The following is a 71,736-nucleotide window of genomic DNA, read 5'->3' as shown; positions in this document are numbered from 1 at the left end:
AAAAAAGAGAAACACCAACGAATTGTATCCTACGGCAGGAGTTCTAATAATAAAAATCCATTATTTTAAGAAGAAAAGAAGGAAAAATAGAGATATTGACGAAATCTCAAGAACTTTTTTAGAGAAAAAAAAATTCTTGAGAAAATTTCTATTTCTGGAAAGGCCTGCAGAAAAAACCAAAGTAAAGTTTTAGAGCCTTATAAAACTTTGAAAAAAGAAACAGCTTTAGATACTATTACTTGAAGAAAAACTCAAAACTAGTTTTCTAGTTTTGCTACCTGTTTTGAAGAAAACTCATACATACGTGTTCTAAAAAATTTCAATTATTTTGTGAAATGTTAGATAAATAACAATAATGACAACAAAAATAACAATCACAATTACAACAACAATAATAAGAAAAGTATTAAAATAAAAATAAATCAGTGCAAAGAATGGGATTTGAGTAACAATTTTCATAATAAATGTAGTGATTAATATATTAATGATAAATTTTATGACCGCGTTATCCGTAGTAAATAAATGATATGAACAAAAAATAATCATTCGGAATAATGGAGAAAAAAATTTAATGACGACATTTTTGTTTTTTTAACTGACTCGCTCAGGATATCCTTTTAAGGTGATCTTCGATTTTATCGCTAGAGTGTGATCCATATAGAGTCAATCAATAGAGCAGAGGTGGGGAATCCCTGATCCCTGATCATTCTCGTGGACCAAGAAGCCAACATTTCGTGCATTTCGCGCCGCCGACTGATCTCTCTTGGCAGAAGTTCAACGTTGAAGAGCAGCACATTCTCACGCACGTATGTATGTGTGTCTATTTACGTGTTTCTGTAAACAATCCAGAGCCGAGCTGAGTGAGCCACTTACCGATAGTCGTGCAGAGGGAAGAAAAAACACGTGATCTCCACGTTGCGTTTCACCACCGTCTAGCGCATCCGCAACGTTGATATTCGTCGCGGAATCCTACAACGTCAGATTAGTGTCCCGCTGCGAAAACCCCGCAAATGCACGAAATAATTGGATATCAATAGAGCAGGGTGGAAATCAGCGCTCGTCCAATATATACTATTCATTGTTATCTTTTTTTTTCATTACTGTTTATACTATTCATTATTATTTATCAAGCTGAATAAACACCTCCTAGCGGATATATGGACCTAAACCCATATCCAGTTTATTTGTCTTTGAGAGGACAATTAAATAATTAATAATTAATTAATGGAAACGAAACCTCGACGGTTCCTTTTTATTACCATGCTGTACAATATCCAATCATTTGGCTTGGTACAACACCACTTCGTTACGGGACCTAGCCGTCTTTTGTAGAAAAATTTCCATTAGATAGCAATGCATCCAATCAAGACACATTCCCCGCAACAATGGGATTTATCCAGGTGGAAGAATTTTAGCGGGAACGGGCTCTGGACTGGAGATACTAGTTATTATATTTTAAAAATTTCAAAATATTACAATAATTTTAAACTCTGCTTAAAACAATTGTCAGAAATATCCATAATTAGCCGCCCGTCAGCAATGTTTCTGTTCTCAATATCATTTATCAAGGATATGATGTGAACACATGTATTTAATCTAGAATATTTGATCTACTAATGCTCTGATAGCGTTCACACAATTCACCACTTGGCGGATAAATGGCCCAGGATTTTGTGTACAACCATGTAATACGATTTTTTTTTCCTAGAAAGAATGAACTACGCAGTGGAAATATGTCTCTAATAATACTATAAATGTTTATCCAGCAAACCGATGGGACCCATAAAGAACTACGATCGCACCGAATTTGCGCCAGGAAGTCAATCAAACAGTAATGTATGCATTGTTGAAGAAAGAAAACGACCATACATAGGTACTTTCATTTATATCATAGTCGTCCTCTGTGGACAAGTATATTGAAAATATACGAGCGAAGATGTCCTTTAGCCGACCATAGGACCCGGGTAGCGCTACTAGCGCAAGAATAACTGTTCAACTACAATTGCGCCAGTCAATTTGCTGCCAAAATTACTAGCTTTTCAATGTTTTCCCCTCTAAAAATTTATTAATTTTTCATGATTTCCATTTCCATTTCCATTTCCAGAAAGAATAGCGAATAAGAAATAAATTTTCATAATTCCTCCCATCAGTCAATAACCAGCAGTACAGGTACAGCTGCTGAACGCTTCTGTGTACGTGACTTCAGCGGACGGAAGAACGTTGAGCCGTCGGTCAAAAAAAAAAACCAACGTTCCGAAATGAATGACAAACGTCCCATCGGATTAATCATGGGAAAAAGTGTGACAGGTGACTTTGAAACAGAAAGTCACCCAATAAAAAAATTTGAAGAGCAAAGCAAGCTACTGTGACGTAAATTAACTTTAAAAAAAAACGCAGCCGCAATTATCACGAGGCAATTTTTTGACTACGATCGGAAAAACGTTGAAAAGACGACATGAGAGCGAACTAAAATGAAAGAATTGATGTGCTGTTGAGAGAAAGGGATTTGTTGATGTCGATTTAATATCTGAGGTTTAATCTCCAGCGTGGCGGTCCGTGCTTTCTCGCCAAATTTTTTGCAGTGACAATCTCCTACTTTCCGAAATTGACAACTCTGAAATTGTACAGAACCAACACTAAGTCTTGAACACCAAAAAAAGGAATAAGTGATTTTTTTTCGAGAAAAAAGAGAGAATGAATGAATGAATAAAAGAAGACATGACAAGATGACAACTAAGAAATTTTTGAAAAATAATCTAGAGTTTAAAAAAGAATAGAAATCAGGTGAAAATGAAAAATGAACGAACAACACTGAAAATGTTCATGATTTCCAAACTACTTTTAGTTTAGCTCACAGGGTATACGGTACGCAAACATAATTTAATTTTAGTGATTATTAAATCAAATAAAATTCAAATGACTCTTTTGTTTTAGAGAAGCCCAAAGTGAAGATTAGATCCTTGAAAATAAAGCGAATTTTCGCGGGTGACATCGCGCGGGCGGGTGCGATGAGTATAAACGCATTTCTTTACAGTCGTATTACTAGAAAAAACAATTTTTTAGTTGTAAAAAAGTTCATATTTGCAGAATGTTTGCCGGGAAGGGACTGACTACCCGGTAGGTCACACTAATCCTTGGACAAATGTTAAAAAATGAGAAAATAGGGTAAAGATCACAGCAATGGAACAGAAATTAAGAGGAACGAGAGAATGAGAGAAAATGATGAGAAGAACGAGAAAGTTCCTTTCCTACGTGAACAGTTTTGTCTCTTTCTTTCATAGATTTCCTCTCTTGGGTGGTAGGAAGTTCGTACTTTTCCTTTTCCTATGGTTTCCTATGGTAAGCATCGAGAACAATGAACAAAAGAATGTTTTTGTTATCAACGATTCCATTTTTATTGTAATTAATCGTTCCAATTTGCTTTCAATGATATTCCCAACAAAAAATCAAAATATCATTAAAATGAAAGCAAAAATATTCCACAAATAAAAAGAAAAATAAATAAAAATTAAAATATTCCCGGAGGAGTGAATTTACAATCCAGTAAGATATCTTCCGTTGAGGAGATCGTTAAGACGTGCTAGTGACAATCCAGGACATTTTTCCATTGCATTCCTAGACTGGTTGCCTTGACACATAAATTGTCTTTTATGCGAAAGTCAGTGACGGGTATCGGTAGGAGGTTCGACTGTGACTTCTCTTCACGATTGATGGTTTGGAAACTCGCCCGGCTAAATAAGCTCTTCATCTCTCCGGAGTCGATAGATTGGTCCCAGACCTGTCTGGGAGGGTAGAAACACAAACTTGACACATCGATTAGCCCCCGCTAGTCATTGTGTAGGCTCGACACGCGCTCGTAAACCTCAAACGGTTCAGAATAAAAAGGCAAAGGCGTCGACAGATCCCCTTAGGGGCTGATCAACGCCGTGCGCTTTGCCCCTTATCATTTTATGCGAAAGGTATGCACATTCATCCTGGACCCCCTTTTCAATCCTCATCTTGAAAACTTCAATGAGACTTAGATTTTTCATAGGAGACTATCCGTAGGATATTTATTTATTTATTGTGCTCTAAAAAGGATATGGTAAAGATAAATACAAAATAAATACAGCAAATACATAGTGAAAGGAGAGAGCAACGAGCAAGGTTCCTTGTACGATTCCGCCCAGGTAATTTACAACTCAGACCTACCCACGACATAAAGATAATTTTCTTTTAGAGCAAAAATCCAGAGAAGAAGAAAAAAACCAGAAGCTGAAAGACCGCTTTTGAACGAGAAAAAAATTCCTTCAATGAATTGTATGCTTATGAGGACGTTAAAATAATGGTAAAGGTCGTCTTCAACAAACGACACCTGATCACTATTGATCTATAACTATAAAAAAATCATCCTAGATTTTGTTAATAGTTGTTCTTCATATTTTTAGGGAGATTTCGTTGAAATCGAAGAAAAAGCCTAGTTAATTCGGTTTTTCCACTCTTTCTCTAAATCTCCGGTAATACCATTCACTCTCACACATACCCTACTCATCTGCTATAAGCATTATTGACAACAGTTTTGACAAAGGTAATTTCGCATGCAGTCTTTAAGTATATATCTCTGCACTCTCATTAATGCGTACAATTCTTTTACCTTAACCTAGAAAAACGATAACTAACTTCCTGCACCGATCCATCACGGGGAACTTTTGTCCGGACCCTGCGCACTCTGCGTCTCTAACCACAGGATGCAACAATGCACTCTTATCTTCGGGAAAAAAGCTTCCGGCGATTCGGAAGCCTGTGCGATTCACTTCTCTGTTTTTCGCTTTCCCTTTTCTTGATTAAGTGCTCCAATCAAAATAATGCAGTTAACGTGGCCTGCTGATTGATAGCATGCGAACAAGTAAACATGAAGAAATCCGAACAAAACAGCATATCGGCTGCTTGTTGGTTTTTTTTTCCAGAGAAATTGGGTATTAATGGATGATCTCGGGAAATTGGAATGTAGAAAATATCGGGATTCTTAGCTTAACTCTTAGATTAACAGGACTCAATTACTGTTGTACACCTTTTTAAAGAATCGATTTTAGCCTGAGGTTGAACCGGAGTTTTTGGAAAAAGTTTCTGGAAAAAAATGATCTGTCAATACTAAGCCTCCAGAGCACCCAGATTAGGGTTAGCAGACCCTCTGATACAGGCAGATTTTTTTCATTGGAATGAAGAATTTCAGCGCCTTGCTGTGTCCAGTGGTTAGAGACGCAGAGTGAATGGATACCGAACAACATTTAACAGTGATGAATAGAAAAGACAGGATTAATTATCATTCCTGTAACTTAAGGGAGAAAGAGTACACGAAATTGTGAGGGACCAGTGATGCATGTATAATTATTATTATTATTTATAATGATATGCTACATTTTATATGTTATATTTATTATACATGTTATTTTATTATTTATTTAGTATTATTGTTAATTATATATATAATATATTATTTCATACATTGATATAGATATAGATACATGGATATACCAATGATTGCATGTATAATAATTAATATTTACAATTATTTATTATTTATTTTAATATTTATTTAGTGTTATATTATTGTCGATCACAAATATTATATATTATTTTATACATATTCTTATCTATAATGATTCAAAACAGAATTCTTCCCAACAGGGTCCTTCACGGCATGATCTACCTGAAAAAAAATCGAAGAAAAAAGAAAAAAAAAAGAAAAATTTAAACCGCTGTAAAATAACTCAAACAATTCTGCACTATTATTATCTGCAGAATATCTTCACCAATAAGTTAATCAATAGCAGAAAAGTAAACTGACAAGTTGGCGGTGTGCCAGAAAACTATTTCAAAACAAAGCAAGCTGCACAAAACAATGCAAAGTAGTTGGCGCGTAGCCAATAAAAATACTAAAGTAGTAGTAAATAATAGTGCGTACACCTTCACATGATAGACAATAGAGATTTTTCTGCACGGCAATAAAGTGATCCTTGCATCGCAGTATCAAAAAACATATTTACAACAACACGTTTCTTGATTTTTTTTTGTGGGACATGGGACCAAAGTGTTATTTCTGATCCCTCACGTATGACCACAAGTGATCGCGTTGTCCCCGGCGGCAATATTTCTGCAACAGTCCTTTTTCTTGTTATTCTTATAGTTTTTCATCATTTGTAAGTATAATAATGTATAAATAAGATTACGTACGTAATTACGTACTTTCTCATATTCTTAGATATATAGTTGGGTCAAAACGGCATGAAGCATGTACGCAATTGCGTATACGGCTTCCATCGAGGCGCTTTGGTGGAGCGAAGCGGCAAGGAGCGTGGTGAAATCCTCGCAGACACCACCCATCGCTGCAGTTTGCGACGATCCCACCCCGATTTCAACTGCTGCCAATACCGGCGTACGCAAATCCACCGCAACTACATTCGTGATTCATGTTGTATTGACCCGACCATAAATAAACCAGCCATCGGTAACAATCTCCAGGTCCTCTCTTCTTGAAACCTCAGCATTTGATAGTGTATTTATGTTTCCTTGTTATGCCAACGAGGTTTAGGTGAAACTTTTCATTGGCCTGACGTGGTTTACCAACCTCGCTAGTCGGTCAGCTGTTTTCCTTTTAAGGTCTTGCGTGGTATACTTGGAACAATATCGAGGGTTGGCGAGCAGAGAGGAGGAGTTTGATGAGATATGCATGGTATCAAAGACCTCGAACCATTTTCAGGCCTTTGAAAAAGACGAGTTTTTCGAAACGTCAGGCCAATAAAAAATTTCACCTAAACCTCGTTGGCATAACAAGAAAACATAAATACATCCATCGGCAGTCTAATCGTCAATTTCAATGAACTAACGAATTTTAAGAATTTGAGTAAATGGAGTGCTTTACTTCTGCGCTAGCACAAGCGCGTCTTACACGCGAGCGACGAAAGCGACAAATGAGCAGTGTGAAGCGCGACTACGTACGTTAGTCATGAAAGTGAAAAATCGAATATAAACATTGTAAAAGAAACACGAAGTAAAATAGATATAAAATAAATATATATAATAAAAAATAATAATATAATAAATAAATATATATAATAAAAAATATAAAATAAAATGAAATATATATAAATACAAAAAAGATATAAAAATAGGCATGAGGAATGTCAATCCACAATCATCCACAAATCTTCAGGAACGAAAAACAGCTGGGGATTTCATCCGTACAAAGTGAGAAGACGGAAGGTGAACACTCGGTCGCCGCTCACGACAAAGATCACCGTGACTCCTCGCCACACCCACACGCTTAGAACAGAGATCGCGCGGTGGCCCCGCCCATTTGTTGTCTGTTCTAGTTTGACAAGTGTAGCCACGCCACCAACACAACGTATTAGAGGTGTTTAGCATGCATTTCCATTGTTATTAGTTTTGAGTGGTGTGCATGCGTTGATTTGCGGCGGCGGACAACTGATATAAATTTGCATGTGGTGCAAAATGCCTCGATTGTAGGGTAGAAAATCCCGAAAACATATGATTGTTGTCGGAGAAAGGTGGAAAAGCATTTTCACACTTATTTTCACATCTTAAGCGTACCAGATGCCGTAGGATTCGATGTCTTAAAACAGAAAATGAGAGGGAATCGTCAAGAGACTTCACTAAAAACCGGTTTCACCGCCATTTCCCACCGCATTCGTCCTTCCCACACTGATAAATGGCTGGTATCGTCGGCATCATCGTTGTCTGCTTCTCAATCAGGCTAGGTGAGTCAGCACCACTCCATCACATACCTTATTTACCGTAAAACTAACGCTATACGGTAATCTTACCGTATCTCTAGTGAAATTTCAGTTTTAACATCCAGCTCCGACGCTCCACCTCGAGATCCCTTCGTCATATCTAATAACGCTGAGTAAGCACTTCTTTTTGGCACATAAACATGGGATTACGTACTGATCAGATTTATTGATTGGTTACAGACGATCACCTAGAACTATTGAGACCACCAGCAATGAAAAAGAGCTGCTATCCTCTGCGAATAATTGGGGTTTCGTCGATGATTTGACCGAGGTACTTCTGAACAATGATTGAGCGATGCCTATCGATTCATTTTCCGATCGATTTCTGGCTATTGATCCCTACCGATGGTTCCGTTTCTATTTCAGTGGCCTGAAAATGATGCTGAAATGTCCACAAAGAACATTCCAGAAAAAATCATCACAACTACGCCATACTATGAAGAAGTTGATCCAGATCGTAATGGTTTATTAAAGGACATTGGGACGATAAGTAAGCTGTCTACCAATAAATAATCAATAAAAGATTCAATAAATAAACGAAATCAAAGAATCATGTGTGATTAGTATAAGTGGAACACGTTATAGGTGTACAGCTTAACAAGACAGTGTATGTATTCCTCCATTCCTTACCAACAACAAAAAACATAATTTTGACGGAAAATCAATAAATCGAAGTATCGGCTAATGGGAAAATGTTCCAGATGTCGGATTTGGAGTTGGTGTTGGTGTACCCGGCAACGATCCTGTTCGTGTCGGTTCAAGGGTTCGTTTGCGTTCACTTTCTTTCTTTGCAATAAATTGTGTCCCAAAAGTTCCGCATGGTTCAATGTTTCATTTCTTCTCCAGCCAAAAGTGGTCCACCAGAGAGTGCGTCATCCTGTAGAATACAAGATATTACAAAATATTTGTTCTATTTGTTTTGTTTCAATTATCTACAGTACTGTAAATAATTGAAACAAAACAAATAGAACAAATAAATTACAGAAATAGTAGTAACTAAATAAATAGACCAGACAAATTAAATAAATGTGCGAAAATTGTTGGGTTAATGTCTTGAATTTGTTTCAATAGAATTGTTGAATAAAAAAAATGAATGAAAAAATTGAATGAAAAATTAAAAAAATTTGATGTAAATCATGTGGCCATAATTATAATTCCGATTTTAAAGCAACATATTTTTCTTTTTGACGGGAAAACCTAAGAAAAAATCAAAAGGCGAACAAACAGCCTATGACGATGATAAAAAGTAAACGATTCACTAACTGGAAATTAGGGCCTAATGTCTACTATGCAACAACCGATCAATCTCCATCAAATATGTAGTTGTACCCGACAAATTAAGAAATTCCGAAACAAAAACTCCTCAAATTATTTCAGTTTCAGCATTTTTCACTCTGTTCTAGGACCATTTAATGAATTCAAGGAAGAAGGAGGAGTTAAGAGGGTAGCGTGTGGGGACGTATGTTGCAATGACGGAAACTGATTATTGCTTGATTTCTAATGTACTTTCTCGGTTTTTTCGGAAACTCATAAAAGATCTTTGATAAGTTATAACAGCGAAAACCCTACTTTCGATCACTTCCATAGATTCCTGAAGCTTGAAAAAAATTCACATTTTGCTCTTTTATTCAATCTAGAAACCATAATCTACAACTAATCTTAGGTACAAGTCTTATGAACGATAAGTTTTTTTTTTTGCTTAAACGAGCCTTCTCAAACGAAAACTGACGTGACCAGCGAGATCTTCGTAAAATCCAGTTGAAAAATAATAGCAGCAATAATTAAATTAATAATAAAAACAAATTAATAATAATAATAATAATAATAGCAACATTAATTAAATAATTAATAAAATAATTAATATTTTCTCCAAGTTAAAGATATCAAAGCATGTCCATTGTCCTAAAGGAAGTATTGTAGATCAAGAAAAATTTCATCAAATGTAAGCGGAGCATCTACATTTCAGCCAGTCAGAATGAACAACTTTAATAGTTAATAATGTTATGATTCTAAGAACGCACCTCATTTATTCTTCTCCACACTCGTCCATAATCCACCATAATCTTCCTTAAACTTCTTCACCCACATCTATACTCAAATTCTTGAGCTTCAATAGGAATAAAAGGATAAAAGATAAAGCCACTGTGGTGTCAGCCCACTTGGGATGCGCCAACGTATTTCACTGCAATTCGTAATCGCCTATCGACCCCGGAGCGATGAAACGCTTGGTTTGTATCAGCGCGATTTCGAACCATCGACCGTGTGGCTGCAACGGACCTCTAACCGACTGCGCCACACCAGCCCCTCAATAAGAATAATGAAAAATTAATAGGAAATTCACTTTAACTCCTGCAACTGTTCATCGATTTCCGTACCCTTTCACTTGTACATCAGCCAATTTCACTATTTTACCTAATAAATACAGTCCTTAGCAAAAGTACTGCATTGAGTGTCGTTTGACCTTTCCTTGCTGCCGGGAATAATGTGTATTTTTTTATTAAATAGAAGAGAATTGGAAAATTCACCATTAAGCAGAGGGAGTAAAATACTGAATAATGTAGGATAGACTCTAAAAACAATTAATTACAATTAAAATAATCACAAGTGCTGATAATACGTAGAAGTGTAGAGTGAGAACACCTGCACAACTATTTCTTACAGGTTGGCGTCGGTTTCGGAGCATCTGGCTTAGCAGGAAAACTACCAATTGGTGAAGACATCTACCCTAGGCAGGTATGAAGAGGATCCTACTGAAGTTTCGTTGAAAGGCAGCACACCACGAAATTGACGTAGTAGGGGAATCCGCGGTAAAATCTAGAAATGGGGTTGTAAATTGCGGGAACCGGGGTGGTTCCACTGATCTCAGCTTAATCGTCGTAAAAAAAACGCCGTGGGAACAGGTTTAGTTCCTGCAAAGTTCCTCTATGTACACGTTCCGATACCCTCAGCAGCGTATTCAACGGTTTCACTTGAAAAGGCCTGTGAGAAGACATCACTGATCTTCGAACGCTCGCAGGTGGAAGCGGCGCGAACACGAGGGTGGGGCGCTGCAACTGAAAAAAAGTAAAAGTAAAAAAGCAAAAAATAAAAAAACTGAAAGTAAAAAATGAGCCGAACCATCCCTGATCCTGCAATCTACAATCCCATCTCTAGCTTTTCCCACGAATTCCCTCACCACGTCAGATTTGGGAAATGGTGCCTTCATTGTCTGTTCATTGCATCGAATAGCTTATTACATAAGTTTTTTTTTTCTAGATTTATTCTTTTTGATTTTTTTTAGTTTTTTTCACTTTTCCTTAACAATGAATTCTTTATCTTTAATGAACTTATTCTTAAACCAGTTAATAAAGAAGTATATCTACATGGAAATAAAAAGGAATCGTGGTAAGACTGTGTGGTAATAGCTGTAGATATCAACTACAAATTCAAAACACTTTTTATTGTTCTGGAAGAAAAACCGCTGCAAAATTAGCTACTCTGCCTCCAAATTTTTACCCCTACCTAATTTTTAGACTGTCCTAACAATGTGCTCGACATGAGCGGTTCTTGAAAGATTTGAAATAAACAAGTATGACTGAGTAAATTTCCAAGCTAGTTAAGTTATTAGGTAAGAGTAAGTTCTTCGCTAGTTCCAATCTTTCATGCATCCCCAGAAGAAGAAAAAATCTACGAATAAGTTGAATAACACTTCACCATTACGAACCCCCAAAAAAGATAATGTAGAAAATATCTAATATTACAATATTTATAATAAGTTATCTTTTATGGGATTTTTACTACGTCGGTAATCATATTTTAAAGTAATTTCTCGCCGAAAAATCGTGGAACATACGCATCAATTTGATAAACGTTAATACGGATCACAAGACTACGCACCAATCAATAAACATCTTCAACACGTCTTTATCGCAGAGGTTTTATCATGTCTAGTATATTATCTTTTTACATTATTTTCGTTACTTTTTTCGATTTTTTAAGTAATTTCTCGTTGAAGAATCAAAGATCTCGTGCATTCAACTGGTACATAGAGGTTCACCGTGATCTTGGGTGTCTCCGCCAATCGATTGAACCCATCTCTTCCATATTTGACTTTATAAAATTGTACAGTCCCCGTCAATGCTAACACGAAATTGGCTGACTCATTAAACCGGCAAACCGATGCACCAATCAACAATTGTTACCGTAATCCGAACAATACTGTTATTGTTTGTACAGGCCGAATCCATTCAGCTGACGGTGTCATACTGGATTTCGTAATTTTAAACCCGATTGCATACGAATGCGCAGTTTACATTAATTTTACAGCAATTTAAAATTATCATCTGCATAATCAGCATTGTTCAAAATTCTATAGATATACATGAATACGGGAAAATGGAGTTCTTTTCCAAAGCACTAGTCGTTTTTCGTGGCAATTTTTCTTGAAAAATTTTTTCGGAATGGCTACAAATCGCAGTATTTCGTCATTTTGTTCCGTGCTTTTCCTCTGATTATCCTAAATCCTCGCAAAGTGTGAAAAAAGGAACAGTACAAATCGTACTCCTGAACTAAAACCACGACCAATACCAATAACCTCCTCCCGATACCATTCCAGAGAGGACCAACTCATGGAGCACAGAAGTCAGGGGAGACGTAAATGAACCTGCTTCTTCTACGTTTTCTTCAGCGAGAATCTTTTGCTTCTACTGTTTCCTCTTAGTATGTTTGCGGATAACACGAGCTAATCTTCCGGGAATCTTACCTTTGAGAGTGATCCATTAATTTTAATTTAGACTCCCTGAGCATGCACTTTCATACGTATTTTAGTGTTCCGCATGTACCCTATCGTACTCTTACGTTACAAAAACGAACTATATTGGTGATCTGTAGTGAGTAACAACGCCCAAATAAATACATAAACTCACCATCAACACTAGAGGGAGTTCTGACGTGTTGTCCATTGCACGTTTTGCAGTCATGTAACGCGCAAATGTTGAGGGTCCCGTGAAGAGCATCCTTCAAGATAAGCGGACATCTCCGAAAATATAGCAGGGTCGGAACGACGTGAAGCACGATGCAGTTACGTAAGCGGCTGCACTCGAAGCGGAGTAGACTGGTGGAGGGTAGCGGTTAAGATCGAGTGAGTACTCCCGCTACTACCGTTCATTGCTGCAGTTCGTGCGATGGTCCCACATCGACTTCGACCGCTGTCTGCACACACGCGTTACTTGGGGCGCAGCCGCTTACGCAAGTGTAACGTGCGTCACGTCATTTTTACCCGACTATACAAATGATATGCTTGCTTAAATGACTCAAAAACAGTTGAAGATTCTATGGTACGGTATATCACCACGAAGAAATCGCACTCAAGCTACCAGACATCACTAGAGTAGCGAGTACTGGGTGGTTTTTTCAAATGGCCAGTTGCACACGAGACATTCTTAGGAATGGGGTTCTTTCGGCGTGCAGTACTAACATGCACTACTACGTACTGCTAATATAATCCTACCGTAATAACTGCACATTTTTCGAATGAATTAGTTCCCACCAACTCTTCCTGGTTTTCGAAACTTGCACAGGACTGGTCATATGACCCTTGCATCATCTTTTAAAGGCATCATCCCACGAATCTGAGGTGGCACCGATTTCAGGTGGAGTATTCGTATACGGGAGCATAGATTATCGAGAGGAGGTGATTCCTTCCATTCCTTCCTAATTGCCGTAAAAAATGGCCCGGAAGATACGGCTTACGGCGACTTGGCGCACTATTTTCTACGAGTCCGACTGGAGCGCGGCAACCTTGTGTGGCGCCGCATCTTCCGGGCCGTTTTTTTACGGGAACTAGGAAGAAATGGACGAAATCACCCTCTCTCCATAATCTACTAGCCCTTATAAGAATACTCCACCTAAAATCTGCACCACCTCAGATTCGTGGGATGATGTCTTTAAACCTCTAATAACTAAATTTCTAATAGAACTTCACTAATATTGAGAGGAAGAAATGAAGAATAACCCTACCTGAATTCGTTGAAGTCGAGCTCGGAAACATGTCCACAGATAACCGTATTGTCTATGAGAACTACAAATTCACGTACAAATGGTAAGCAGCAGGCAGCAGGTAATCGCCCTCGGGTTACCTGCGGCACCACTACTTAGCACCTGCAAATGATGCAGCTATGAGATAGAATGCATGAAGAGAAGAGACTAACAACGGTGTCTCGCGTAGACGGCAGAATCGTCACAAGACCGTCACCACCACCGCTACGGACCCCTGTAGTGCAGTGGAATGACAACTGTACAATGCATAAGGTAGTCATATTGGCTAGCAATTAACGCCCATATGAATAACGGGATTTTTATCTTTCTATTGTTAAAGTGCATTAGTAAAGTGTGGTATGAGATGTGATAGACTGACAACGTGTCCCATAACCATGATTTGAATAGCTACCGTAGTCCAATAAGCGACTGTGTAATGTTGCAGTGCGGATGAAAAAAAAAACAAACGATATTTAGTTACTACGGTAGGAGGATAACGCAGCTGAGTCATTCATACTCAATCGATATTCACCGATTGTACTGGTTGATCCGATAGTTCCTCCAATTGAATCAAGTATGTACGTAAGTCGACTGATTGATTGAAAGGGAGAATTTCTCAGGATTTCTTGCGGGAGTGGATACGGGCACGTTTTCTTACTTCTACAAATTTTCAAAGACTTCTTGATCCCCAATTGGTGAATTGCTCTTCTAATCGTACTGCCATTTGCAGATCTTAATGACCAAATAAGAGCTGCTCTGAATTACCTCAATGCATAATTAATAAGCATAAATCAAGTACATAGTAAAGCACTGTAATATAGTAGACACGGTAGCCCCTAAATTGTGTACTACAGAAAATGGAGGGGAAAAAAAGACAAACTTCATGAGAACATACCCACTAGTAAGAAGAGGGGAATTTCTGCTTCCCTAAAAATTTCAAAATGACTTTTTTTTTCGGAAATTTTTGGGTGTGAATCTGACGTAATCCTTTAAATCACTCAAAAAGTTAAATTATGGTTTATAATTCAAAAAAAAGAGCTATAAATCCCGGGCATTTCTGGATGTAACTCTTCCTGTTTAGGGTGATTTTACAAGATTACGATTTTACAAAATTTTTGATTGTTTCACTGTATGAGAAATGATTGATATAAAGTTGTAGTAATTTTTGCTCGAATCGCAATTTTTGTATATACCTTTGCACTATTGTAGAATCAAGAAAGTTCTATTTAGAGAAATTTTGAGACGGCGATCCTTTGAATTTTCACGCAGAAAGTGAAAAATTGCTCGGAGGGTAAACATTATGTTAGACTACAGTCAGGTCTTACCTGAATCCTGGTGTAGTTGCATAAGCGGTTGCGCTCGAACTGAGGCTGTGGAGATCACGGATTCGATCTGGTTGGGACCTCCACTCACCTCTTTAGCCCGACTGGAGTAGGCAAGGATCCCACTTTGGTCCCACAACCGCTCTCTCCACTGTACCACTTCGAGAGCATTCTCAACTGCACTAGACTTCAGGTCGTTTTGCATCGACTATAAGAAACATGAGGTTCAACTATTTTAACTGAAAAATACTCATTTTAGGAAAAATTAAATAAAGATTTTAAAAATAAGAAATTTATAAAGTCCCGACTGTCTTCTAAACGGTTAGCAACAATTGAACTAAGAACCAGAAAAAAGGCAGAAAATAATCGTCGTGAGCCAAAAAAAAGAACATAATAATGACGCTATTTGATGAGCTGACGAGGGGAATCGAGGGGACCCTACACCATATATTATTTAAGAGGAATTCCTTTGTATCTTTGACCAACACAGTTTCTTTTTCAATTTTTTTTGAACACTCAAGCCTTAAGAATCCCCGGTGAGTTAGAGAATAAAAGTGGTTCGCAAACCTGGAAAATCGGGATTTCTTTGCAGATATCGCAAATAAAAAGGAGTTTCTGAAAATAATGGTTGCCAAACATTTGAATATGTACATACAGCGGTGCATCTCTGACCAACCATAGCAATCATTAGTGGAAGTAACGCAAATCATAGTGTAACTTGCGATCTGATGAACCAACCAGTACTGATCGATTAGTGCAATAAATATGCCTGGTAGTGAATGTTCCTGGTAGATTTTAGGGAACAGGGATGATAGAGTGAACGAATCCCATCCGGTCAAATTATGTGCTGTGCTGTAAAAGTTCAGCGACCGCCGGGATTTGTGAACATCAACGGTCTGAATTTGAGATTGTCATATATTTGATGAATACAGCGCTAGGGAACGGGCTGTGAGTATGTATAGACCGCAAATGAATGCTTTATACACCACCACGGGATACCTGCAAGCTGCGCACACAATAACGATCGACTCCGCCCACGCACATCCATCTGAAGCTCCATAACATCCTCATGTTACCGTTATACCACCTATCTCTTGATTAAACACCAGCATTGATATCAAAGAGATGATGCCTCTTCTGCTTCCTCATTGATTTCCACACCGCCGCGCTCGATTTTTTCGGAATTACTGGAACAGTTTAAGGGGGAAATTCGGTGATTTCAGGGCGAATGGCAATCGTTGAATGACTACGATGGTAATAAAGCGAATATAGTTCCAGATCGTGCCAGGAAATATTGGCAAGCAGTGAGGGTGAGTTCTACCGTTAACTCAGAGTGTAGAGACATATCACACGTATAGGGCATAATCCCTCCACTCATTTCATCCAGTCTCTCTACGTATTTGTGAAAAAAAGAAAATAACAAATTCTCGAGAAATCGGAAAAATGCCAACTCAAAAAATCGTCAATGACTTAATAGCAATGCTCCACCTACTTTTTCTTAGCTTTTCATGTTTAAAGGAATGTTGTTCCTTTTAATTCAAATCCTAGTTTCTATTCAGGAAGGACGTATAAAAATCCCGCATTATCGACCAGCATCATCACTTGTTGGAGTCGGCGGAAATATTGGCGTTGGATAGCAGCAACTGCTGCAGACTAAGAAAGACCTCCACACTCGAAATACACTGCTCTACTGCTATTTTAAAAGGCTATGAATGCTTAAATATTGTCGTTTCCCTAATATTTACACCTTGAACTTTAACAAAAAAACACAAAACAGTTTACACTCGTATACAAAGGCGAAACCGGTATAGCGGTATGTACCAATTCTCTTACAGAGCACTTTTCGGTACCAGTTTAGTTCTTCTGTCCGAGTTTATGTGATTTGGTTGATCTAAACCTAACACAAAATAAAAACTGAAGTTTTCTCCAAGACAAGTGACTATATGCGGTTAAACTTGGCATTCACCCAGAAAGTACAATTTTTCCGACGTTCCCGGAAGAAAAGTCAAAACTAAAGATGACTGGCTTGCAATTAACGACAGTTATAGTTAGTGACAGTGGAGACAAGTTGTCATTCTAGTACATAATCCCAGCTTTAAAAAATAGATAGCAAGTCACATGAAGTGAACGAGGTAAGCTTCAACAGGAGTACAGTAACCAATTCGTGGACTGGTAGCAATCACTTCAATTAAAGTCCACTTGAAGTGGAAATTAAATCATTTTTATCGGAAAGAAAAGGTGACATAAAGATCAAATAGTTCCGAAAACATTTGTAGATTTGAACAACACTAATAAAGCAGGAGTACCGTTAGCACTCAAAATCCTCGTCGTTCTTAGCCACCCATAGGTAGACGAGCTGACCAGCGGCGGTCAGTAGATGTTGCTTCTTTGGATGCGGCGATAATGAATGGACTACCTTGGACGGATGTTCCAACTTTCCAACCACGTTGCTGTCTAGTAGGCTGAAATGAGATATACTCGATATAAAGAATATAGAAGATGGAATATGGAATATAAAATACATATGGAAGAATATAGAATATGAAAAATGCAAGACGGTAATAAAGGAACAAAAGATAAATATGGAATATATCTTTGAAAATAGGTTGGAAACATTTATCAATCTTTATCTTACACGATTTTCCAACATATAATCCCCGTCACCTACGTTTGCTCAGATTACCGCCACAGATTCAAAGATCTAGGACGAAAAAAATGGACATTTACTGCTGAACGCGCGCGGAATTTGCGTCAGACGCGTTGCGGCCGGCGCATATGTCTAATATATGGACAATTGCCTGTTTCTAGAAAAAAAAAACAGACGGAAGCAGCCTGAAGCAACAAAGTGGAAAGTTAAAAACAAGCATCCGAAAAAAAAAGCTATGAGAAATGAAGAAAATTCTCTCAGAAACAGATAAAGACCAAGAGGCGGTAGAGATTTTCTGCATAAAAAAAGAAAGAGATCAAAAGAAGCAAATAGATGAGAATAAAACATGGTATTATTCATCTGTTTCAATTTTCCGCAGTAACGTCATGAAATGTGCTTTGGACGCTTGGTTCTTACCTGTAAATATAGACAAATCCATCTTCAGATCCTGTTGCCACTTCCTCAATAGAAGCCAGTACGCAACTGTCAACCTTATATTCGGAATTCTTATGGCCGGAATAACTAAACAAAAACAAGAAAGAATAACTAATTAAATTAGCATGGAAACAAACTTCTCGAGTCCTCTACACTTTTCGTACTCACTGGTCAAAAACAGTTCAAAGGATCGCGGAACAACTTTCATACGTTATTTTCCATCGATCGGAAATTGAACAAGAAATGACAGTGAATGGCTGCGGGAACAATTCACGGAATCTTTACCAAAATACGAAACGAGATCAACCTCTTCAAGAAGGATTTGAAAATCCGTAAAAAAATCTCAGATCTTGTAAAGCTTATTTTTGAGAACTGGTCCTTCAACGCCCAATGAAAGCTACAATGGCATGGAAACAGGTCCATACAGTAAGTAACCTTTCCCTCTTATCAAGACTTTCTATTTCGAAAACAAGCAGTGCAATATATTACTTGCTACGCGGTGATATTACCTTGCTAACATTTTGCCATTCACCTTGTCCATGAGGCGAAGGTTTCCATCCTGAGTTGAAGCCAGAACACAGTTACCATCGGGGGTAAAATGAACACAGTTCACACTGTTCCCCATAAAATCAATATGTACCTTAAAAAATGAAGGGTGTGCAAATATAAAATACCAAATACTATTTATAACCTGCAGAAATGGCAAAGAAATATAAAATTAACCCAGCAGACAGGAAAAAAACGATTGGATTTCAAAAGCATTTTTTTTTCTACTGCACAAAAGCATGTACAAAAATTATAGAGTACTCACATTCCCCTCTCTTATGCTGTACAACCGGTAATTACAATCTGCTGAACCGGCTACAATCTCCCCTCCGTTGATATCTATGCTAAGAACGCTATCAGTGGCTTCGTTAAAAACCTGGAAATTAAACAATTAACGTGAATTAAAACTTACAAAAACTTAGTGCCAGGATTCCAAAACCTCCAAAAAATCACAAATAAAACTGTCTAAAATGGCCGGATGCTTGCCTGTATCGGCTTATCGCTGCGACTTCTATTGTCAAAAGCTTGCATTGTGCAATCCACGGATCCGGAAAAAACTACATTCGATTCCTCATTAAAAGCGACAGTGTTCACTCTGGCTAGAAATTGTTCAGTCAAACATCAGAAAACCTGATAACACACGCAGCACTGGTACAAACCCGCGTGAGCCCTCCATCTTCTCAGGATCTTTCCTGTTTCCACATCGAACACAGTGAGACATTTATCCGCTCCTCCAGCTGCCACTTGCGAATTGTCCGATGAGGACGCGGCATCGAAGACCTGTCAGTGATATCGAAAAAACCATAATTAACTGGTAGAGCCTGGAGAACATACCTCATTACCTGTTCCAGTATAGGTCTTCAGCAACGATCCTTTGATCGGATTCCACAGTTTTATTGATTTATCGCTACCACAGGTTAGGCAATAGTTACCGTCAACTAAACAGATGCGATTGAAAATCATTGAATCGATGTGATATACTCCACAGACATGCTCCGACAGAATACGTTTAAGAATACTAGAAAAAATAGTCGGCCTCTTCTTACAGAAACTATTCCCGCTGAAAAAATTTTCGAATTTTTACAACCGTAACGTAGGGAGACCGCCTATCCATAGCGTATATAGTTGAGCCAAAAAATTATGAAGCTCGGTGCAATTACGTAAGCGGCAGCGCTCAAGCCGAGGTGGGACCATCGCGAACTTCAGCTATAAGGTGTACTAGCAAGGGTCTTCTCTCGATCCTAACAGCTACACTCCAGCGCGCCGCTTCGAACGCAGCCGCTTACGCAACTGCACCGTGTTTCATGTCGTTTTGACCCTACTGTATTTACTCAACATTTTAGATTATTTTCGCACGATAAACTGTATATTTTCGTCTCACCATTGTATCTCACTGCACGTACAGCATCTTGTCGGCAATCAATAATCCGTGCGCGTTCTGTTGGTGGTCCTTTACCCATTCTGTTTTGTAAATTAACTACAATATGTAAACCATAACCAGTGCAATTGACATTCTAGACTTATGCAAACATCGCATATAACGGAATAAATTGACAGAAGTGAATACAAACAATGGCATACCATATTTACAGCACCTAAAGGGAATTACACCTATACCATCTATATACACGTTCCCTACAGCTCCATTCTTGAAAAGTAGATTTCTGGCAAATCCGCACTTGTTAGTTCATGAGTCGAGGAACTAGTTTTTCTCTTATTCACATTGAATTAACCCAAGTAAAACAACCCATGACAATTCACATCACTTCTCATCGGGTCGAGTAAAAGTCTCATCCTTAGCCTCCTCCCATTAGACTCGAAAAAAAAAACATCTACAAGTAGTTGTAAACAAGAAAGAAGTACTTGTGATTCATTTTTAATTTCACAGATACTTCCAGAACATTTCTACTTCCATATCAATAAATGTACTGCACAATTTTTTTCCTTTTTTGTTGATCGCACCTTTCCCTTTCTAGCATAGCACCAACCTCACTTAGCTCATTTATTAAAGTGTTCGGAAAGTATCTGCCGAAATACGGCAAAATTTCGAAACAACACAACTTTTTGAGAACATTTTATTATTCGACGAAATAATCTCCATCAACATCGACAACCTTCTGCCAACGTCACACAGGATCACGGATTCCTTTGGTGTAGAACTCCGGTGACTTGGAGGCGAAGAAACTCCGAAGGTCATTTTCGAGGTGGTCACGATCATCCTAGCGCTTCTCTTCCAAGTGATGCTGAAGCGATCGGAAGTGGTGGTAGTCACTGGGGGCAGGTCCGGGCTGTACGGTGGGTGCGGTAGAACTTCCCATCCGAGCTCCAGAATTTTCTGGGAATTCTTCTTCGCGATGTGAGGCGGCGCGCTATCGTGCAGCAGGCGAACGTTGTCGAGCTTCGGGTGCTCCTTGCGGATCTTGTCGGCCAGTCTTTGCAGTTGAGCGCAGTAGACCTCGGTAGTAACTGTCGTGTTGTCCGGCAGCAGTTCGAAACGGTAGATTTCATGAACTCCCCACCAGACGCTCAGCATGACCTTCTCATGGATTTCACCTTCCAACGAAAGGATACAGCATTTCATCGCCAGTGCACCACGCACGTTTGTGGGTGTGGTTGACGTGGAGGACCCATTTTTCATCTCCAGTGACAATGGTGTCGAGTCTGCGGCTTCTGGAGAGCAGCTGAGTGCAGATGTCCAAGCGTCTTTGGCGGTTACCGCCGCTCGAACAGCCAAGACTGGCAGCAAAATACCGGACACGTTCATACGGATGCTGCTCCGCCAGATTCTTCAGTTCGTCGAACGATATTGCAGTCGGTCGACCAGAGCGAGGCTCATCTTCGTGATTCTTGTTTCCAGCTTTGAAGCGCTGGAAAGCACGTACAGACCGCCCAGAAGGGGCTATAATGCCGAATTCTTCACTTAAGTTTCGATGCGGGGGTAGCCAGATTTGAACTCGTAAAGGAGTACGCGCCGAATATGGGTGGAATGTTCAGCCATTATAGGATGAAATAGGCAAGGAAGAGGGAGTCGATATGTTATGTGTATACAAACGGTAGTGTCCTTATATAATATATTTAAACGGAAACTTCCAGAACATCTCAAAAAATCTGCGCTACTGCTAAATTTTCGCAGATACTTTCCGAACACCCTAATACTTATATTTTCTGTCAACTGGATCCAAGATATTAGGATGCATCGAATCAAAATGATAAGATCATACTCTCGTACCTACACAAACTCATATCAAAACAAATAGAATGAAAACTTAAAATCAACAACGAGTAAAGAAACGCAGCAAAGGGTCACACTACGAGAAAATAATAAATAATCACATTTAAGGACAAAATTTAATCTAAAAAAAATATCTGATGAACATCGGAGAAGATACAAAAAAAGCACAATAGATTGTAATAGAGTACATCGCCTCCTCGTAATAATAAGAGAAATTCCAAAAAGCAAATACATTTATCTTGGTGGCAAATATATATGAATATCACGCAGAACGGGCATGTCATTATTGCTACTGGTAACCATCAAATTAAGTTAATTCATTCTTGAGGAATTTTACCTTTTATTACGAAAACTGAACAGATATTAGTTTGAAACCTTCATGTAACCGTACAAATTATCACTTTGGCGAGAAACAGCAATTCAAACACAATCGACAAACTCTTTGCACAAGTGATTATTAGAGCATTAGTTGATATCAGTCATTAAAACAATGAAATAAAAACGCTGAATATATTGCAATAATCATTACGACACCACCGGAGGTTTGTCTTTGTCGAATTCCTTCAATAAAAGTAGAAAATTCATTAAAAAAAAATAATTAGTTCATCAGTTCGTATTGCTAAGCGGCAGCTCTTTTTGTTCGCTAAGTGCTCGAGATTCATGCAGTATCACGTCGAAAGACACGCCCTAAATTATTCCACTTAAGAAATAGGAAAGATCACCATATACAACATATATATATATATATATATATATATATATATATATATATATATATATATATATATATATATATATATATATATATATATATATATATATATATACGGAGTTTCCGATAGATTTACCTGGTGATACGCTGATGACACGAAATGTTTGTTAGCTGTTGCTGTCACTGCTCGATAGTAGTCACCAGACCCGAAGATGATCTGGAAAATCAATAAATTTCACCAAGTGATGAAAAAAACATGCACCATCACAGGACGGTGGCAGGGAATCGTCCTGTTGTTGCTATAGATCTGCTCGAAGCCCAACACCGTGCTTCCGTGGCGCAATAGGCAGCGCGTTCGGCTGTTAACCGAAAGGTTGGTGGTTCGAGCCCACCCGGGAGCGAAATGTTTTGCACTGTTCCACTTGTTCACCACAACTCCAGTCCCGCTCCATATATATTAACTGGGCCTTTGCCAATAAGTTTTCATAAAATTGATTGAGTTGTTCAGGAAAATAATGTTTGAAATGTTACATCTGACAAGAAAAAGACGCTGAAGCACTAGACACTCTTCGTATGAAATAATTGAAAATTAAAAATTTGCGATCTAGACATCCAGACAATTTTCCTATTCTAAAATTAAAGATGTATCCTAAAAGACCATTATATACATATCACCAACAAAAGATGATTCCTGATCGTTTCCAGAACAATCTGAGAAATAAGAACATCTAGTTTCCAAGAAAGTTGTTCAAGAAAAGTCCAAGAAAGAGTTGAAGATGTTTTAGCCACCTTGTTTAGAAGTTAAATGGAACTCTTAAAATGATTTTTATACAACGATCTCATCGCACCTCGTTTTCTCCCTTTCAACAACAGTCCAGTAGAAAATTGCGATCTTCCCATCAAAACTACACGTTATAATTACCTTCCACTACCGATTAAAGATAATTCTTTAAAGAGTCTCCCGTTACGACGCAAACGCATTTGACTGTAATTCGGGATGGTTCAGATTTCATGATTTCATGTGTTTTAGCCTTTAGCTAGCCGATGTGTCAAGTCAGTGTTTTATCCTCCAAGACAAGTCTGGTAGATTGAGAAGAATAGAATATTACGGTACATATTGGACACACTTTTTTCATTGAGATTTCAACGATAAGGATAGCCACCAGGGGAAAAGCCGCTAATATAAGCCCACACAAAAAATAAAATCCAAAAACTGAAAAGGAAACCAAAGTTAATCTCGATGGAATTGTTGTTAACAGCCATCTTACGTTCTCTTGTTGATGGAGAAAAAGAAATTGCGAACTGATCTTAGATGGAATACTCACAATGCTCCTCTGGTTGATCCTGTCTGAATGCTTTAACGTTGCTGTTTTCTCTGGCACTGCGTCTTCAACTAGTCGCACTTTCTTAAACAGTTCTTCCATGCGTTTCTTTTCAGATTCTCCTCCTACTGTGCTTAAAATATCCCGCACGGAATCGTGAGCAGTCCGACAAATAATCCATTCCCTACCTGAAACTTTCATTCATAGTTTTCACTGCAGCCCTTATTATCTGAAAAGCAAACCTTCTATTTGACTCAGTAATTGTTTCCTAGCTGGATTCTTCCTTTCCATTTCGGCTTGTTGGGTGAGAAGAACGCTGTCGAACCTATGCGATACAATTTTTAGAATCACACCACATTTTTCCACTTAAGTATGAAAGAAATGTCCGCGAACTCGATTCGTACAAGTGATTAGTGCCGTTCTCATGCGTAAGATTTGAGATCAAGACGAAAACAGCTGAAACATCAAGATTGATGGGCGGAGCACTTTGTTGTTCGATGCTGTTGGTTTCCGTTTTGACGTTCTCATCCACATCTTCCATGAGCATCTCCATAAAATCTTCAGGAACTTTAGTTATAGATTCGATTGGAATCTTAACATACAACATACATTTTAAAAACATCTAAAAATACAACACTAATCGGTATGAAAATAAAGAATTTCAGAGAACACCTCTTCTCCCAGAACCGTAACGCCGAGCGATCGTAGTTTCATAGCCATCGCATCTGGAACTCCAGCTATAAACTCAAACACTACCTCCGGAGGTGAGAAATTTCGTTGAAAAAGACTAGCCATCTGAAAGAAAAACCACTTACTAAAGAAAGCAGTTTATGTGGAGAGAAAAATAAGAAGAAACAAATAATAAATAAGTGGAACTACAAAGAAGCGGTTTCGTATATCAAGAGAAGTTCCCAAGTCTCCGAAACCATTAGACTTACACTTAGATACGTTTCAGCTTGCTCGAATATATTCCTAGAGCTACCTGTGAGCCAATCCATACAAATTCCTTTTGCTGATCGAGAAATCACTTTGATCTGAATGAAAAAGGAAACTATTGTAAACTAGGGATAAAGAGTAACCTTTTCAAAATTAACAACATAGGTAAATGAATATAATGCATCATATAATTTGTGGTAGCGTTATTCGAACGCAGCACGATCACTGAAGTCGATGGTTTGGTCGAACATAATAAAAGCATGGAATTAAGCACCGATATTCGTATTGGTCCGGACGAGTGCGTCTAGTCTCCTGCCTCATTTCTTTTTGGCAATACTTATTAACCTCAAAGACCTTCAACAAAACGAGTGGGTCTTTCCACCTCCAGAACCACCACAAATACACCGAAACAACACAGTCAGATCATTGCGACGACCAAAAGGACATGTGAAATATAGTCGAGTCAGAACGATATGAAGCAGAGTGGAGTTGTGTGCGGCCTCCCTTTGATCTGAACTGCTATGCTCCACCGCGCCGCTTCGAGCGCAGCTAACTACACAACGACACTGTGATCCATGTTGTTTTGACTCTGTTGTATTAAATTTTAATAAATGAATTAAAAGGTTAAAAAGACTAACAGCAAAAAATACAAGTTGTTCTACAAAACCCACCCACTGTTCACCTTTCTTCGCAACAATGTCTACAGCGTGTTTGAGGACACTGAAACAGATACATTCCTAACGTCAATGGAACAATATGCAAACGAAAAAATAAGCGCACAAATGACGATAATGTCTGTTAAGACTGTCTCCGGAAATCAGTTTCAGCAGTGCTACTACCTGGATCCAGAAAAAAAAACAGGCAACAAATGTCAATAGGATAACGAGTGATACGTTTCACGTTACTTCGAAGTTCCCTCCTTGCAAAAGAAAACTGCGAGCAAAACAAGAGGCACACGATTTCAACAAAAGCAGCGTAAAGCGTGTTTGAATGTCGTGTCTGCGTTTTAGAGCAGGAAGGAACAGTCGAGTTGTAGAGACAAGGAAAGGAAGGTTTCCACTTCATGCAGAAAAAGTATCAGAAAATAAAATGTAGAAATCCAAGAGTGAAAACGGCACCACAAAGAGCGTAACTCACGAATCCGTATCCGGGTCAAGAATAGAAAATGTGTGGAACACGGCCTGAATCTCTCGAAATCGACTCAAACCGGACACGATGTTCTCAAAATGTGTCACATTACTGGTTTCAATGTACTTCTTTTCCAAAGGAGTTCTTCCTCTGGCAATCTGAAGCAACAAGAGATTCATATAAAGCCATTGATGATACAAGTACCAAGGATAGAAAAGCACGTACACCCTCGAGAAATTTCAACTCGCTGGCTAGGCGATTTCGAAGTTTACTGACACCTTGTATCGACGAGTAGCAGGGGTCACGAAGTTGTAGTTCCAAGGACTTAGCCGCTTCCAGTCGCCCAGTAAGCAACGATGACAGATCTTCCTCAGGATTCATCTCCTGAGGAGTCACTACAAGAAGACAGAGTTGTTAAGGAAAAAAAAGACCGGTTGAAATTCTGAACATAACACAACTTCGCAACCACTACAAATAATGGAGAACTCAGAAGCAAAAAAAGGAAAGGAAAAACAAAGATTTACTCCACAGATATAAATTTAAGGGATTTGTTAAGAGCTAGAGGATACTAAGATCGCCAATTTATAGATAAGGTTAAGTTCAACAATTAAACAAGAATACACAGAAACAAACAACAAATGTTCAGAACAATTGACGATAAATTATAAAGTAGAAGTTCGAGCTTGAGTAACAAGCATCGAATATATGAAGGATGTGAGGTGCACTCGTTACATACTACGTGCCGCTTTAAACACTGCCATCCAGCAAAACTTGCAAGCAGAAAAAAAAGAGAGAAAGTGAACCACTTTTAAAAACAAATCAGCCTTTCCTTGCAGTGGTTGATTTAGTAAAGATGCTCACGGTTTTTAATTGATTTTCTTGAGCTGTAGACAAGATTGGTATTGATCTTTTTTATTAAACAACAGCTAACTTTTCGTCGTTATCGTTATCAAAACTACGTTTCAACATGCCGAGATTTAAAGACAGCCGAACATGGGTGATGCTCACAGAATTTGACTTAGAAAAGAGCAAACATTTAGATAAAGGAACTTACCGGTGTGCATTAATGTAGCTTATTACGCTAGGCTATTGATTATATTTTATCTGAACACAGAAAAAATGAACTTTCTTGCTCGAAAAGGCAATGTTCAAATTCAAAAACAAGAAACAGAGAAACTAACAGAAACGAACCGCAGTAAACACATGAGCCCACACAACAAGAAAGGAAAAAAAAACACTACTAACCACTTGTCCCCCACCCCCTCAAAAAAAAAAATAGAAAAAACTATGCATTAGCGAGAACATCAATGTAATGTTTAAATTTTGGGAGATTCTGTTGCTGAGCGAATCCCTCTGAATTAATATAAAATTCGCTGGAATTAGCTGGAGATACCTCCAAACGCTTCCCGCTTATTATGAATCTCTTTCTGTTCATCCTCAGTCTGACATAAACTGAAATAGATATGCTTATGACTCTTTGAAGGATTCTCTGGAAAAACTGACATTTCAAGTTTTGCGAACTAACTAATAGGTTAGTTTAAAAGTGTTTGCTCTCCTCATCTTTTCGTACAATGGAAACACGTCTCAGTCTGATAAGTTCCCGACAAATGCATGCTTTAATCGAGGTGGGGTACGTTCTCTCGAGAAGAAAGTTTCTCACGTCAGTAGCAAGCGATAAAATGTAAGAACGACAAAATTGAATACCATGAATCATTTCTCACAAACGCTTAGCCGCTAATTAACAAAAAGTGTATTGTAGCAATCATTAATCATTCTGATCACTGCATAACTTTGAAGTTTCTACATTTGAAGAATGGTTCACCACAGTAGTTTCCAATTCTAGTACAGGTAGCAATATTCGGAAACAACACTTCTTCATAAAACAATACTTCGCAACACATTTTTATTTCGCACAATATTTACAACATAACATATACAAATCACGAAAAGAAGTAGCAAGTGATTCTGAAAACATAATAAAGCACATCTATACCAGTACTGTCTGAAAGGGAACCTGCTATTGGCAAATATGTAATACGAGGTAAGGGAAATTTTGTGACAAATACCACATTCACTTCAAAAAAAAGTGATTTGAAACGCCATGATGGTCCAGCAACAACAAATACATTTCGTAGCTAGCAAATATGGTCCCATGAATGTATTTACAAATACAGTCCTGCATTTTCAGCACTTCTAAAGACGAAATCCATTTAGGAGCTATCGTCGAGGTCTTCCATTGACTAGATATACACACTTTTGACATGTGAACGCCCGCATAGTAATTGACTGCATCATATCAGTTTCCATAGCGAAATCGGTGGCCATTACGCGGATGAACGACAATGCTAGTTGCGATGATGATGTCCACTATAACAAAGAGAACTGCGGAGTAAGAAAGTAAAGAATAGCAAAAAAAAAGAGAATCTGCAAAATGTCCTTCTTTAAAATACCCATAACTTTGTTATATAATTCTGGTCGATGACTTACTTTACGACAACAAGAGCATTTCATGCAGAGCATATTCCCCACCATCTTTAGATCCCATGGAAGAATGTTCTCAGGCAGTCTAAAATGATCGGAAGAAAGAAATGATAGGAAGAACTTCGTTCATCTTTTAGAGGGTGGATGGAAAAAAAGAAAGGTGATAGTGGAGAATGAAAAAAGGTACAAATCTAGATCACTAGAAACAATTATATACTCACGAGTGGCTGCGAACCATCGCCAGCGCTATTGAACATAAAGATGGAAAGCTAGTACATCTTATGCCTGGTAAGCTGAAAAATGTGACCATTTCACAATGTGAATTATTAATTTAAATTAACGGTTATGTAATCGAAGCATGGAACGTTAAGACAATCTACAATGAAACTTCCAGTTAGCAAAAATTAAAAGCAGAAGCAGTCAAGCTACTAAGAAACATAATATATGCATAACGTACGCTGCAATCATGGGATTATAGTCGAAGTAGAGCTTCTCAAATCTTCTTGTTTTCAAATCATACGGTAGACACGGCAATCGGTTATGGTCAAGAAATAGGCATCGCAGGGGCATATCAGAGATCTAGGATAATATTATGGTCCTCATGTATCCACAGCATTTAAATTCAAATGCAAATACGAAACAACACAACACGGGTTAACTCTCACATCTCTGGGTAGACTAGTGAGCAAATTGTGGCTTAGGTTCAAATTCTGCAAACTTTTGGCCTTTACGATTGAGTCGGGTAGGGACACGAGCAGATTCTGTGAGAGGTTCAAGGCCAACAGCGACGGAGGCAATAAGTCAAAAAAGAACTGCTGAAACATATGTATATTGAAGGTTCCGACTAATAATTCAAATAACGATTTAAAAACTCACCGGAAGAGCATTAATCTCATTTCTTTCTAATGATAACATCCGCAAGTTATGCAGCTTCGACACTAACTTGATCTTCGCAAAATCACTCGCCTGACCAAGACGATTGCAGGACAAATCCAAGCTGGTTAGTAGTGGAAGCGAGAACCATCGGCTATCAACAGAGTGTAAGTCTAGAACAAAGTTTTTTCAATATCCACGATGTAAAAATTTACTGTTCTGGAAAAGGAGACTAGAATTTACCTAAAGCCGTGACTTCAAGGGTTTGTAGTGATGACGGATATGTAATACCTCGAAGATTTTCAGCCGTTACTTTAAGAGATTTTACTGCTGCTTTGAAATCCGACTGCTTCACCTGCAAAATCTCATTATGTGTGTGCCATAACAATACATTTGCAGAAGAAATACCTTGTCTACGGCCTTTAAAGAGATGTCGTTTCCTTTCAAGATTGCTGAAAATTTCTCCAGAAACCGCTGCAAATGGGCTGGATTGCACTGAAAATGAGAATGTTTGGATTTCCGAAGACAAGATCTGAGAAGTCTTAAAGCGACTAAAAGCGACTAAATAGACTAGAGAATGAGTTTTTGCGTGTCTCTCACCAACCACTCACGGTCACGACTACAAAGTATGTGTCCCTACCAAGTTAAGAATCTACTATTTCTCTAACTACTCATAAATTCCGGATCTGCATAAGTGAGAATGGCTCAACTATGTCAACCCTTTCTTTTCGTCTTTCCAAAACTTGATAAGAATAGTGAAAAAAGAAAATCTATCAATGACGTACCTTCATTATTATCACAGTAAGTGGAGGGTTAACGAAAACCAGCGACATGCTTCCAGCAGGGACACGTTCCTTATGAATGTTTCTGACGTTCTCAGCAGTTATCTGAGGGATTCTATTATGTAGGATCACGCATGTCAGAATCATGCGCCATGAGTACTTTCAAGTCTCTTTTGTGGTTAATCTTAATCCGAAAAAAAAAACAGAAGTACCTCAATTTGAGGTCCTTTCGGTGCAGTTCTTGTTGCTATATGTAAAAGGTAACGAAATCCACCCTAAAATACACAGAACACTACCTTAAGAAGAACTTTTAGAACATTTGTAAAGTATGAACGAACTTTCATGTGATTTTTCCCCAACGTCACAATTGCTTTACTGCTCCTTGTTGGGCGCTTTGAAATAGAAATACCTGGGTTTTGAGCATTCTCTTTGAGCATAACTACTTCACATTCAAGCCGCATCTTCTGATGCTTAGCGGTTCTTCTAAACAACAAGAAATGATCAGAAAAGTCATTAATGAACTATGTCCCGTCGAGAATACGATGTAGTGATATCAAGTGTAGTGAATTCTGCACTGAGCCAATAGTTCATACCGACACTGGGATAGTACATCTCTATAATTTCTTTTAAAAAATGGAAAATCAGTAGACAGGAATCTGCTGCTGAAAGTGGTCTGCGCCAAGTAAGCAGTAAGTTGGGTCGGATAAAGTGTCGTTGAGGGGGGAGGGGCACTCAGGGGCGCCCCTATTTCCTGAAACTCTAACTTACTTTTTTCCCCAGTAACTTAAGTTTACATGTCATAGATCCTCCAAGACTAACGCTTAGGCCTTAGGGCCCCAATTGATTTGATTATTTACTTCCAGAAATAAGGGCGCCACTCTCACAGTAAAAGACTTCAACCCGATTCGGAAGCACCTTGTGTTTCCCAGTAAAGTTGGTCACCCATATTTCTATGTATTGGCAATGGTGGTTGAAGTTGAAAGTTTCAAAGAAAAAAAAAAGAAATTACTAAATGTGTAGTTTGCAACGGTGTTACCATACAAAATGCGCGCACATCTACTCTTTCAAAATCTACTCTCTCGCTCCATGTTCCTATTCCTATTTAATCACTGCTGACCCGGTTTACGTCTGAATCTAGAGACGGGTCACAACGATATGAAGCACGGTGCAACTGAATAAGCGGTTGCGCTCGAAATGGCGCAGTGAAGCAGCTGTTGGTATCCGGATGGGACCATCGCGAACTGCAGCAATGGACGGTAGTAAGAGGGATCCTCTCTCGATCCTAACTGCTACGCTCCACCGCACCGCTTTGAGCGCAATCGCTTACACAGCTGCACCGTTTTGACTCCACTATACACGAGGATAAAACATGCACACAAGATTTGAAAACAATAAGTGGTTATCTGAGCCTAATAGCTACTAGGACGCCGAAACATTAGCCATAATAAAACACATTAACAATCTTAGTCGTTCTTTCACTTACATTATCGACAAATTACTAAGATTTTTCTAGATCCTGGGATAATCTATCCACAAAGTTGCACCATCGCCGCACAGATCGCCGGAGATGGACCAATTTTGCACCAGTTTTATCTCAGTTTTATCTCTCTTCTAAACTACGAATAATCTAGATTGGTGATGTTGTCCAGTTTACGAAGCGAGTTTTCTCTTCATAAAAAAAAAACTTTTCAAGTGGGAACGTAGTGTAAAGGCATTTGCATCGGTGCAACGTCACCCTCCAAGAAAAGGAAAAACAAAAAGAAATAATGGATAACCTCCCACTCATTTACTTGGTTTAAAGTGTGTATAGAAAAACTCTAACGTCGCTCGTAAATATCCAGAAAGAAGCTTTTTATTATCAGTAGAGCGCGTCAGTTAGCGGAACGAGGTTACTCTGGCAGGCTCTGGGAATCGTCGTTGAATCGAATGGCAGTTACATGATGATTTTATGCGGCTCGTTTTGTATCCACAAATAAAAGTTTCAAATGAGCGCATGAGTTCCTCCCATATGTTACCTTGTTGTTTCCTCATGCATGAGTTCACTTCCTGAAGCTGTAATTGCGACTAATATTTCACATTTAAAAAGTGGACACAAAAGGATAAGAAGGAAATGTTTTTGGTCTGACTTCTTCCCTCTAAGTACATGTGATCAATGGCAAATTTACTATTAACAAGAAGCTAATATTTATTTATCTATTTCTTCATGTTTTCTGATGTGATAAGCAAATTTCTACGTAAACATTCTTGATTTCTTACTTCATCACTTTTTGTGAAGGGAAAACTGAAGTGATGATCCGAAAACTGCTACAATCCCTCTGAAATACGGTTTGCTACTATTGAACCTTGCTTACTTTAGATAACAAGGTAGCCCGCTTTGCATATAAAGGACTGCTACAGTGTCGACAGCTAAATGAGCTGACCCATCTAAGAAAATTTTCAACGGAAAACGGTAGAAAGTATGTGGTCACAATAGAAAGGTGGGCAAATGCTATTTGCGGAAATCCGGTCGCTAGAGGTGAGTATAAAGAGGTTTGAACCTTCTTACATCTGTACGAATGAAACATTTACATTTATTCATCACATTTTAAATGACTAGGGTAACAGAATTCGACTAGACAATTCAAACATATGAATTACAGCAACATCTCGCAACCTAATAAAATTAGATACCATAAAGCTCGTGTGAAGAGTTTAAAACTTATAAAACGAACAAAAATGTGATCAGAACAAACTAGCAGGAAGTGAATAGTGTATTCTAAAGGATACCTTAACAGGGGAGGTGATCACACTTATGACAGCAAGTAGAGGTGTTTATAGTGCTAGATCAGAGGGAAACAAAGAGAACTAGTGCTACAGAGTATCCTACGCGGAAAGAAAACGATGCATATATTTACATGCCATGAACCGGACTATTTTCAATTGCAACGGCGATTTGCAGTCTAAGGTGACATTTTGCAAACAGCGGGATGGTTTTGGCCTTAAGGTTTCGAAAAGGTTCGAAAAGGAATCTACGTTATCGAGAAGTACATGGCGCTACAGCCACTTCAACTAAGAATCGAGTTTGAGATAAAAGCCACATGATCCCTGTGCTTCTCAAGTTTTACCGCCTTGTTACGTTTCATACAAATACCAACTTTTTCCCTCAAATTAAGTATTACATATATTTCGTTTCAACTAACATTACAAGGCGGTCACAGCAGCAAAACGCTTACCTTCGTGTTAAATTCAGTGTGAAGAAAAAATAATTTCGCTTGCAAATAGAAAAATAAAGTAGATTGAGTTAAAAGTGTAGTTATAAGCAAAAGATACAGCATTGACTCCGCTAGTTTTCTGCTGTTAAAGCTGCCATCACGAACAAAGTAGAAAAGATATTAGCATTTTCAGGATACCTAGAAGATGATATTTGAAGTAGTTATAAAACCGAGAACAAAGAAGTGGATTACGTCCCGGAATTGATTTTTTTTTAGGAATCCTCAACAAAAACTAAGTGACGCACATCTCCCACTATCTCTCCTTTCTGTCAATTGTCTCATACATGCCTCGCGCCATCAGTCCTCTGTCAATGTACTTCAATTTACTTTTCGTCAAAGCTATTGGCGATACTCGCGTCATAACTCCTAGCCAGGACGGATAAATGAATCTCATTCACTTTCGCTTCTTTACCCTCGATTAGACAACTACAAGGTTAGAATTGTGGATAAAATCGTGATCGACACAATGAGAGAACAAAAGATTTTTCTGGGATGCAAATAAAGCAAAGTGTGATTGGTCTTATGAAATGTTATTGCAGGGGAATCTAAATCAAACAAACCTATAAAACCCGAAAAACTCACGAACAACGTATGCAACGCTGAAGCTTAGCAATAAAAACATTCAAGAATAACCTGCATATTGATATTTACAAATTAAAATTCTCTCGTTGAGTCGTTATGCTTGTCGTTTTTCTTCCGTAGCCAACCACGCCGATTGTAGTGCGTAACGAATTAGAAACCTCTCACAAACCAGTGATGAGAGGTACCATACAGGAATGTACTCGAACGTTATGAGACCCATGAAATGATAGTGAAAATAGCTGAAACCACAGGTAATTAGAAAAATACTCAAAAATTACAAAATTAGAAGAATTAGAAAAAGAAGCATATGGTTGCTCTGGTTTGATTTAAAACGACCTTTCATAGTCCCAAGGGCATGCATCCCACCGCTTTAGAAAAAGACCAGTGCTGAATTCCCAGCAGTAGCAAACGAACACGTATATTGCTGCACGTAAGGGAAGAGGAATAATATCCTTAAAAACTCCACTTAACACAACAGCATAAAAAAACAAAACAAGAAATAGTATAGATCTCACTTTAAGATTCAAGTAAAGCTTCTCCATCAAGAGAATCGACAATCCGTATACGAAAAAAATATACATTGATGTTACTCCAATCAATTTACGATTCCCATGCTCCACTGCTTCCCATGTAGCTGTGAAACAGACCTATAATCCAAAATAATTTATAGCCTGAAAAATGTTCTTGTCTGCTCTTTAACGACAGCCAGTAAAGACTAGGTTGAGCAACGCGTGTTCATTCAAGAAAATTCTATAGCAGGTATAATTTGTAAAAAAAAATTGTGTCTCTCGTAGACCAGAAAACTTTGATTTAAAGGCAGAGTATTAAGAAATTGATGATGTCAGGACCTCTGCACGAAATGGAAGCGCAGTTTATGAGTATAAGCAAGATCACGCTTAATTCTCCTCAACTAATCCAAAAAAAGGATGTGAAACGGCATTCCTATCTGATGACTCTATCTCATCAACGATGCAACTTGTTACGCGATTGAAAGAGAGGAATCACTTCGTCGACTAATGTCAGCAATGCAACTAATGTAGCTCGAAAAAATAACAGAAGTACTCCCACAAGCATAATCGTATCGACTTTGAGCCTTGCGAATTATCATGGTTTTAAATACCCATGAAAACTTGCATCGCTGGGAAGAAGTATCACAAAACCCTGTTTTACAAGCCTTTTTCTAGATCAGTAAGCGGAATTGAGAGCGATCACGCTTATAATTGTGAACAACACCTTCAGCTCTATGTATACGTGGAGAGATCCCAACAACATGTCAATTTCGTAATACATTGTGTTTAAAGAAAGCAATCAAAATTTAAAAAAAAACACGTTTAAATGAAATCTGCCGATTTCACTTCCACTATTGCATGAAAGTAAACTGAATCAGGCCAGAACTTGCTTCTACTCGAGTAATTTCCCTTCAAAAAATTACACGTTCTCGTCTATCGTTTTAATTTCCTTGGAAAATAAGTCATATTTGATCTAAAAACTTGTGTCACAGGCACAGCTTCTTTCTTCGGCTTGTTTCCTCTGAAAGAATTAAATCTGCGCAATCTATTCTGTCGCGAAATGCGTAGGTGTTAAAGAGAATCAAGAATAAACGGGCAATCTAACTGAGATATTTGCTATTGTTTCCACGTAGTTAATCAACTCAATGAAGCGTCTGAAAAATCCCCAAGATATCGAACTATTGGAGAGCTAAAAGTCAATAGAGAAAGGAGCCGCTAGTTTACTAACATCAGTGACTATTTCTACTGCTGACTGTTGGTACCCTTCAACTAACTTCGACATGTTATTTTGATTTTGTCGGATTTTGACGGACTCAACCTTACTACGGACAAAGAGCTCCCCTCTTCTTATCCCTCAAACAACAGAAAGAGGAGGGAACCGCGTAAATAGAAGCATACTGAAAAAAAAATCAAAAATTTCAGCGGAAAAAATATAGGAGTTAGATCAAGGCGCAGCAAAAAAAAAATCCCGAAAATACACTGGTTTCGTCAGCTGGTGGACTAACTACCTTCCAGTTCTGCTTCCCGAGTTTCTTTCTTCACATCCTTACACCCTTGCATACTTTATTATTTATAAAGCCGTTAAAGTACTTTTATAGAAAATAATTGTTGTTGGCATACTTTCTAGAATAAAATTTGTTATCTGAATATAATGCCACATACCTCTGCTGCAAATCCAACTAAACCATATAGAAACAGGCGTTCGTACATGTTCCATGGTCGATACAATGCCGCTACGCTCATCTCCAATAAATTGACTAAAGTAAACAAACTATAACGCAAAACTTGTACTAAAATCTACACTTCGCTTTAATCCAAAGCAGCCAGTCAAACGTGCAGCAACATCAAGAAATACAGCAAAGATGCGTAGAACTGACAAAAGAAGTATCTGTGCGGAGTTCTCGAGTTTTTGGAGGAATGAAGAGACGTGGACAAGGAGGGGCGTGTTCTAATTACCACGCGATTCAAGTATGTATCTTCGGCGGAACTTGAAACAAAAAAAAAAACCACAATATCCTTGCTCAGCTGTAATAGATTCCCTGCGGAGATTTTCCTTTTGCTGCTATCTTCAAGAAACATCCTTGGAAAAGTTCACAGGTCTTCAAAGCAAAATTTGCTCCAATTCAAGATTTTTTGAACTCGATTAAACCGTTTGTTATTTCGTAAAATATGTCGTAGACGATGTTGCACGAAGAGAACCACTAATCATAATTTTGCTTGATTTTTTTTTGGAACTAAAGCAGGATTAGAACGGCCAGAAACTGCTCTGTTATAAATTTCAAAGTTTTTGTTTGTGAAATGTGAGAGCCCGCCGTGCTAATACTGGAATATTTGCAAACTACTATAGTAAATTTGCGGGTTTTTGCAAGCATGCAATTGAAAAAAAATTCCAATAATATTACTTATTGCAAAGAGTAACATTTGAGCAGTGAGTATCTGGTAATTAAAACTCCAAACTAGCACTTTTCCAACTGCACATGGATGAATACGGACTGACCATCTGAAGCTAAACTCTCTCTTTATGGATAAAAAGGTAGATATGGTGATTTCTTCAAGATCCTCTTACAACATCACATGGAAGGACAAAGAAATCACTCACACCACTCAAGAAGTCTGCTACGTGCAAAAAATCTTGGTGTATTTCTCCAACGATTCTTACTAGATAAGGAAGAATAGTCTACTCTTTAATATTGGATTTGTAGTCAGAGTAAGATGAAATTATTGTGAAGGAACTACAATCAAGCAGCAAATAAATCAATGTCGTAATAAATAAAACCCTTCACAAACTCCAACTATACGTCCACTTTTTCCATTTTTCGATAAGCATATTTAAATTGGTTCGTATAGTCTGGTAAATATTCAGCTTAAAATTCAATTTTCAATAGCTGAATGGCCCTGAATTTTTTGGGGACATGCCAGTCTGCAGACATTTATCTTGGAATTGCACAGTACCTTCGCAGAAACCCGCTGAAGGGGATGTGCAGTTAAGTTACCCGTGAGAATGAGAATGTAGCAATTCCAAAAGGGGCCATGCTTTACTGCTTCAAGCTTCGACAGTTAAAGATGACACTTTGTTGAATAAGATGAGAAAGGACGAGCTCAATTTCGAAGAGGTTAAGACTCATTTAAATGAAAAATAATATGCGGAACAGAAAGAGATGCGAATACCAACACCATGATTTCGTAATACTCACTCTAAATGCCGCCGAATGTGCACACAAAACAGAACGATTTAGAGAGCGTGTCGAATCGCCATGGCACTCGGCGGTTTCTCGCTTCTTGGTGGTTGGTCAATGCCCTTGAGAGAGATAGGAGCGGGCGTGGAGCACTTACGAAGAAAAACGACAGGCAATAGACTAAAATCTCATGGAATTATTCCAAACGAAAACTGAAGTGTGAAACAATCTTATATCACAATTATGTGATGAAAAAATACTGCAGCAATGAACTTAATTAGTTGAGAAACCAGATATAGAATTATCATATTTATTTTAAATACTAAGAGGAGCAGAATTTAACAATTAGTGATTGTTAACTCTTAGTTTTGGTATTCTTTACCACCATCGTATTACAGTGACTATAGCCCATCTACTCGTTCCCCAACAAACGAATAACACAAAACTAGGAACAGATATCCATAAATTTCTCAGCTCAGACAAGGCAGCGTGAAATTACAAGCGATAGGATTGAACTGGAGGATGGGTACTGAACCAAGAACACACCTACAATCAGTGTTTAGTATTAGAAACAAAAGCAGAAATATCTATGCTATTACGATAGTTCAAAAACAAATAAATAAACCGTTCGTAACAGAGCTAAAAAGCTCAGCCATCATCACAAGTAGGAGCAAAACTATTGTTACACAGAAGGAAAATCCAAAAGAAAAAAGAAAGAAGAAGCAGTAAAAAAGACTCTACGGACCCTTTGGAATCTCGGTGAAAATTCAGAACTATATTTCAGCAGCTTCAGTAGAACTAACACAATCCGACATCACTGCTGAATCCAGGCCCATAAATGAGATGAACCACTCATTATCACAGACTTGTATCAAAAAATCATCAGCGAAATTCGATTTTCTTCATATCACCTTAAGCAGTCATGTCATTCTATGTACATTAGGATGCTGGCCCTTGTTACAATGTCTGTATATCGCCAATACATTGCGTGCAATGAAGCTTGTCGACAGCACTTGGATGCGGTGGCTTCTGAAAAGATATGAAATGAGAAGACAAACAATTGATCTTAACACCCGAGTCAGTACAATTTTATCAAAAGAGTCGAAACAAAATGTGGAAATAAGAAGTATTTCCTGACAAATAAATCAAAGTGCGTAACGCAATTATTTACAAAAAGGATTTTTCATTTGCTTGTGGAGCAATACCAGTTGAAGTAACCCGACCAAAGCAAGAAAAAACTGTTTAGCATGAAGAAGACGGATACGATTTGCTAAGTGGCCTGTATAGCAAATTGCCAATTATTTGTGTACCCCATTGAGAATAATGATTATCTTCACGATTTACATAACCAGAAGATTTTGAGATTGTTGAAGAAATATCTAATCTGGAATGCCGTCCGGAGCACCCTAGAAGAAACATGTATGCGCATTCCTTCAAAAGAAAAATCCTCTCGTAAAAGTGGTATGTGCCAGTGATATTTTCCTTCGCAGCCAAGCGGTGTCTGATCGCGAGTTTCAAAACTACGTTTCAGAACTTCTGAAGGTACCCAACATGAAATCTTTCCTATTCCTAACATGACACTGATACAGAATAATATGAACACAGTTACCTATATCTTATGCTTTCATCAGGTAAATGAAGTTACTTAGTTCATAGCGGACCAGCTGGACTGATAAAATTAAAACATTTCCTATGCAAGTGGTTCATTCAGAACTTTCACTTTTTTTTACCTTAGGTATCGTCATAGCGCTTTATTTCATAACAAATCCTCGAGCTATCTATAAAAGGTGGCGTCTACTCAAGCATACTGTTAATGTTATTTGGATTTTCTCCACTGTTCGATAAAAGTATGTTTAAAGTGAATCAGGGAAGCGCTTGCTCAAATTTCACTTCTTCAGCAAACAAGAGAAGTCTTTACGTTTCTCTTCCTTCCCATTCAACATTAATGCCTGTCGTTAACGATCACAGTAAACGAGGCAACAAATTTTTTTCCTGGTTGTTTTCTGGTTTTACTGACGATAATGTAGCATATGGTAGCGAACGAAACCCTGGAACATCGAAAATATTTTGGAACTATGAAGAAAGCTATTTGTACATTTGGTTAGCTCCAGATAAACAGTTCACGCTATAGTAACCGCTTTTTTTCAGCGGAACCACGTGCAACAGTTTCGAGAATGCATCAAGCCATAAAGGATCAAGAAAAAGAGGCTGCTCAAATGACATATAAGTTACCATCAATAGTTAGCTCGATTGCGCTTCCTTTTCTATATTAAAAATAAACGGGGACGGTTAGACGTGCAAAGTTACAAAGCAGGAACAGGGTAGTAACTTATCCGAATAAAATACATGAATTAGCAAAACATATTTGGTATGGATAAATTATAACTCTTCAACCAAGAGTTCTCCAGCAGTAGCTAGAGCTACCCCGCTCCAAAAAAAAAAGAACTTTGAAGACAACTGCAATTGCCTACGGAAGCGAAAACTCTAGTTCCTCAGATTCGCGCCTTTGCTTCCTTTCCGGAATTTCTCGGAAAGTGTAAAATAATTTCTATTCACCGTCGAGCCAATGCAACTTACAAAAAGCGAGAAAAGACAATAATTCAAAAATAAAGCAGAAAACAACAATAGTTCCCTCCGCTGATTTCTTGCAACAGAACATAACTGCGATTGACTTGAAAACTTACGCTGATATCCGTAATGATCTGCAAGATCTTCCGCACTGCTGCGTCAGTTTCCGGCACGTTTAGTGGTGAGAAAGGTCGCTGCGGCCTCGGTATCGGCGACTGATTGCCTGACGTATCAGGACTCGCAAAATCACGTCTCTCTTCATCAGAGGGAGCAACTTCATCGACGGAATCGACAGAAGAGCGGGGAGGAACCTGAATATCACTCATCTCGTCATGGTTTGTGCACTAGAAACAAATTTCAACACAAATTTTAAATTCAAATGCAAATAACCTTCATATCTGAACCGTTCACAATTACATCTTCATCTCCACTAAACTCGTCAACAGTACTATGACTGTAGGACCGTGCTACTCTCTTTCTCGGTTTCTTGGAAGAATTCGAGTCCGATCGATTACGGATTTCATACTCCTGCGGAGAAAAAATTTGTTTATGCCAAGAACATAGAAGACAGGAAAACACAAGACAGGAATTTTTGACAGGATCCGCATGCCTTTCTAAGCCTTATGTTAATTATTTCATTGTACCCAAAACGACATGCTTCACATATGCAATTAGCACTAAACAATGATTAATCAGTACTGAATGGAGAGGTGAGAAGTATTGATACTACTAACTGATTGAAACTCGAAAGAAATATTCCACAAAACAGATGGAGAATGGAACATCCAAAAAATCAGCGTTGAAAATGGAACAAAAATAGAAATGAAATAAGCAAAGTCTTGATGATTAAGGAAAAGTTGAAGTAAATGGATTATGACTTACTTTCAGTGCTCCGGTCCGTCCCAAAACATCCATAAGAGCTTGCTGTAGCTCTTTACATCTGAAAAAGTACATTTTATGACACAAACATCTGCGGAAAACAATTTGTGGTAGACTGCAGAACCCAAAGACTGAAAAAGTATTTCGAATTGTCATTCCGAATACCTCGACAGCAATCATTTTGAGGAAAAAAAATCAGGATGAAAACTATAGTGAAAGATATATATATATATATATATATATATATATATATATATATATATATATATGCACGTTTGTATATATGTATGTATATACATGTATTAAAATCTTAATAAGAAGTTTTGAACTTTAAGAGCACCTTTCCAATGTCCTTCTTCTATCTGCCTCCATAGCAGCGAGCTGTTCATCTTTTGCTCTAAGACGCTCTCTGATTAAACGACGCTGATGCTGGTAGAGGATCACATGATCAGCAATTGTGTCGTTCTCCAACTGGAATGATAAGAATTGTAAGTTTAATTTCTAAGTAACAAATGCTAGGAAAAAGGGGGTCACCTGCAACTGCACATTAATGTGCTCCAACCGGTCTAATGCTTCGCGTAGTTCGGCATTACTGTGCATCGCTTGAGAGAAACGTTTCTCCAATTCTGTCCTGGCCCATTCTGCACTTCCTACTGTTCCAGGCCTAGAGGCTAATAATTCACTTCACATATTATCGAAAGAATTTGCATAAAAACACTAAGAAGGCTAGCCATGAATTTATCGACAACAAAACTCACTGATTCGGGTGATTTTCAATAATTTCACTCGATGGGGTAGATGTTGCTTCATCTTTTCCTGCTGCCATTTCGGTGTCAACGGCTCGAAATTTCTCCATGAGTGAAAACTCAAGTTGCGATCGTTCTTCGACTACACGCTCGATGCTCTCAAAAAAATATCATTAAAAAAAAGAAATTCAACCGAAAGTGACAACAACTTACTTCCCGTAACTGCTGGTTCTCAGCCGCAAGTTCATGTATTCTTGCAACGGCCTGGCCTAGTTCCACGTGAATCGAGTTTTGATTTTCATCCTCCGCATTTTGTCTGAGAATCTGGTTCATCTCCTCGTTTCTCGTGTGACTTCGGCGGAGATCCGCCCGTATCTAAGAAAAGAACATTTTATCTGTTGCAATTCTTTTCAAATATAGATTTATTCCATGCACCACGCTAACCGTATTCCTGTTCTCGTCTATAACAAAGATGGAAATTAAAAAAGTTAAGAATAATTAGAGACAAATAGTGCAAGCACAAACAAACAACACAGTAAACACCCTCACCTCCTCTAGCTGCTGATTAGCCATCTCAAGCTGAGTTTCTAACATGTGTTCACGATCACGAGAAGTCTCTACAAAAACAAATATCCAAACTTGGAAGCTCTCCTCTAAAAAAAACTACCCAAGTACCTGCAACACTGTCACTGCGATCCCGCTCGGATTCCTCCCAATCCTCAGTAGAACGTGACGGTTCGACCGACATCGACGGATGCATCACCGCTTCTAGAATGGTACTTGTAGCGCTCGACGACTCCACGGACCCAGTTACTGATTTGCTATTCTAAAGCTTACAAATTAGAACTAAGGGAATGCTTTAAATTACAAAGATAACTAACAAAGCTTACTTCATTAATCTCCTCGAGCTTCTTCATTAGCTCTTTTACCTGGTGTTCTGCAGTCTGACGAGCCAATTCTGATTGTAGTTTCTCCTCAGTGAGTGCAACCAATCTGAAAACTATGGGTACAGTCAAAAAGCACGTACTTCAACAAAAAAAAAACTAGTCTGATATATCTAAGAAAGAAAAGTCCACTAAAAGTTACTACTCCGCTCCTTGAGAGAAAAAAGTAACGAGAACATTAGAAACACCTACCTATCTTCTGTCTCAATCAGCTGCTCCTTCAATTCCCTATTTTGAGCAACAGCTCGAGAAACAGTAGCCTTTTCATTCTGCAGCTGTTCAGACAAGGATAAAAGATCCTAAATTTGTATAGACATTACGCTTTGCTCAGAATGAAGTTACATAATGAAAACCAACTGATCCACTGGCTCTGGTCTCCGCTGATCTCTCCTCAAGTAGTCGCAAACGCATTTGTAATTCGCTCACAGTCTGTTCCCTCTCGAATATTTTCTCGTCCTTTAAAAAGTACTGACATGTATCCCTCATCTAACACCCTCTCACTGCGAATCACCTTTTCTCTCATCATCGAATCCACGACCTTCCCTTCCTCATCGAATTTTCGCTGCCATACAGCGTCCGTTATTCGTTTGGCTTCTTCCACTTTGCGTTTGACATCCTCTTCAGTGTAGCTAATAACGGAAGCTTCTTTAGCTTCTTCACCAATCGGTACAGGCGAGCGTTGCTGACAAAGCTCCTAGACAAAAGAATGCAGAAGAAAACCAAGGTAACAATTGTAAGATTCCCAAAGCGAAAAACAAATTGATAAGAGGAGAAAAAAGAAGGTCTCAATAAAAAGAGCAAAGAATAGAAACGAAACAATAGCAGAAGGGGAAGGATCTGAAAAATTAATAAGCAAAAAAGGTAATGCAGCGGTTGGCAGAAAAGTGTAGAAGAAGGTACGAAATAGCAAAGAAAGGAAAAGTAAATGGAAGTAAAAAAAACGATCTGGCAGGAAATAATGGAACGGGAGCAAAAAAAAAACTGCAGACCATGCGAGGCAAAGGAAAAAATGGACCGAACGAAAAAGAGGGAAACTGCAGAAGGCACAAATGGAAAAGCTAAAAGAAAGAGAGCAAGCGTAGTGTACTGAATGAAATGTTGAAAAGTAAGCTACTTCCAGAGAGATGATTTAACTCCTCTTCATACAACAGAAAACAGAACCAAAATGAAGAGAAAGAAAGAGCAGAGGTAAGCAGACAAAAGAGAAGCAGCTTGGAACGGAAAAGTCCTAAGAATGATACTGAAAGATAGAAGTAGAAATAGAAAAAAAAAAACCTTCTGCAAGACTGCGACGTCATTTTCCAGTTCTCTCACTCGTAACATAGCTGCATCTCGAGCTGACATTGCTTCGGAGAGCTACGAACACAAATATCGACATGGAACATCAAGTAAACTCTGGTTTAAAGTCACGTACCTCAGACTGGATTTTATCTCGCGTGCTCACAAATTCTAGACGACAAATCTCGTAATGTCGAGTCAGCTCTTCTGTATTGTGATGCATTTGATCTCTTTCGTTTGTCAGCATTTTAACTTGATGTTGCAACGCTTCAGCTCGATCTGAAAACCTCAGTAGATGGTAAGGAGAACCTTATACTTCACTTTAACAACAAAACAACATCAAAGCAATTTTTGCATAACATCTGGAATAAAGAAGAAGATAAATATGATATAAAAATACAATTTAATCCATTAAAGAAAACCGCACCATGCAGAGCTTTTACAGTGCTTTCGTCGTTGACATTAGGCACTATTGCGTGCGGTCCCAACTGTTTCAGATAGATTTCCTTCATGTGTAAATCTTTTCGGACTTGTTTCAGTTCTAGATTTAGCACTTCTTTCTCACGTGCAATCACCTTGAGGCGCGCCTGGAAGAAATGCACTAATAATACAAGAACACAGACTGGTTTAAATCAGAGAGAAACAGAGAAGCTATGGAAATGAACCTGCGCTTCGCTCCTTTCATGCTGAACCGCCAGAAGTTGAGCTTGTGCACTAGCTTCGCTTCTGCGCACTTCGTTCAACTCTATGTTACGGGCGGATAGCAGCCTCTCGCAGTCATCGAGCCGAGCTTGCAGCTTTTTTGATTCGTTCCCTTGTAAGGAGTTTATGGTGGCCGATAGCTGAACGTAAAAATAAGTCCCAGCGGCTGTTTACGAAAAGGTACAACATGCTGCTGTATACTGGTATGAAACTACAAATCACCATCAGAAGATGTTTTGGAAAATATTTGTTTAAAAAATCAAACAATGACTGAACAACATACTCACTCAACAACACTTCTGATACTAGGGAAAAAAATTCTTCTAAAAAAATCAAAATGAAGAAATCGTTAGAGTTCTTTTCTTTTGGGAGGATGCTCTAATTAAATAGAGAATGCCAAAAAGACTCTCACGTTTTCATTTATGGCACGCTCTTGCTCCAGGTCATTTTTGACCTTGCGCATTTCTGACTGCACAGCCGTCTTTTCTTCAACAAGAACAGCAAGAGCCTGTAAAACCATTTTAAATCACTTTCAGCAAAGTAGGCGCTGAGGAACGCAGTAGTTCTAACCGACTGCAGTTGTTGAATCTGCTTATCGACGTCTGAGTGTACACCATTGCTGGTCATACTTGAATATGCAGCGTGCAACTGTGTGTAGTGTGTGTGCTGAAATTGTATTAGATTCTAATCCTATATCAATAATTTGAAATGTTGTAAACAACCTCATACTACTGATGGGTCTGTCACAGTGTATCGATCGAATATCATAAGCACCATACCACGAATCTGACTGGTGAGAGACTCCGCGGGAAAACCAGAGATGAGTTCGTAAGAAACGGCGTGGAAGACGCCATTTTTTCTCGACAATTTCAGTTGCGGCTCGCCATCCTTCACACGCGCCCCATCCACGTGCGAGAGGTCAAAGACTAATCAGGCCTTCTCGCCATTCAAGTAAAACCAACGAATAGGTTGCTGAGGAAACCGGAATATGCTCATAGAGGCGCGTTCTAAAGTACCTCGTAGGTACTAAAGCTGTTTCCACGCCAATTTTTACGATGATTAGAAGAGATGGGTGGAACTACCTCGAACCAGCAATCTACAACTCGAACTCTAGCTTCTCCCGTGGATTTCCTCACCACGTCAGATCCGTGATATGCTGCCTTAATTATTAAAAAAAACTACCGGCTATAGAGCGGTAGTTATCTCATAGTTTCCGAACCGCAAACGGAAAAAAGCAGAAAAAAAGACTACTTGGATGCGAACAATGATAGTTGCTTTACCCTTTGCAATATAGTGGGACCGGTCGCTTTGGGTGTAAAAATGTAATGTAATTACATTACGTCGCGTGCATAAAAGATCCTCAAAACTAAATGTTCACTGACCAATTGTTCCAGCTGAGCGGAAACTTGCTCATATGCTGCCACTGCCGCATCGCGCTCATGCTGCAGTTGAGTTCGTTCCATTTCGGTAGAAGTGAAATGCTGAAATTGAGAACAACGCCTTCTATGACTCATTTCACAGAAAAAAAATTGAAGTATTGGAATAGAATTCACAAGCCCCAAAATTTTCCCAATCTTTGCAAAAACTATCAATAATCTCATATGGAAAAGTGTGGAACTTTTTGATATAACTGCACAGAAATGCGCATCGAATTTAAGAGATACCGAAAGTAAGTGCGTCAATGAATCAGCCTATTTGACTTCGATTAATTCAGAAACAAAGATTACTGTTGTTGAAAGAAGCCATTCATAGAGCAGAGCTGAAGAAAATCACCTCTTTTCAACATCTTATGATATAAATAAAAAACCAATTTTAAAGGAAATAATTTAATTATCAAAAAATTTATTGAAAAAAAGTACTGCTGAGACTCACGGTACTCGTTGGCGTGGAAACAATATACGGCGATACACAATTAACCATGACACCATTAACTGCATGATGTGGCGATGGTGAACTGTTGTTACTTGTATTTGCTTCAACCATAAGGTTTCTGAGCGGAGCGTTCGTTGCAGTCAGAGAGTGAGATGAGGAATTTGTCATGGAGTCGTCACCCAAGTTCACTACGTATGGTTGCTGTAAAACTTTGCTGACTTTCAAACATGCTAGCACCACTGATGGGTGAAAAAGGAGAAATGTAGGGTATAATAACTGTAGGAATAGAAATGGGGAAAATACTGAGCATCTACGTAGAAAACTTCAACTATCAAAGGAACAAGAAACATTGCAGAAAAAGATGATGAAAAAACTCAAATTCACGAACTAATCACTCACCTGCTGGTATATCGGTTCATTCATCCCATTTTCCATTGAATTTGGAAAGTATGCGTGATGTTCATGATTACCGACTAGAACGGATGAATATCATATGGAAGAGAAAGCAGTAAGAATTACAAAGAAAAAGGAGTATAAAATGCCTATTTAGTTGAAGAAAAGATCTGGATCTTTACTGAAAAGTCTTCAGGCTTGTTACATTTTAAAAAATGAGAAAACAAAAGAAAATGGAGAAAAGCTCTATGAGACGCCACGAAAGGTAAAACTTCCACTAGAAAAAGAAATTACTCACCACTATGTGAATGGTTACTATTTACAGACATGCGCCCATTGTTCGCGTTATGATCGGCAGTTGAAGCCAAGCTTGGCACAGGAGAAGTGTCCGATTCTCGACGACGTCGAGCTTCGAACTCCTTTAACTGAAAAACAGAAGAAATGCTACATATCCTGCAGATACGCAACCTGTTCTGCATAACATGCATACAAATAAGGCTGTATAAATGAGTAAGCAAAGATAACCTGGCTAATCCAATGGTTCTATGACAGAACACAATAAAATATCCCAGAATAAATGAATATTTTAGCTCACGTACAGATCGTAGACAGATTCTACGCATCGCAAGAGTGCTTAGAAACCCCTACAAGAGTTCCATTTCCCCATTCATTGGCTTTTCTTCGTTATCCTTATTCGTTCGTTATGTTATAACAAGATGGAGTGTTAAATTGTTAATTATGTACACTGCGAAGTATCTAATCCAATTAATACGATTCTAAGTTTTTATAAGCTAGGTACATATAAGTAGATTATGCACGGAAAAAGAAGCGATTAGTGCGAAGAAAGCGAAAACAATTAAGTTATGATACCAAAATAAGGAAGAAATCGGAATAAAAAAGTGAGGACGTTAACCTTTTTCTTCGCTATTGCCAATTTGTCGGCGCGGCTCTGTGATTCAGACATTGTTCGCGTGGGAAGGTATCCAAATCAGTGACAACCACCAAAAATGAAGAGCGGCGCCGACCTAAACCGATTAATTAGACGTGTCTTACCATTAAGAATCCGCACACAACGGAAATGAAACTAAACACATAAGAGGAGGGAAGGAAAAGCAAGGTGCGTTGTTTCCTCCTGTACGAGAAATCAAGTCCGACATAAAAGAAAACGCGAATCCCTTTGAAGAGTTATCGTTTTCACGGACAATACTCTTATCTGATAAATACGTCCTAACAAAGACAACACCAAAACCAAGACGATAGGATACGTCCTGACGTGGCAAGGATTCGATTAACTAGTGGTTTGTGCAATTGTGCGACAGGAGCACACAAAATTTCAGAGATAGTAACCTTTAATTATAGCTAGCGGACTTTTTAGGTGGTGGGTGCTGGAGGGCGCAACTTTAACTTTTACGACTAACTTTTACATTTACCTGTTTATTTTATCTTTATCATTCATTTATTTATTACGTTTGATGGTGTACCAAAAGGATGTAACAAGGAAGAATACGAATAAATACAGAAAATTCACAGTGAAAGAATAGAGTCCCGCATCTACAGCGAGTTCTATGTACTATTCCGGCGCAACGGTGATTTACTGATCTTATACCGTGAACAAGATATTTTAGGATATGAGCCAGGAAATGAAAAAAAGGAATTTGTGGGTAATGTGTTACTCCGAAAGCGAACCAAAACCGAGAAAAAATACTTTTAGTACTGGTTGTTTCAGTTGGGTTTCGTTACATAACAAGGTTTGGCATAAATTTACAAATGTGCGGCCAGTGGTACTATCGTCGAGAAAGACGTTCTTTTACTCGGCTTCACGGAAGGAAAGCTGTCACAAGACCGCCATGCGCAGCGTTGGCGTGTTGGTTGACGGCGGAGAGTAGAAGGCTAAAATAAATTTGTAAAATCATCACTAGATCTTACTAGGAAAAGGATTATATCACAAAATTTATAACATATTAACAATTTCATAGTATTATATAAAAAAAAAACATGAAGCATGGTGCAGTTGAGTAAGTGACTACGATCGAAGCGGCGTGGTTGAGTGTAGCGGTTACTATCCGGGTGACCCCTCACCATGCCAGTTGGCAAGTGTCCCGTCTCGATTCTAGCCGCTGTCTCCACCGCGTCGCTTCGAGCACAGCCGCTTACGTAACTGCACCGTACATCATGTCATTTTGATACGATTATATAGTAGGGTCAAAACGACATGAAGCATGTGCAATTGCGTAAGCGGCTTCTCTCGAGGCGGTGCGGTGTAGCGTAGCGATTAGTAGCGTACTGGAACATTTGCTGGTATCATCCGTCGCTGCAGTTTGCGATGGTCCCACGTTGACTCCACCCGCAGCCTCCAATGCCCTGCATCGAGAGCCGCCGCCCAACTGTAACGTACATCATGTCGTTTTGATATGACTCTGCGAGATGATAAATTCATTGATAAAAACAAGCCCTGAAATTTAGAAAAATCATGTGTGAAGTTCTTGCACGATATGAAGAAGAAATAGAAAATTTCCAAAAAGAAAGAAAGAATCAGAAAGTCTCGCGCATATGTAAATTATCCTAGTTACGACGTTCTATGTTAGTTTTCTTTTGTATATGGAACGTCTTTCGGAAAAAAGGGAATAATATTAATGCTGTAGTAATTGTTTGCCTAGTTTCTAATTGCACAAAAAAAAACAGCCTGCGCACAAAAAAAAACAGCCTGCATTAGAAAGTATGAACGCTAACGGCACGGCAGGAACGGAAAAATGTACGCCTTTGGTGAGGAACGAATCATAATAAAAGTACACACATCCAGTATTCAAGATTTAGAATGATGTAGGCATGCGTACGAGACGGAACAGGTTGATCCAGTTCTGCAAAACAAGTGTGGAGCGCGTAGTAACGTGATGTAATATGTAACTCGTATAATTTCGGTCTGAACATAGCGTTTTTGCTTGGTTTGAGTCGTATCAATCTAATTTACCTACACATTCTTCTGGTAGGAGAAGTAAACTCGTATAGAAGCAGGTCAAAACGACCTGACTTGCGCCGCAATTGCGTTGACGTAAGCCCATGACGTAGCGCAGTGGAACCCTCGATCAGTTTCGGATGTTTAGTTGGAACTAAGAGTAGTCCAACCACGACCGCAACCTCTTACGCAATTATAGAACAAGTCAGGTCCTTCTCATGTGATTGTATGGTCGATCCAAAACGACTTCACGGCACGGAGCTACGATGCGGCAGCGGTGAATGTAGGGAATGTTAGCATCGATAATGAACCATCGCGAACTACGGTGAGGAATGGCATCAGCGAAGGTCCCACCTCGACCTTAACCGCTACGTCCCGTCGCAGCGCTTCGAGCGCAGCCGCTTATGCAACAGCACCGTGTTTCATGTCGTGTTCATCCTACCATATGTTTACTCGATCCACCATCATGTACACGCACAGGAACCGCGCACTTCCTCTTATAGGCAACTTTCGCGGAAATTTTCGACGTTTGTTTCTCTACTTGTAAGTTTGGTATGGGAAATGCGAAACAATATTACAGGCTTCACCCCACGAATCTGAGGTGGTGCAGATTTCAGGTGAAGTATTCGTATATGATATAGAAGATTATGGAGAGGGGGGTGATTCCGTCCATTTCTTCCTAATTGCCATAAAAAACTGCCTAGAAGATGCGGCGCCGCACAAGGCTGGCGTGCTCCAGTCGAACTCCTTGTAGAAAATAGTGGGCCAGAACGCCCGAAGCCTTATCATCCGGACCGTTTTTTACGGCAATTAGGAAGAAATGGACGGGATCACCCCCTCTCCATAAGCTACTATCCCGTATACGAATACTCCACCTGAAATCCGTACCGCCTCAAATTCGTGGAGTGGTGCCTTTAAATGATTCCTGAGTTGGTAAGTTGAGCAAAATGATCATTCGTGTGCAGCTGACCCAAATGTTTTCCAGGTTTGTGAGGGATGTCTCGTGTTTTCTCTGATATTCACAAACTACGTGATGAATAATAGCACCGAAAAACCACGAACACCAGAAATTTTCCCCAGCGCTATCTTTAGCACACATTCTTTTCACTTTTTGTCCTGCTCCAATCGAACGCGAACTGCGGTTGTATGAGCAAACGTAAATACCGGCAAGTACATCTATTTGGAACTTTTCAAGTATTTCTCCGAAATAGTGTCGTAGTTCCAATGTTGTTGATTCTGACAACCCACATTAATCTGGTGTTTCCCGACGAATGAGAGCATCAACCTAGAAATGGTTTCGTCTGAAGATTCTCATTTATCCCGCTGACAAATTTCACAACGTCGTCTTTCACGGGAAATAACCATTGTCGTCCATGACCTACTTATCAATAGACGTATCCCCTTAGTGTTGTGATTGTGAGGATAATTACGCCGTTGGCCTTGGTCACTACTTGCGGTATAAAAGGGTGTGTGGTTGCAAAATTCGGCGTGCATCATCATCCTTGTAAAGCTCTATAATTCCCTATGATTTTCGTTCTCCGTGTTCCAATATGAATTCCACATTTTCTTTGCATGTTTGTCAGTGTTGTGCACAACCCAACCGCAACTGACCTTTTTAAAAGCAAAAATTGTCGTCAAATAACGTGAAGTTGCAAGGGCCCCAAATCTGATTTTGGTATTACATTTATAGCCGGGTCAAAACAACATGAAGCACTTGCGTGAAGGGCTGCGCTCGAAGCGACGCGGTATGGATTAAGGAAGGACCCTGACTTGGAAGATCCTGCGATGCACATCCGATGGTACCACCGCGCCACTTCGAGCGCAGCCACTTACGCAACAGCACCGTGGTTCATGTCGTTTTGACCCTACTATAGCTACTGAAAACGTAATTGCAGATGTGAATTACAATGAGATCAGAAGTTTAAGTGGTTGTTACTCTTTTTCACAAGAGATAGAGACAATGTTCAGAACGCAGTGTGTATTTTCACGCTTGAGGTTGCGCAGAATTGGAAGGATGTTCCTATAACTTTTTTTAAATGTTAAAACACGCTTGAAAACAACACTGAGAGCTAAGACGATTGAAGCAAAATTGTAGTGACTCCTCTGCTAACAACTTTCCTTAGGATACTGGAAAGAATAATTTGTCCACCCCCTCTCCCCCTGCTATCTCTACTGTTGCCTAAAATCAACTAAAGAGTTACACCATTCCTCACCGTCAAAAATAAGAACAGGTAGGGTCATTGGGACCTACGTAGCTCGGCAAAGGTCCACCGCAATTGCAACAAAAGTCAGTTCGTTCTGAAGAGACTGTAGGTCCCGCAGTGGTCAGTGTGGTAATAAACATCATCTTTAGCATGAGGAGAAACAGTCGTATACCTTGTAATGTGGAGCATTGTTGATGTTCCGCCGTGAAATGAGCCCTCTTACTGATATACAAAGAGACAGATTCTTAGAATTTTAAGAACACGTAGTTCTTACTGCTATCTTAGTTGATCCTATGTCGTAGCACGAACCTGTAGGGGACGGGAGGAGGGTGGCATTATTCCTACCAGTTCGTAGTTGTATTGACACAAGGACCATTATTCTCCGCCGATCCCGTCTCGTCTCAGCGGAAAAGCCAGTTTTCCTATGAATGTCTTGAAGCAAAATCCAAAAATGGACCAGGATCTAGATCACAGTCAATTTAAGGCAACCAAATCAGCGCAAATATCATAGACGGTATCCTACGGCTACCGCAATCGTTCTGCACCCTCTTTCTATCACAAACCGTTCATCGGTGAGTTCTATTTACAGTTTCTTTTATTGCGTAGACTTAACAAAGCGCATACCATAGAATAGGGGCAAAATCCGCTGGTTTTCAAGTTTCATTCCGGTTATCCAACGCATGCTTCCTCTGCGTTTCGGTATACTCATTTAGCTTGCATTTTTACACTTGAAGTCAGCTTAGCACGAAATTGATGATGCTAGAGTCTCTCCCCGAGAAAATAAGGTCATGCAACGCCCCACCTCTATATATGTTCCGCCGTATACGCCGCGTATTTGTATACGTGCGCGAGTGAACGTACGGAGATAAAATAAGGTTTTCTCAGCTCAGTTTTGAGCGTAACACCAATTGGCTTCTGATGGCTTCTTGTGCGTATACAAAGGCTACAAGTTGCTCTGTAGGGAAGTTCGATCGAGAAGACTGTTTCCTGCGCAATTTCCCAAGACAATTAGGTGGAATTAATCGTAACCGGACACACACTCGTGGGCTACACTCTTCACCATGTCCTTTCGAAGAAATCTCAGCATTGTGAATTTCGTGTTACAGTGCCTTTGATTTGTGACGTTAAGTGAGCGTCCTGCAACGAAGACGCCAAGCACGTTCGTCAACGACAACGGACACGAAGCACAAGCGCTTTGATCTTTCCCTAAATGAACCAGGACATGCACGGATATATGGAAAAATTAAATTCCCAAGGAAGTCCCCTTAAGTACAGCTTCTTATGTGGGAATCCCGACGAGTTCTTTATATTTATTCTTTTTTCTCTTCCGCTAGTGAATAAGAGAGTTTGCGTATACTTTACGACCATATGGTTTCTTTTGATTGCTCGTATTTGTTTATCCTCACTCTCGTACCGCAATGTACCACCGAGACTCGGCGCTTCGCATCGATTCATCGCTCATCATATTAATTCGCTTTCGTATGAATTGTTGAATAGTTGGGAATGGGAAGAAATTTGTGTCGAATCATAATTAAGTTTTTTGAAGCCTTAGCAACTACTTAATGCACTAAATAAAATAAGGAAGGAGAGGAGAAATTAGAATGAAGAGATAAAAGATGAGAGTATAGGTGACAGATAGTGAAAAGTACAAGCAGCACCTGGACCGGTGTGGTTCTTCTGTGTTCAAAGCTTCTGAACTTCATCATAGACAAGTTAACCCTCCAAGAAAATCCTCCAAATTTTCGCGTAGGAATCACTGGTATTGAAACTCAGGACCTGTTCCTAGTACCGGCCATTTTTAAACACATTTCCTATGCTGTTAAACACTTCTGGACACAAATACGAGACTTCTTCATTTGCTTCGAAGGAAAACTCGTGAGAAAAGAGCTCCGAACTTCTTCTCCTACGAGGTAGAGGTTATTATAGAAGTTAAATACTTTAAACACGCTACAAGACAGCTGGATTTGTACGCAAAGGACTGTTCATATGGTAGTCCCTCCTTATACGTGTCCTTACATATGTATAGATGTAAGTGCGTGGCCTGATTCAATACAGTAACTGAACATCTGAGCAATCAACAATGACTATATAAACAAATATCGCAAGATCCCCTCACTGCATTCCCTATTGATTTTTGCGTCCACAATTATATTCCTGAAGATGCATTAGAGATCTAATAACAATAAATATCGGATTTCAATTCTCCATAATTCCCGTGAAATCGGATTCCATTACGAGTATTTTCTCCGTTCACGGCGCTGCGTTTCGCGTCGCGACCACTTCCACTCTGGCGTTTTATGGCGACGTGGCGTTTCGCACGAGGTGGTCGCTGGAAATTCTATCGTACGTCGATTTCTATCTCCTATATGATTGCGGGCGTCCTTTTTTCTTGGTGGATAGGTTTTTCTTTGAGACTTTTGCTATTTTTGGTCGATGTGAACGATTAAAATAGGGTTTCATGTGCACTTTAGAGCATCTAAACGAACCTAACGACACCCATCATCTGACCAAAGGTCACCCGACCACGCCCACAAAATTACAGTCTCGTTTTGCAGTTCGGGAATGGTGGCCTGGCGGCGTATTGCTTCTTTCAATATGCTCTATTTAATTCAGGGAATAAATACCATAGATTTCCTTACAGTATCGTAGTCAATTGCAATCCTTATCTTCGCTGCGTTTGACCTTTTCCCAACGAATATCAATCGCTGCGCTTATCATGACCGACCTCTGACCTCTTTCGCGTCCTATCCGTTGTTTATTTGGAATGGACTACCTTGAAATACTTTCACAACCGTCTTCTCCGTCACCAAAATTGTCAAAGTTCTCAAAAAGAATAGATAATCTTAACGATTCTGATATCTCGTGTTTCTATCTCTTTTTTCCACTGATTTCCTTCTAAACCGCTTGTTTTCAGTGGGTATGCTGGCTTTGGCAGTTCTCGGCCTTCTCGGATACATATCGGTGAGTATTGATGGGTCTATAGTCTTTGTAATTCATCCTGTAAGCACTGCTTCACATTAAAAAGTGGTTATTTTCAGCTCTCTCATGCCGCTGAAACGGTGACTGTAACCAAACAGGTCTACTTTGACATCACTATTGGAGGAAAGCCTGTGAGTTATGTTTATTTGCTGTCATAATGCCGTCTTTAAAACTGATTTGGTACTGCGTAAAATGAAAAACGCAAGGAAGATCGTAAAGCAAGGGTAGGTTGTGTAGTTACCGGAGAGTTAGCCAAAGAGGTCTATTCAATGCGACAAATCTTTTTAGTACGTGTAAAATTGAACTTCTGCCTTTTGGATTACCAAAATTGCATCGTTTGCTCAATAACTATTGATCATAGTCAGTGGCGATTCAGCTGCGCATGTAATAAAAAGGTGTGGCGCACCCTATTGTCATATTATACAGTACCTTGACGTTATGGAAAAAAGCGGACCAATTTCTAATGCGCTTTCTACGATCCACATTATGAGGGACTTTGTTGGTAATCGTTTAATTATTCAGAGAACAAAAGAAGTTATGTAGAATTTGTTTTACTGTGATCAATGTACAACTTCGTACTTAAATTAAAACCTCAAAGAAATAGCACTTTTTGTTTTTTACTTTGAAGATGCTTCGAATCTTGGATCTTCAAAGTAAGTAGTTGTTACTGTAGTTATCACCGTGAATCTTACCGTACTGCACCATTTAACTAAACAAATTCAGAATTAAATGTGCATGTAAATTTCATCATGTACGTCAGAACTCTCGCTCATCGTCGTATATAAATTACACCAAATCATGTAATAATACATACAATACATATATAGAATACACCAAGTCGCTCCAAAGCTGATGGTGTACTTCAAAAGCTTTTTCTTCACGCTTTTGAGGAAGCATCCTTTAAGGCTGGCCGCATCGTCATTGGACTGTTTGGAAATGTTGTCCCAAAAACCGCCGAGAACTTCCTGCAGCTAGCCACCGGAGCCAACGGATACGGATACAAGGGCAGCAAATTCCACCGTGTCATCAAGGATTTCATGATTCAAGGTTTGCCATTAAATTACACTACCTCTCGAAATTCTTTACCACAAATTTCTTACCATATCCTGGTGCTTTCAGGTGGTGATTTCACTCGTGGTGATGGAACAGGAGGGAAGTCCATCTATGGCGATCGCTTCAAGGATGAAAACTTCGCTCTCCAGCACTACGGACCTGGATGGCTGTCGATGGCCAACGCTGGTCCAGACACGAACGGATCGCAGTTCTTCATCTGCACTGTAAGTTTACAGTGATACCTTTATAAATAGTAGACAAGGGTTGGCAGTTCACGTCGGCGCCGCTGATTTCTTAAAAATGTGCATTCTTTTGCTGTCAACTGCAACAAGTATGAGTAACCTATATGTGATGTGACATCAATAAATTAACATTGTGTGGAATGTTATGTGACTCCTCACATTTTGTGGTCCCCTCTCAGGTCAAGACTCCTTGGCTCGATGGACGCCACGTCGTCTTCGGAAAGGTTCTCGAAGGCATGAGTGTTGTCCGCAAGATCGAAAATACCAAGACAAACGTAAGTGTCACATAAAATTTGGTCTATCCGCCCGAAAATACCGTAATGTCTGCTATTATAGCCCGGAGATCGCCCCGCCGAAGCTGTCGAGATATCCGACAGCGGTGAGCTCCCACTAGCAGCACCTTTCGAGACCGAAATGGCTCCAGCCCAAGAGTAAATCGTCCTTATTTCACTCCTTCAATCTATTTATCTAGTTAGGTATCGATGATATTAACTAGTAAATAGTCATTTTTTCTCCTTTCCTTCTTCTCCTTTCTGGTCTTAGTGCCTTGTTGTTCCCTTACTCCTGTATCTCTCATTTATTCGTGTTCTCTAATGACGGGATTGTCTACGAGCATATGCCGTATTTGAGCAATTTTGTTTATTGTGATCACGTTACCTCGATAAACAATTAGACGGCACAGCTATTCCCACAATGTGAATTCCATTAAGAATCCCGTTACGATTACAGTTACAAATGCGGATCTGAACGATCTACTAGGGAGCTCCAGTAAAATCTACTTAAATATGATTTCCTTACAGTTCCCTAGAAATGATTATTGGACATAACGGTTCGGGTATTTAAGTGTATGCCCTCAGCATGAGATTTTTTTTTCCAGGAAATGGTCAAGGAAATTTCTTTCTGAAGACCAAGGAAGTAGTTGTAAGACAAACGTTGAGGGCATAGAACAAACAAGTAAATTTGCGCATATTTTGATTCGCTGTGGTAATTATTCTTCAACTAAGGAAAATTCGACAAACAGAAACGTCCGTGATACACATTATCCGTTGTATTAAATCATTCGGTTGTAGGGAAACAAACAATAAAACATACAACATATTTATTTTATACAAAGTTACAATCGACGATAGCATCTCACTACATTTTGATATAAAAAAACGTTTTGTAAAACGTTTCACGAAACGAACACATTTCAAATAAGCGACAATCCCCGGAAATAAAATATCGATTGGCATATGACGGCTAGGCACTAACGCTATAAAACTCCCGTTACGAATCGTCTGCTTAAGACTATCCAAACAACGTATTCACCATCTACACATCGAAGGCTTGGGTTCTGGCTATGTAGCAGACTAGAGAGACATATAAAACGAAATAATACGTGGCTTAGAGAAACATAAAAGAAAAAGCAGCGGGGATTAGCATTTCCCATTGATGATCAAAACGTTTAGATCGCGTTCAGAGCTTACTATTCTTAGACAGCCCTTCGTCAATTTTTGAAATTCACAACGAATCGATATATATATCATACAAGACAGCTTTCAGCACACATAAATATTTCGCGCAAGATTTAGCGTTTCAAGACTTCTCACAATTTTTTTAAACTTGCAATCCACCAAATACGGTATGAGAAACAACCTTTTAGAAATATAAGCAAAACAAAGAAAAATAGATATAAAAAGTAAAACATAGTTTTAGAAACCAGTTTAACCTTAGAAAATCAGATTTCCACAAATAAAATCTCTGAACACGACCTAGAATTCCACATTATAAAACCATTCAGCCCGATAAGTGAAGAAAGCAAATAAAGTGAGAAATAAATATTAAAAGCGAATCGGGAACTGTACAATACAATAGAGTTTGGAGCATGAAACTAGACAGGTGAACACATAAAAACAGAAAGACAATTACTCATGAAAAAAAAAAACGATTGCGGATGTCTCATCCTAAATTTCTCGCTAATGAACGGGAGTGTAAGTGCAGCTCTGACATAAATAGTTAAAAGTTACATGTAGCTTACAAGTACTGCTTTAAAAGAGGGAAGCCATCCAAAATCATCAAACGTTCACCTTTCATGTAGAATCAGAGGAAAAATATGTATGTATGTAAATATGATCAATAAAAAGAAAGTGACTTGACAATCTGCGAGTCAGTAGAAAAAAAGGTGAATTTTTTTAGAATATTATGACCAACAAAGATATAATTTAGGGCTGAATAAAATAAAAATAGAACTTCGATAGCAGCCAGGAACAACCAAAAATGGAATGTCTCGTTTGAGTTGTGTAAACGTTAGCAGCACAAGGGAAGTACACTTTAAAAGTAGTTTAAGGATAGAAATTAAATGGGACCGAGCATTCCTTCAGCGATTTTAGAAGATAAAACCCTAAAATCATAACAACATTAAAGCAACAAGTAAACAAAAATCAACAAAAACAAAGACTCACAAATCAATCAGAAGATCCTCGAAGGTTGTGTATACGTGTACCTTCTCCTCGACATCCATCGTTATATTTCGTCGACGGCAATTTCCACTTGGTCGAGATGGTACGGTGAACAAACTTGGAACGATATCAATGAGACCAGTGCTCAGAGCTGCTCTAAAGTCTCCGTCAGCAGTATCTGGCAGTAAACTGCAAGGAAAACCTTTACTATCACATAATTTCACAAATCAATTAGCACTTGTAAATGTCCAAATCCTCAATGATATCGATCCGGTTCCAATAACTTTTGAACTACATGCATGTGATGGTGAAAATACCTAACAGAAACAAAATACGTTTAATTAGTTTTTTTGGCGATGAAATGTACTCGCATTCGTCAGAAAAAAGGCAATAAAACTGAACAATAATACTGCTACCAAGAAACGAAACCAAAGAAGAGCTAGACTAAGAACGAAATTTACACCGACTGCAAGCTATCAGTAGTATGAAACATTCTTCGAACAAAAAAAAAAAACGTATATAACTCACGCTATTCGTAAACTTCTCAAAAACTCGCTATGCTCCCATTCCAAGTAATCGTCCACAGAGTACTCATCCCTCTTCTTTTCTTGACAAGTGTCTGCTGAAAATTGAAGTGTTTTGTGAAAAGATAATCAAAATGACTAAAGTGACATCTTTGAAGTACTGCAGAACATTTACGCAATGTTTGAATATCACTACTCTTTGACAGAATTCTTGAAAAGTCCCTTCCGGAGCTGAGTTCCCTGAGAAAAATCTTGTCTGCAATTCCAATAAGAAAATAAATCTTTTAAAGCATGCAAGCAGCATTTATTCGTCATAAATACTGAATAAGTTTATAATCCTCACCTACGGAACAAAAAAGTCGCTGCACAAACAAAAGAATAATTCTCGAAGCAAAAACTCCGCAAATACTTCAGTAAAAAGAATGAGTCGCGCTTTGTTTGCGTACTCAATTCTGGTTCGATTATGTACATATGGATTAAGCTGTAAGACAAAATAATGCCAATTTTACAATACACTTCTTTTGCGCCAAGCAAGAACAGGAGTTTCCCAACATCCCGAAAATTAACGCATAGGATGCGAAATTGTCAATTTTATGAAGTCAAAACTTCTGAAAAAAAATAAAGAAAGAAAAGAGCGCTCAGCCTCACAAGTGCATACAAAAAGGTGAATGTTAAGGGGAACGAAAAAACGGTTGAAATAACTAAAGTTACGAGGTTGAAGGAGGGCATGAAATAGAAGAAGCTTACAAGAAAACTTACATAGGAACTTCTCATATTCGGCCTTTGAGGTCTCGGATATTCGAATTTGTGAGGCTTTCACATGAAAACATTGTAATGCTTCAAAAAAGCACAATAATAATAATCCAACTGGAACCAATCGATAGCCACGCATCAGTTAGACTGAATAAACATAGCAGACGGTAATTCTGGAATACATTGTACGTAACAAAGAATATCAATTCAATATCAGCACAACGAATGAAATGAAGGAATGATCGGAATAAAAGAGAGATCTCTGAATGTCTAGCGCGAATAATCGTTAGTTATAAAAGAAATGTCGTGAATATGTTAAAAAGGAAACGGTTGTGGGGAAACGAATTGGTATCACAATGGCGATTTAGATTCGAGGTTTCGTTTGAAGAAGTCTAGTCACATTTCGACGTTATGTACAGTTCCGAGGAAGCAGATTTGTAGGGAATTTGCAAGAACGTACTCCATCGTAAGCACATATGTGCTGTAACCTATCTAAAATCTAAAGTCCTGCATTTATAGAGACGAGTTGTTTATCATCAGCAAGAACTTCCGAATCGCTACTCAGTGATGTCGGTCCAAACAGAAGCGAGAAGAGCCATAAGGATAAAACGAGGGCACTAATGCTGAGTTTCCGGAAACAAGTTCTCCGATTAATGAATGTGTACAGTCAAAGAGAGACGTAAAGTTGATTTCTAAAATATACGGCTAAAGTAAGAGAACACTAAGGAATTCAAACAACTTCTTGTTCCAGGGAAGGGGAAAAACCTAAATAGTGTTAATGCTGCAACAACTCTCCGTCAAAAACAGACATGATGCGTGTATATGGTGCAGTCATGTAACAAATAAACCTCTTTTTTATTGCGTTAAAATAATACAAAGCGAAGTTACGTGATAAAGGAATCAAAGAATGCTTCGCTGAGGTCCCAAGATGGCTACACTCACTAACCTTCTGCGTAATATCTCTCTTTCAGATTTTGTTTCCGCAAATTAAGAAGAAAAACTTATAGAAAATTTCATAAGCGATAACTGTTGCGCCATCATTTCTTCTTGATATGGTTACCTATGTAACTGGTGATTTTCAAAGGAATACCACGCTAGAATAAGTCATCTTTTTAGAGGTGCCGAATTATCCAGAAACATCTACCTTCAAGATCACTGATCATTTGCTCCGCGAGGTAGAACCACAGTAGTTTTGCACTATGTTGTGGGAAAATGCTTGAGGTGAATGCAAGCGACCTTTTACAGGGCGACGTAATAAGTGCATAGAACGATCTATAAAGGATATTGTATGCTTCTCTTAATTCAGTTGAAGATGTCTTTTGTTCCATAATTGTCAGAAAATCCACGTAAACGTTGATTCGAGTGTTCTTGAATAAGAGCCAACGGGATACTGTAGGTGGGACAGATGGAGATTTCTACTGTGGAAAGATCAGTTAAAGAGTTTTCACATGCGGAGAGCCTCATAAATTTTAAAGATATTACGCAAAACTTCTACGAAACACGAAAACAATTATCTCTAGAAGTTCTTTAAATTTCACAGACCTTATGTCAACCTAGGCGACCGCGACGCGCATTTGATTGCAGAGGGTGTTCGTGGCCAGAATGAATCAGTAACTGCGAACATGTCGTGGTCGCTTGGGCAAACGTAACAACCGATGACATTATTTGTATATTAGTTTAAAGGCACCCTTCAAAGAATAATTGAAAACTAACTCGGGGTGGTTAGAAGGGGACACCTACAGGATATCAGCTTAGTTTTAATCCGAGCACTTCACCCTAAACTCACATAAATAAAAATCAATAGAAATGTAAATAACAGACAGTATTAATCGATATTTGTATATGCATATATAATTATTCAAACAATAAAGAAAGATCCATTAATTGTATAGGTTTCCACCAGACAAACATGGTACTCCAAAATAGTAAAACAGTAGGGGTTACCCCTGAAAAGAATCACTGACCAGGATAGTACGAATGTAGAAAGGATATCCAGAATTGTAGGGATATGTAATTACATATCTTCGCAAGCGAGTTTCAATCGCAACAAATCCCCGATAAGCCCGGGACAATCCTTGTCCTCCAAATAAAAGACTCTTAATATTTATAGAAGCTTCTAAAGATGTGCGTTTCATGAACACATCATAAGAAGATCAAGAACACACCACTCAGGCAGGGACTTTCTCGATCTATTTAATTTTGAAACATTGTACAAGAGGAAGTTTTTCGAGAGTTCTGTTGAGTTGTTCGACTAAATGTGTTTCCGAAGTAAAAATATGTCATAAAAACAGGATAGAGGCTAAAGTTAAGAAAACGGTGGGTCGTTTCTCACCTAATTCGACGATCCACTTTCTAAGCCGTTAAGCAGTTACTATGAGGACTACTACCAACTCTTAAATATTGTGACCTCATTAAACTAAAATTTCTGATTGTAGTTAGGGAGTCAAACAGCTACGAAAAGAGATAAGCGGATGAGTTTTTCGTTGTTGTCTGCCAATTCACTGCCTACTACTTCAGAAAGTAGCGAGGTTTTGAACTCTGCGTTATTTCATCCCAACAAAATTACAGTATTAGACAAGTTCATCGTATTTGCTGTTCGGAAACTATACAATAAGAAGAATATAAATAATGAAAACGCCAAACCCTACAATAGCAAGGGTACAGTAAATAAAGCCCCGAATGATTGTATGCGACAGTAAACAATGGATCCGTCTTAGCTCCAAATTCATCCTTTTCTACAAAAAATTATTGTTAACAATAAAAATGATGGCAACACGTATAATACGTTAGCAACTAGAGGACTCACCAATGGGACACAGATTTTTGCCCACTGAGAGACGAACTTGGGTTTTAAATGCTAATTTTCTCCGCAAATATGTGGCTTACTACCAATTCTTTTATTAAAACTCCCCAAAAAGTCAAAGATACATCTATCACTTTTGTCAATTGGCAATAATCGAAATGGAGTAAAAAAAAAAAGTGGAAAAATAAAGCAAACCACGAAGAACCTGACACAGAGAAAACGATGAAATGTACGAAAATGTACGCATTTTCGTTCAAAAAAGTCACTAGTAGTTCTTTTTTTTCGGTGTGCGAGCTTATTTTGCATAATGTTGTGTTTACAAATAGTAAACAAACGATGGGAACAATACTCATAATGTAATAGCTGATTACCATACAAGATCCTCTTATTTGTGAAATATTGAGGATGATGGCAGTCTGGCTAAGTATAAACAATTGAAACCTTATATAGAAGCAGGAACTTACCACCATTCGAAAAAACGTCAACAAAGAAGAGCTTATTGAAGGATTAAGCATCCACAAATGACTTCTGGGGAATTCCATGCGAATCTCAAAGGTGGCCCGTCAATCGATACCAGCTGACGAAGGTCTGCATGTCTGCGCACTCCACGCTTCTGGTGTCTGACCCGGTCAGGTGGTTGGTCATCTGAAACCCAGTCGTCCGGAAAAAAATCCAACAAATTAGACAAGAGATGTAGTCGGGTTGAAATGGCATGAAACCCGATGCAATTGCGTAAGCGACTGCGCCTGAAGCTCTGCATAGCGGTCAGGATCGAGGAAGGACCGTCTGCTAGCACCATTCATCGCTTCACTTTGCGACGGTCCCATCACCATCCGAATCGCCGAGCTCCATGGGGTCTCACCGAGAGCCCACGCAATTGCACCATTTTTCACGTCGTCCTGACCCGACTATAACTGTTGTGTCGGAAAAGTTCATTGCTGTCCACTGGATTGTTGTGGCTGCTTGGAACCGGATGCGAAACAAATTACTGGAAATCTACACTAATTCTTCCTAAGAAAACGGAAATGAGCTAGAAATTAGAACGAGGAACTACTTTGCCCATCAGTAGGTTCTGCACTAGGACCGCATGGCTAGCCAATGGTGGTTGTCGAGGGTCGCTATCATTAGTGCAAAATTCAACATCGAGATTCGAATTTCGCCAAATTCCCCACACGGAATGAAGTATTGGAAACAGTTTGTGGAAGGGTATTAGACGTGGTCCTTGCAGTTTCCGGTTCCGGGAATGACTCAAGGAACGGGTACGATGTCGCATAGGCGATGTGTATCTGAATGAAGTCATCTTTTCTCAAGCATTAACAGCATTGCAAAATTCATTAAGTAATTCATTCAGTTCGGGAATGCAAATGAGTTCCCTAACTAAGATCCATGGCAGTTTTGTTCAGAACCAACGGCACAAATCGTTTCCGCGCGGCGAAATCTCTTTAGCTTGAGATCCTCTCGTAGTCCTCATCGTCAGGTCCCACGACGATGTTCAGGCTTGTCCTTCCTTTCGAACTGCCGGTTATCTGGGATTCAGCTTTTGCGGAGAAACATGTTTAGTAGATTACTAGAAAAAATTATACATTAACTGCATGTATAAGAATTCATCCAGGATATTAAATGTGGAGAAATTATTTTGTAGAAGCTTTTTTTGTAGAAGCTCCTATAATTCATTTTCTCCAGTATACTTGCGATCCCTGGCGGAGCTTACGCTTCACGATTGAGTGCATTACTCTCAAAGTTTGGAGGCAGGTTAGGAATGGAAAATAAACACTATAACAGGAACATCGGTAACTTTCTGGAAGTTGAATGTTGTTTGTTAATATCTCATTAATTCGTGTTACCAGCACGCTTCAAATGAGTTCACCCAACAAACTTACAAAAAACACCTGATCAGTTCATGTCAGGAAGGGTAAATGTAGGTAGAGATGAAAAGATATAGGAAATAATCTCTAGAAATACTCCGCTTATAGTTGTCTCAAAACGAGCTGAAACCTGGCGCAGTTGTGGGTGTGAGTGCGCTCGAAGCGGTGAAAGAAATTGTTGCAATCGGTGTGGCATCATTACTAATTCCACGTGGACTGCAGAGTGACGATCCCACCTAGATCGCAACAGCTGGCTCCACCGCACCGCCTGCAATACAATTCCACAATGTTTCGCGTCGTTTCGAACCGACTATGTCGATATAATACTGGAAAGTACATAAATAAGTATTGATTTCAAGACTTTTTTCAAAGAAAAAAACAAAAAAGGACAACAGAGAATCTCAAAAAAAGCAGAGCTTTTCACAAATCCCTTACAGCGGAATACTAAACTGACAGCTTGTGAGCCGCTGACGACAAACTGAGAGTGCCATGGCAATGCGCTCGGAAACGCAAACTTCCCATGAGAGTACAATTTTCAAGCTGACTCTCCGATGAATTCGCTTGCGTTTTCTTGTTCTAACGATGCAAAAGTGAAGATATGATGTCTAACAAGAAGTAATTTGTGGATTAGTGATTACGTGACGACACAAATGTTGCTAGGGGATTCTCACGAACACATCAAAAACATAGATTAACAAGCATAAAAGGGGAAAAACATCCGTGTTAATCTCCGTGAGAATATTGAGAGATAGAACTGAAACAGAACTACTAACAAAAAAAAAGAAACTAAAGAAAAGTGTTTTCGTTAACAAAGAACAGTTGAAAAAAGGGAATTGAATTAGTTAGTCCTTCCAGAAAACCGTGAAAACACCAAGTTCAACCGAAATAAATCGCAGCTCTCTGCATGATAGTTAGCAACATTTGATTCATTTCAAAAAATATTCTCAGGAGTTACTTGCAGATCAATTGTTTTCTAGAAATTCTTGTAGATGTTTCAAATAATTAACTTTTGTATGTTTTATCACAATTGTGTTGTGAATGAATTAAATCTTTCTAAGTTCTCATGTATCAGACAAAAAATAACTCATCCAAATGGTTATTTTCTCAACTTTCTCACGGAGATTATTGGCAAGGTTTTTTCCCCTTTACATCCGTTGAAGGCATCACCCCACGAATCTGAGGTGGTGCAGATTTCAGGTGGAGTATTCGTATACGGTATGGAAGACTACGGTGAGGGGGGTGATTCCGTCCATTTCTTCGTAATTGCCGTAAAAAACGGCCCGGAAAATACGGCGCCGCTCAAGGCTGGAGCGCTCCAGTCGAACTCCTTGTAGAAAATAGTGCGCCAGAACGCATGAAGCCGTATCTTCCGGGCCGTTTTTTGCGGCAATTAGCAAGAAATGAACGGGAACTATTAAAATCATTGTGTGGAATTTTCTATTTTTGCACTCGCTTTTTTTTGGTAATTTTTACCAAATTTTCCGCAGTTAGAGGCCCTTAAGAAAGGTAGGAGGAATCTTAACTTTTAAGAAAGTTAGAAGGAAGAAAGATAGAAGAAATTTTAATCCAGAGAAGAGAGGAGTCAGCTATAGTCAAGAGTTGATTTAAAGGCATCACCCCACGAATCTGAGGTGGTACGGATTTCAGGTGGAGTATTCGTATACGGGATGGGAGACTACAGAGAGGGAGGTGATTAAGTCCATTTCTTGCTAATTGCCGCAAAAAACGGCCCGGAAGATGCGACGCCGCACAAGGCTGGCGCGCTGCAATCGAACTCGTTGTAGAAAATGCAACGCCGGAACGCTCGAAGCAGTATCTTCCGGGCCGTTTTTTACGGCAACTAGAAAGAAATGGACGGAATCACCCCCCTCTCCATAGTCTCCCATCCCGTATACGAATACTCCACCTGAAATCCGTACCACCTCAGATTCGTGGAGTGATGCCTTTAAAAACGGCTTCAAATTTCCCAAGTTGTATCGCAACGATGATCAACATCTGGAATCGCCAGCATTTTCCTCATCAATCAATGGAATATCAGTATATTTTTTTCCGAAATGAAATTTAGGGAAAACAACAGAAGTTCTGTTGGTATTTGACACCCTCGTCTCACGTCTACCATCACTAGAAACAGGAATTCATTGTGATTTAGTAAAAACATTGCTTTACACTGAACCGGAACATCAACGTGCGAAAGACAGTAAGCTGTAACTGTCTTTGTTTACTTCTTCAAGCCTTTGTATATGTCAGTAATTAATGATACATGATACCAGTCAGTTAACCCAGTTTCAGCTGTTTAAGCAGAAAATGAATGTTTCACCTGCTTTCCAAGGAAGAAATAGGAATACTGAATAAGAAATGATTTACTTTGTAGAATTCTTAGAGATACGTGTGTTGAAGCATGAACTAAGATAATTTCTTAGAAATAGACATAGTACTCCATGAGATACATGAAGTTAAAACGAGAACATTTATCCAACATCTTTTTGATGTGATGAAAATACTAGTACTTATATCTGTAAATGCCAGGAAATTTTGTCGTTGAATTATTAGAAGAGGAAATTTTTCTGCTGGAAAAGTGATCATCATGATTCTTGCCTGGATTTCATCATTGGGATCAAAGGTAGAAAAGCTGCTACGCATTTCATCCTTTCTGTGGATCGATCATGGGAGGTGAACACATGGCTCACCTAGAACCCTTAATGGAGTACCTGGCTTCCCTCTGCACTTATTTTTTCATCAGTTTTCTTCTGGATTTATTCTGTGTTATTTCTATTTCATTATTTCAACATGCACTTCACTATGTTTTATTTTTAATGATTTTCCTGCTCAGATTTTTTCACCGTTGTAATGAGAGAAAATAAAGGTTAGGAAGTTAATTCGACTAGAAACGAATCAAGCTTATTATCATTTCCATTTACCAGCTTGATGACCAATACCGTGGACCATGTCATTTTTAACCAAGGTCACAAGGAAAATGAATAAGATGAAAGAAAAAAAAAAAACGGAAAAAAACGCATATGGGCTGAACTCAATTCCTTACCTTACCTAATTTCAATTCCTTCAATTCCTTACCTTAATTCAATCCTTTCAGACGGTACTTTGCAAAAGTCTTGGATTTTCAAACAGATAAAATTGTAGCTCGAATGAAAAACGGTAAGCAGCTCCATAATTTAATAGCTGGTATAAAGATACAAAAACAATTGACACAGAAAAGTGATTTATTAGGAATTAAAGCTATAAATTCAATCACACTGAACACAATCACCATTATTATTTCTTCGAAATCCTTTATGTGTAGGACATAGGCATTGAGGTGGTTTGCACATTCGAGGACATGGCTGAAATTCGCTCTTAAAATGCGTATAGTCACATAAACCAATGAGAATTATGTTTATTAGTATTGGAATTTTAAGAGATCTACAATTGATCAATAGATCATTTTTGCAGTTATTACTATATTAAAAGCGGCATCACTTACCACTCGCGGTTCACCGCATTTATTCTCACATGTTCCACATTCCATCCATACCTCATTCGCCTTGCCTTTAAAAAACGGCATTATAAATAAAGTCCACAATCTCTGACTAATAGATAGAATTAATGGAATAGACTGTTCAGTAGATGGATATTTCTAATAAAAATAATTAAGGACTGTAAATACGTCGAGCCCAGATTTTTCAACGATTTAGGAACTCTTTCGTAGTGAAGAACACATCAGCTGCTTTATAGGTGAAATAGGACTGTACTGCACAAGAAGAACTGGACGTTTGGCTAAAAATCACTGCTCTCAACTGTGGTGCAGCAGCTGCGTTGAAGATGTAAATGCTAGCGTATGTGTTGTTAGTTTGTGCTGTTGACCTTGTGTGAACCCGTCTCTCCAACGACGTCGCATATTACGCAATAGAATGTGAGCAGCTCCTTCGATTTTCAACGTCCGCAATTCAACTAATATTATTCAAGTAAGTAGAAAAAGCTTCCCCCACACAACCGCGGATGCATTGCGTATTGCCCGCACTCCATCACCCGTAATCAGTTGCATCGTAGGGGAGGTGGGATCACACGAGATTGTATCACACGGTCTGTTCTCGATTACTGTAGAAAATTAAGCGTTATCGCGCTCATACTAGTTAATTACATTTTATTATCTTCGTGAAGACGTCAACAAGAATACCGTCAATTTCGTGAAACGCTGCATTCGGCGTAGTGCTCTTTAACCCGCATATGACCCTCACAAATGCTTATTTGCTATAATTTGTAAAGAATAAGCGAATACACTAGGACTTAGGAGAGCCTTCAGGAATAATTTGAAAGAAGAGGGAATATAGCAGAATGATCTCTACGGATTGAAAGAAGCTTTACAGAGTCTTTGTGCACGATAACAATGGGTATGCACTTGTTATTGATTTATTGATCGAACCACAACTCACATTTATGAGTCTCAACCTTTTCTGTTACAACAGCCGAATTGTCATCGTAAGTCTCTTCAATCGCAAAGGCCGTTGAAACCATGGCGATGAGGACCTTAACATGAAGTTACCATGGGATATTAACTGTCATCGATTGAACCATTGCTCAAGTCGTATGATGGGCTAACAACAAGGTGCCGATCTGCTGTCAAGGACAAACTACGTAACTAAGAGTTGCAATGTAGGGCGCGAGTCAGCCCATCATAGTTCCAGTTCACTTATTGATCGAGAAATCAATGAAATCAACAATGAAAGGAGATGAACCCATTCAATCTAACTTACAGAAATCATGATGAGTCGTATCATCGCCGCAGGTTACGATTTACGATAGAGAACACAAAGTTTGAGTAATTTCACCTTGACTGCGCAGAGGGCGGCAGTTCGGTGGGGCAACGAGGCGGAGCGTAGCACATGAAAACGAAAGTATCTGTTACCATTACTAAAGCAAATACTTGATTTATTGTCTTGTTTTGTATGTACACGGCATAGTGAGAATAATAAAAGCATCAAGAAATAAATCATTGTGAAAGGTCACTAAAAACAGATCTAGTTCATGCCTGCTATGATTGATTTGAAGGGAAACCTTCAGGAAATCTCCGTACTCGAAACAGTACGGTAATTTTAAACGTCAGCGCTTGTGGAGGTAGGCTGTAGATGAAGACTGCTGTAGATGAAGAAGAGAATTCGGATAAAGTGTAGTTGGAGAGGAGGAGGGAGGGAAGGTTACACGTGGCGTTCTTATTTCTGGAAGTAAGCAACTAAATCATTCGGAGCTCTAAGACCTAAGCATTAGTCTTAGAGGATCTAGGACATGTAAGCTAAAGTTACAGAGAAAACAGAGAAAAAAAAGAGAAAAAAAACATAAGATAGAGCGTCCATAAGTAAGGGCTTTGTTGATTGCATCCCCGCCCCACTAACTACATTTTCTACGAGAATTCTCTCTAATAATTAGTAAAGATTGACTTGTTGTACTTGTAACACTCTAACTTATAGTACCTTCAAAATAGTTCCTTCTTGCATCCATACATTAGTGCCAATTTTCGTCCAGTTTTTCGAAACATTCGTGAGACCCATATTAACAAGTGCGTTCATTTCTTTTGTCGATTCCAGCCCTTGTACGACCTTCACAAGAACGTTCGTGCCACTGGAACACAAGACTTCTCTTGTTATCTCCTCTCCATATAACCCAATTAACATTCATTTTCAAAAGCGAACTTGTATGACTTGTAACACTCTAACTTATAGTACCTTCAAAATAAAAAAAAAATTAAAAAATTGAATAATAGAAATTAATGTTCACAAGCTATAAACAGCAAATTTGCAATACCAAACTATGACGACGGAAAACACTAGCCAAACAACTACCCTTGTTTTAGTCCGATCAAATATCCTCCCCCTCTTTGTTACGTCCCATCACGTCGATAGCCTATCCACAGTAAACGTTGCGGCGGCGAGGCCTTCCGTCAACTCTAACCTGAGACTGAAAGCCACAGAGTAGAGTGCTTTAGGCTAGTAGCAGAGTTTACAGACGGTAGCTTTGTGGTTTCGTGGTTACTGAAGGTTCGCTATTCAATAACCGTAAACCGCAGAGTCGCCGCTGTGAACTCTTCTTGCAGCCTTACACTGATAAACTCGCAATAATTTGCGAACGGTTGGTAATAGTGTCGCTCTAAGCAGCACTGCTTACGCCATTTTGCACCATAAATCAGGTCTTTTCAACTGTAGATTATCTCAGACTTCATTCTAAGGGCTCCGCCTTCACGAGCAACTGACTCAAAAGTAGATAAAACAGAAGTAGTTTACTTTCCTAAAATTCCTGCAGAATCGTGAGCTTCGATTGCTCACTAGGTGGTGATCCCACTCTATCGTTACAGAAAAAATGCAGTAGAGTGAAAAAGGAATGGATTTACTCTCATTTATTTGGATCACTTTTTCCTCTACAATCAAAAAATAATTCCGCAATAAGTAGTTCGGTTTATACTTTCGGACATCGGAGCTCTCTTAGCAAATGGAGGTTTAGTACTTTTCAATCTGAGCAATCAATGAACAAACATGAACTTCTTTTACGTTCGATAGGGGCAATAGAAACCGTTCATAGAGGAGAGCTCAACACATTTTTGACGGGATCGAAAGAAATTTGACTTCTCCGATTATCCGAAGATTTCAGACACCGTAAAATTTTAGAACCGGGAATCAAGCCATAAAGCGTTTGAGAATTCCACAAGTTTCAATGTTAAGTAACTATTCAGTTATTTACTTGGACGAATTATGATGTTTTCGATATAGACTCCACTCTAGAGGTCTTCATCATAATTCTGCATGATTGTCT

General features: G+C 38.9%; 9 protein-coding genes across 12 annotated transcripts; 2 read left to right on the top strand and 7 right to left on the bottom strand.

The window, feature by feature from the left end:
* Window positions 1-7,708: 7,708 nt before the first annotated feature.
* Window positions 7,709-16,767, top strand: RB195_017260 (uncharacterized protein; the record flags this gene model as incomplete). Its single annotated transcript, XM_064184180.1, has 8 exons — window positions 7,709-7,757; window positions 7,846-7,906; window positions 7,974-8,064; window positions 8,160-8,283; window positions 8,495-8,556; window positions 10,455-10,526; window positions 16,354-16,440; window positions 16,690-16,767. The coding sequence occupies 8 exons, from the start codon at window positions 7,709-7,711 to the stop codon at window positions 16,765-16,767; spliced, it is 624 nt and encodes a 207-aa protein (XP_064040061.1).
* Window positions 16,768-17,438: 671 nt separating this feature from the next.
* Window positions 17,439-20,218, bottom strand: RB195_017259 (uncharacterized protein; the record flags this gene model as incomplete). The annotated part of the gene is made up of 8 exons (XM_064184179.1): window positions 17,439-17,592; window positions 18,195-18,299; window positions 18,722-18,852; window positions 19,024-19,134; window positions 19,245-19,357; window positions 19,418-19,538; window positions 19,593-19,696; window positions 20,140-20,218. 8 exons carry the CDS (start codon window positions 20,216-20,218, stop codon window positions 17,439-17,441), a joined length of 918 nt encoding a protein of 305 aa, XP_064040060.1.
* Window positions 20,219-20,763: 545 nt separating this feature from the next.
* RB195_017258 (uncharacterized protein) lies at window positions 20,764-21,522 on the bottom strand (the record flags this gene model as incomplete). The annotated part of the gene is made up of 1 exon (XM_064184178.1): window positions 20,764-21,522. One exon carries the CDS (start codon window positions 21,520-21,522, stop codon window positions 20,764-20,766), a length of 759 nt encoding a protein of 252 aa, XP_064040059.1.
* A 1,074-nt stretch (window positions 21,523-22,596) lies between these two features.
* On the bottom strand, window positions 22,597-36,309 carry RB195_017257 (uncharacterized protein; the record flags this gene model as incomplete). Of its 4 annotated transcripts, XM_064184176.1 has the most annotated exons (23): window positions 22,597-22,677; window positions 22,839-22,919; window positions 24,028-24,212; window positions 24,267-24,349; window positions 24,429-24,616; window positions 24,697-24,819; window positions 24,963-25,058; window positions 25,632-25,680; window positions 26,098-26,246; window positions 26,314-26,483; window positions 27,482-27,540; window positions 28,343-28,455; window positions 28,576-28,654; window positions 28,791-28,862; window positions 29,027-29,148; window positions 29,235-29,384; window positions 29,446-29,615; window positions 29,686-29,797; window positions 29,851-29,937; window positions 30,228-30,329; window positions 30,437-30,499; window positions 30,563-30,707; window positions 34,036-34,097. In XM_064184176.1, the coding sequence occupies 23 exons, from the start codon at window positions 34,095-34,097 to the stop codon at window positions 22,597-22,599; spliced, it is 2,541 nt and encodes an 846-aa protein (XP_064040057.1). The 4 variants fall into 4 exon arrangements, with proteins under 4 accessions (XP_064040057.1, XP_064040058.1, XP_013293517.2 ...); XM_013438063.2 differs by lacking the exons at window positions 22,597-22,677; window positions 22,839-22,919; window positions 24,028-24,212; ... (7 more) ...; window positions 27,482-27,540; window positions 34,036-34,097 and adding exons at window positions 34,216-34,296; window positions 34,394-34,509; window positions 34,573-34,704; window positions 36,229-36,276 and having other exon boundaries at window positions 28,306-28,455; XM_064184177.1 differs by lacking the exons at window positions 27,482-27,540; window positions 28,343-28,455; window positions 28,576-28,654; ... (8 more) ...; window positions 30,563-30,707; window positions 34,036-34,097 and adding an exon at window positions 27,143-27,152.
* A 2,340-nt stretch (window positions 36,310-38,649) lies between these two features.
* RB195_017256 (uncharacterized protein) lies at window positions 38,650-48,088 on the bottom strand (the record flags this gene model as incomplete). Its single annotated transcript, XM_064184175.1, has 25 exons — window positions 38,700-38,771; window positions 40,427-40,621; window positions 40,701-40,838; window positions 41,193-41,250; window positions 41,530-41,660; window positions 41,724-41,853; window positions 41,948-42,093; window positions 42,149-42,310; window positions 42,485-42,552; window positions 42,611-42,761; window positions 42,826-42,928; window positions 43,072-43,178; window positions 43,237-43,335; window positions 43,391-43,573; window positions 44,155-44,235; window positions 44,294-44,436; window positions 44,585-44,744; window positions 44,823-44,999; window positions 45,272-45,367; window positions 45,430-45,525; window positions 46,242-46,340; window positions 46,732-46,932; window positions 47,131-47,204; window positions 47,423-47,549; window positions 48,038-48,088. The coding sequence occupies 25 exons, from the start codon at window positions 48,086-48,088 to the stop codon at window positions 38,700-38,702; spliced, it is 3,048 nt and encodes a 1,015-aa protein (XP_064040056.1).
* A 24-nt stretch (window positions 48,089-48,112) lies between these two features.
* RB195_017255 (uncharacterized protein) lies at window positions 48,113-49,561 on the bottom strand (the record flags this gene model as incomplete). The annotated part of the gene is made up of 3 exons (XM_064184174.1): window positions 48,113-48,149; window positions 48,890-49,014; window positions 49,409-49,561. 3 exons carry the CDS (start codon window positions 49,559-49,561, stop codon window positions 48,113-48,115), a joined length of 315 nt encoding a protein of 104 aa, XP_064040055.1.
* A 5,017-nt stretch (window positions 49,562-54,578) lies between these two features.
* RB195_017254 (uncharacterized protein) lies at window positions 54,579-56,990 on the top strand (the record flags this gene model as incomplete). The annotated part of the gene is made up of 7 exons (XM_064184173.1): window positions 54,579-54,624; window positions 55,196-55,242; window positions 55,320-55,391; window positions 56,166-56,307; window positions 56,380-56,537; window positions 56,735-56,830; window positions 56,892-56,990. 7 exons carry the CDS (start codon window positions 54,579-54,581, stop codon window positions 56,988-56,990), a joined length of 660 nt encoding a protein of 219 aa, XP_064040054.1.
* A 1,902-nt stretch (window positions 56,991-58,892) lies between these two features.
* Window positions 58,893-60,412, bottom strand: RB195_017253 (uncharacterized protein; the record flags this gene model as incomplete). Its single annotated transcript, XM_013438069.2, has 4 exons — window positions 58,893-58,938; window positions 59,000-59,185; window positions 59,525-59,618; window positions 60,280-60,412. 4 exons carry the CDS (start codon window positions 60,410-60,412, stop codon window positions 58,893-58,895), a joined length of 459 nt encoding a protein of 152 aa, XP_013293523.2.
* Window positions 60,413-68,183: 7,771 nt separating this feature from the next.
* RB195_017252 (uncharacterized protein) lies at window positions 68,184-69,713 on the bottom strand (the record flags this gene model as incomplete). The annotated part of the gene is made up of 4 exons (XM_064184172.1): window positions 68,184-68,279; window positions 68,420-68,484; window positions 69,369-69,462; window positions 69,690-69,713. 4 exons carry the CDS (start codon window positions 69,711-69,713, stop codon window positions 68,184-68,186), a joined length of 279 nt encoding a protein of 92 aa, XP_064040053.1.
* Window positions 69,714-71,736: the final 2,023 nt, after the last annotated feature.

The sequence above is a fragment of the Necator americanus genome, chromosome II (assembly GCF_031761385.1).
Source record: "Necator americanus strain Aroian chromosome II, whole genome shotgun sequence".
Lineage (NCBI taxonomy): Eukaryota > Metazoa > Nematoda > Chromadorea > Rhabditida > Ancylostomatidae > Necator > Necator americanus.
The sequence above is the reverse complement of the archived record's forward strand: the minus strand, read 5'-3'. Positions and strand labels throughout refer to the sequence as shown.